Source organism: Uloborus diversus, unplaced genomic scaffold, assembly GCF_026930045.1.
Source record: "Uloborus diversus isolate 005 unplaced genomic scaffold, Udiv.v.3.1 scaffold_505, whole genome shotgun sequence".
Lineage (NCBI taxonomy): Eukaryota > Metazoa > Arthropoda > Arachnida > Araneae > Uloboridae > Uloborus > Uloborus diversus.
This window is the reverse complement of record NW_026558687.1, coordinates 67,489-133,362: the sequence shown is the minus strand read 5'-3', so window position 1 is coordinate 133,362 and position 65,874 is coordinate 67,489. Positions and strand designations below refer to the sequence as shown.

The window sequence follows — 65,874 nt, the reverse complement described above, 5'->3', positions numbered from 1 at the left end:
TATATATATATATATATATATATATATATATATATATATATATATATATATATATATATATATATATATATATATATATATATATATATATATATATATATACATTTTTTTAGTATTAAAGAAATGAGAGGGAGGTGTATCTTACATACTTTGGAAAAGGGGTGACCCTATTCCGATACTTGTGTCAAACAAAACAAAAGCAAGGAATTTTTTATTTTTTTAATGTTGTGGAAAATTCAACTTTTTTTTCTTTTTCCTTTAATTTAAAGTGAAATTTTCTAGCATTCTCTTGTCAAAACCAGTCTTTCCAAATCAAGGGGAAATCAAATATCTGATGAGCGTGTTCCTTTCATTTCAGTGTGACTGCTTAATTTAGAGGCTAACACACATCTGCAAAAGCTGGCATCCCTGAAAGTTAATAGATACTTCCATTTCTGCCTGTAAATTGGATGTTTGACTTTCAATCTCATCGGTAGTCAGACTATAAAGACTATTTTTACTAACTTGGTTTGCACTAAAAGTATGAAATAAAATAAAAAAAGACTTCTTGAATTATAACCCACAAAAAATAAAATTGCTTTTCATATCGTTATATTTATATGTTGCTTTTTATGTATTTACATTTATGCTAAATCTAAAGCAGTTAATAAAATTTGAGTAAAAAAAGTTAGGGAAGAAATATAGGCGGTAGAAAGTTATTCGCTCAAATGCATAATATCTGTTCTCCTCTCAAGTTTTTATTTTTAATTTTATTAGCCGCTTTAGAATTTACATAAATATCTATTTGAGAGTGCAACAGCAATTTTCGGGTTTTATAAACAGAAGTCTTTTTTTTTTTCTACTTTTTAATCCGAACCACGCTAATAGAAATAATCTAGATTCATCTCGTTTTTAAACATTTTATTCATGTAATGCTATGCAGTTTTTCTTTTGAATTAAAATAAAATTACCTTCAGAAGGGTCCGATGGGACTAACGCTGCTTTGCAGACTGTACTTCGTTTTCTTCAGACGACGTTAACTTTCTCTTTTTAGAGCAATCCTTTTCGTCATTTTAATTTTTTTTTTTTTTTTGGTTGAAAAAAGCTTGTTATCGGTCTTGCTCGCTTCATTATGCAACAACTTTCACTTAGAATGTGCTATTTTAAACAGACTGTACGTTTCCAAAAGAATATGCAGTAAATACTGGATGAAAAATCAATGTGATTGCAATGGATACTCTGGTTAGCAAAGGTCGTTTTGACTATGACCTATGACACACACGAGATCAGACCAACAAAAACCTCTATCGTCTCGAATTTCGGTTATGCTATCATTTTCGGATTCAAAGCCCAATGATCTTTAAAGCAGCAAACAAAAACATTTTCTCCAACTCAGAAACAGAGGAATTGTCTTCAAGAGCTGAGAAGGCAGTGGAAAAAAGGGAGAAATGCGTTCCACGAATAGGCTCTCCAGGAAGATTAACCGAAGGACAGTCGTTTCGCGCACTTTCTTGGAAGAAGAGTAAAGGGGGTGAAATTCACAGGTTTGAAATGTTAAGATGAACATTTCAATTTCATGTTTAAAGATCATTCAAGTTAAAAGCCATTTCGCTCTGTTATCCGGATTAGTACTGTTCTTTGGTAGCTCTCTTTCTTAAAATTGTGATTCCTTAGAAAACCGAAATGATAGGAGTGAAAAGAAAGTATAAATTTTTTTCAAGTGATGAAAAAAGGAAAATTGTAGAATACTGACCAAGTTAGATTTGCTGCAATTGCTAACCTCAAGAGCATAAATAATGAATCCAAAAAAAAACAGGGACCAAAAAGCAATAAAAGACTTCTTCTTGAAAAAGATATGCTTAAAGTTTCTTTTACTGTCAAAATGATTCCTTAAACTCTCAATAAAGCACTAAATAATGTAATAATAGAATAAATACCTAACAAAACTAATAAAGAGGAATTTTAATCAAGAGCCCACGTTGTCTTTAGTATCGAATTCAAATTTTCACCATCATATTTCAAATGTCTATAAAAAGTCTCTTAAAGCCCCCGTATTTCAAAACGTCTTTATCTCGATTTTTTTCTTTAATGTGAAATTCGAAATATACAGAATCGAATGTATGCAATATTCCCACGGCGCGGCTCATAAAATTAAACATATTTAACAATTTTCAGAATCAATGACAAACAAAGGCTGCATATACGTGGATTTAACAAATCAATCTCATTTCTAAAGCGAAGTGTCAACTTTCACTCAATTATCAAAAAATTGTCGCAGCAGAGGAAGGCGTCTTTATTCTTGAGGGTCACACATGGAGCAGATTTTCAATGGCATTGGGGGGGGGGGGGAGCGAAATGAAATTTTTGACCTTTGTTACTCAGGAAAAAGTCGTTTTGATATTTTTTTCTTTTTCTTCTTTTTTTTCTTTCTCTTCCCTCTTTTTTTTGAGACTAACGTTTCGGGGGGGGGGGGGGGGTTTGTCCCCAAAATCCCCCCTTAGCTACGCCCCTGGTATGAAGCCTTTGACTTTATGACTGTTTGTTAGCAAATGGATTACTGATTTCTCTTACCGCAGTGGGTTTCCTCTTATCCCAGAGAGTAGCGGGTAAACTGGGTATGAAACATTTGACTTTATGACTGTTTGTTAGCGAATGGATTACTGATTCCTTTTACCGCAGTGGGTTTCCTCTTATCCCAGAGTGTAGGGGGTACATTGAGTATGAAACACTTGACTTTATGACTGTTAGCGAATAGATTAATGATTAATTTTATCCCAGTGGGTTTCCTTTTATCCCAGAGCGTAGGGGGGGGGGGGTATGAAGCATTTGACTTTATGACTGTTTGTTAGCAAATGGATTACTGATTCCTCTTACCGCAGTGGGTTTAATCTTATCCCAGAGAGTAGCGGGTAAACTGGGTATGAAACATTTGACTTTATGACTGTTTGTTAGCGAACGGATTACTGATTCCTTTTACCGTAGTGGGTTTCCTCTTATCCCAGAGTGTAGGAGGTACATTGAGTATGAAACACTTGACTTTATGACTGATAGCGGATAGGTTAATGATTAATTTTATCCCAGTGGGTTTCCTTTTATCCCAGAGCGTAGGGGGGGTATGAAGTATTTGACTTTATGACTGTTTGTTAGCAAATGGATTACTGATTCCTCTTACCGCAGTGGGTTTAATCTTATCCCAGAGAGTAGCGGGTAAACTGGGTATGAAACATTTGACTTTATGACTGTTTGTTAGCGAACGGATTACTGATTCCTTTTACCGTAGTGGGTTTTCTCTTATCCCAGAGTGTAGGAGGTACATTGAGTATGAAACACTTGACTTTATGACTGATAGCGAATAGGTTAATGATTAATTTTATCCCAGTGGGTTTCCTTTTATCCCAGAGCGTAGGGGGGGGGTATGAAGCATTTGACTTTATGACTGTTTGTTAGCAAATGGATTACTGATTCCTCTTACCGCAGTGGGTTTAATCTTATCCCAGAGAGTAGCGGGTAAACTGGGTATGAAACATTTGACTTTATGACTGTTTGTTAGCGAACGGATTACTGATTCCTTTTACCGTAGTGGGTTTCCTCTTATCCCAGAGTGTAGGAGGTACATTGAGTATGAAACACTTGACTTTATGACTGATAGCGGATAGGTTAATGATTAATTTTATCCCAGTGGGTTTCCTTTTATCCCAGAGCGTAGGGGGGGTATGAAGCATTTGACTTTATGACTGTTTGTTAGCAAATGGATTACTGATTCCTCTTACTGCAGTGGGTTTAATCTTATCCCAGAGAGTAGCGGGTAAACTGGGTATGAAACATTTGACTTTATGACTGTTTGTTAGCGAATGGATTACTGATTCCTTTTACCGCAGTGGGTTTCCTCTTATCCCAGAGTGTAGGGGGTACATTGAGTATGAAACACTTGACTTTATGACTGTTAGCGAATTGATTAATGATTAATTTTATCCCAGTGGGTTTCCTTTTATCCCAGAGCGTAGGGGGGTATGAAGCATTTGACTTTATGACTGCTTGTTAGCAAATGGATTACTGATTCCTCTTACCGCAGTGGAACCAGGAACATGGCTCAATCTGGAACCCATAGGTTGCTTGCAACATACCGAATCCTCCAAATGAAGCCTAAAATCAGTTTCAAGGAAAAAATCATGCAATAAATAAGTAAGTAAATAAATACCTAAAATAAAAATAATTTGAGTTTTAACATATTGAATTCAAATTATGATTTTCGCTATCTGGAGCTGCGAGAAGACCCTACTCGTTGGGTTTCTTGTTTCTGAAAATGGCTCCTGTCCCCCGGAATTGACTTTATTTATACTCAACTCTCTCGACTTTATAATATCCCCCTGAAGTAAAAAGCAGCAGTCAGCACACCAGAGGCAGCGATTCTGGGGGAGGGGCATCCACTTTTTATGTTTTTTTTTTTTTCAATTTAGGAACCAAAACTAGAAATTATCAAAAAAAAAGCAGAAATGTCAGAAGTTTCAGAACATAATTATTTGTTTTACATTGTATATCTGTTTATGAAATACTAGCAAAAATACCCGGCGTTGCTTGGGTCAGTAATAATTGTGAGAAACAATCGCTACTTTCTTTCGTTTTCTGTTTTAACTGAAAGAACTCAAAGCACACCACTTTGACGTGATTAAAAATCGAACTTCTTCCTTTCCCATAAAAGTAAAATAGCAATAAGTATGAAGAAGGAAAGAGTATTCATTTAGAAACGAAAGCACGAATTGAAGCATATAAAAATTTAATAAGTCTAATTCATGTCTAAGTGTTTCTTCGGGGAAAGTTATCATGTATCCTTCTTAATTAAATAACCGAAGACAGCCTGAAGTAGCGTTTTTAAAATGTCAACTTTGGAGAGAGCCCCTAAAGCTCTTGCCCTAAAAAACAGCTAAACATTTCTTTTAAGAGCTCAGCTGCTAAAATGTTTTGCCCCCGCACTTGAAAGCAAGGCCAAGTCGCCTTACTGATGCTAAAAGGATATCAGTAAGTAATGAAGCAGATGTTTTAATAGCCGGAAAATCTATTGTTGTGATCACTAAAATCTTGACAGTAATTGTTTTGTTCTGTCAATATCAGCGTGCCAAAATGCATTATTAAATCTTAGAATTTGATATCAAAATCTTTAGCGACAATCAGGGGTTCATCGAACTTAAATTTTTAGGAGGGTGGAAATTCTCAATTTGCCGAATGGAACTCAAAATTTCACCGAATGATGATAATTTTGCCGAATAGAGCTCTAAGTTTTGCTGACTGATGATAATTTTCCCGAATCGTCAGACAAAATTTGACGAATGAAGAAATGTTTAGGAGTTCACAGTGACCTCTCGTAACCTTTCATCGGGTCGCCATTGGCGACAACAGAGAAATCTGTCAAAAATCCAGTTATCGATGTCTAGAATGTATTAATAATTTAAAGACTTTAATATTTCAAGTATTTTTTCAAATATTTTTTTACACGTTCACTTTACGACACTTACGACAGCACTTTGACTTATATAGCACTGAAAAATTAGAGAAATATCCAATGAAAAAATTTACAAAAGTCGCTGAACTTTCCATTGCTTCCGGTAAACAAATCTGTGTCGTTTATTAAGGTATCTTACTTTCATGGGCTGCTGTGACATCATTGATTTCTAAATTGCATTCAACAAGAAATTCAAGCTCCTTTTTTGGTTCCCTGGAAACGATTTGTTTTTCATTTTGTCGAAATTCGCGTAAAGGTTTTTATGATTTCTTCCTTCGAACTCAATTTACAAACTAAGTATTTCTTTTACCTGTGACTCAACCAGCTAGTTGACAAGAGAAACGCATACAGGTACGCTCTTCTATTGTCCTCTCTGATAGCATTGTTTAAGTTCAACACGTAAGAAATAAAGAAGGATTCGGAATAGTACTTCATTGAAGAGAATGAATGGAAGTGGTGTGTGTGGATATAGTATGTGTTGGGTATACATGCCACATCCCTTGACACTTCATCTCTCTATTCAGTAAATTACCGCCCATTAGCCAGAGCAAAAGCAGAAGCACGTAAAATACACCGCCAGCTCAGTCATTTCCAGCCGAGGACTGCAGTTTCGTGCTTATTAGCACTAATCAGCCCGGCATAGGAAAGGCACAGAGATGGAGATGGAAAACCTCTTAAGGAAGCCAAGAGTGTGAAATAAACTGGTAGCTAATATAGAATTGGCAGACCATACGAGTGACCGAAGCAATGGTTCGGTTTAACTCGAAGATTGAACGCGAGGCAAGGTATATTCAGTGAATTACAGTGAAACCTGTGTAAGTTGACCACTTGCGGTGCAGTACTTTGGTGGTCAACTTAGACAGGTGGTCAACTTATAAAGGGTGTAATGATTTTTTTTTTGTCATTTCTTGCACCATGTATTCATTTTTTTGACTAATTGACACTTATTCTTTCTGTTCAACTCACTTTCATTGTTTAGCATTACTTTGAAACAATAATTTAAAATGTTATTTAAATATTTTTAGAGATTATTTTCCCAGAATGACACATAATGTGTCATGCAAATTTAAAATTTCAGTAAATTGATAAAAAAAAAAAAGTCTTATTGTTTATGAAAAGTTACTCATTTGATATTAATAGTTCCTAAAAATTCATAGCTAATCAAAAATTAAATTTTTCGCTTTATTTTTTTCTCATATACATTTATACCTCCATGATGATCTACTCAAACTCAAAAGGAGGTTTAGTTATGCTGCTTTTTCATTTAGTTGGTAAAATGCTGATCTGACATCAAAAATATTCTTGGAAAGCTGTAAAAAATTATATAAGATAGGACTAATTCCGTTCCAGACAAAAGCGGTCAACATAGACAGGTGGTCAACTTACAAAGGTGGTCAACTTTACAGGTTTTACTGTACCTCCCATTAGCCAGGGCTAAAGCAGAAATACGTGAAATACACCGCCAGCTCAGTCATTTCCAGCCGAAGACTGCAATGGGGTCTGCTAATTCTGGGTCTGTCTGGTCTGCTAATTCTATATTAGCTACCATTTTGTTTCGCACTCTTGGCTTCCTTAAGAGGTTTTCCATCTCCAGCTCAGTCACTTTTCTATGCCGGGCTGATGAGTGCTAATAAGCACGAAACTGCAGTCCTCGGCTGGAAATGACTGAGCTGGCGGCGTATTTCACGTACTTCATCTCATCAATTTTTTTTTTAACAGTCTACACGATAAAACGAATCAGAAACGCTCCTGGAAAATAATAGGCAGCTGATGTGCCCAAATTCTGCCAGGAACATATCTTAGAAAAACCAGGAACGTTTTCCGCTAAAAGTCAGTAACCTTTCTGAAATTAACCTTGAAGCTTTTAGAAGAATTGCGAAAGCTCCCCTTTTAAAGCCAGTCTTGTCTCTAGAACCTTATAGCAATATTAAGTAGGTTTAGTGTAATTGATTAGAACCTTCCTGATTTACCAAGAAAGCTCCATAAAAATTAGAACCACCACGGCCACAGCTATGCAAGAAAGAACCAAGCATATCTCTTGGCTGCAATTCCTGCCTTGCAAAGCTGTAGTTATCCATTGACATTTTTTGCTCTCACTGGGAGCTTAATTAATCTGGACAGACCGTAACCGAGCTTTGGCCGATACACTTAATAAACACGCTCATTCAATCTTTAAACTGGTTGCTAAAAATATTTTCCTCAACAGTGAAAAGCGATTCAGGAAACTTTTTTGCGAAGATACTTGTTTTTACGGGGAAATAGGTGAAATCCTGTGAAATCCTGAGATGTTCCACGGAAATAACCAGTAACGTTTAGGAATTTTTTTACAGTGTAGATCAGATTGCATTCCAGTTTAAAAAAAAAGATATGAGTGGGATTGTATGGGTATTCAATCCGTTCAGTGAGCAAGCCGTAACAAAAGCTGAGCTGTCCAAGATCCTGTAATCATTGATCAACTGATAGAGATTTCTAAGTCAGCTAAAGTAACTTTTAACGCAGCTTATGACAACAAATTTTGGATGGGTATTAAAAAGGAAAACCCAGAACTGTCCGCAACAGCATTAAAAACTTTGATGCCATTTTCTACGTCTAGTAACTGTGAACAAGGATTCTCCTTGTATGTGTATTAAAAGCTTTATGTGTATTCTTTTTTTTTTTTAAATTAAAACACAGCACTAAATTAATTTTCTTTAAACTATTCTTCCACATCACGCAACCCCCATGGGGGTCGTGACTTACCGTTTGAGAACCCCTGCCTTAGACTATTGAGAGGTCGTGTAAATGATCTAATGTATTTCTTTGGTATTACCTTGCGTTAACTTCATGGCGGTATTGCGGTATTATAATCCAACATAATAACAAGAACCAAACTCATTGAAATATTTAGAAGTCGAAGCAATCGTCAATAAATAAATTTTAAAAAATACTTCTTTTTGTTATCGTTATCCTTGAATGCTTTTTATGGATGAGGGGGGAGGGACAGCTGCTCTCCCTTCACCTCCTTTGTTCTCCCGTGCTGCGAGGGAATGACTATAGCAGAGTTCTATCACTCAAACCCGTTTTTGGCAACGGTTCTAACGTTTAATTATATTTTCACTTTCTCATGCTCGAAATCGTGAGCAACTGTTCCTCAAACATAAACACTTTATTTTTTTTTTCTTCTTCTTCTTTTTTCAATTTGTGCGAAGTTTCGGAAAAAAAGAAGTCGTCCAAAAACAGTCACTAGCTTTCTGTGGGTGGTCTCAAAAGTCGCCTAATCTTTTATTGTCTCTCTTTTTTTTTTGTCTTTATTGATATCGTGATATCAGATCCTGAGTCTTGGTTTTGATCAATGGAAAAGTTGATTCCTGTGTCTATTGTTTTTCGTCACTTGTAAAAAAAAAATACTCATTTTCGAAAATTTGCGAATAATAGACAAAAATGATCCAAAAATGATGATGAAAAAAAAATCATTCTCTGTTTTTCGAGTTTTCATTTTTTAACCTTTCCTGTTTCTATGCCTTCAAGTAAAAGAAGTTTCAGTAAATTATTAAGTTTTTGAAAATTACTTGAGAATTACGTAATGTGCCACAAGGAAGGCTTCAGATTTGGCCATCATCTCTATTGAATACGAAATTTCAGTGAAAAAAAGAAATTCACTTCACTGAAATTATTGACAAATTTGTTTTTTCTCAATCTTTTTTCTGAATGTTGTGACTGGATACTGTTTTCCCGTAAAAAGGATTGTGTAAAGTCGAGAAGGCCGTTTATAAATATACTAGTTCGATTCCGAGGCACGTGGACGCCTGCATTATAAAAGCATAGAAAAATAAAATCAAAGGACGGACGACATTCAATTGGTTTATCCCCAGTCTCGTTTCCATTTTAAATCCCCACCCCCCTCCCCCACCCTATAATATCTGCAGGGTCCAATCAAGCCAAACTGGTGCCCAGGTCCTGAGTAGATGTTGGTGACCCCCCCCCCCCACATGGGAAAATCCGCGCAATTTCAAAGTCAATGTTTCATACTAGAAACCTAATTACTAGAAACTACATTTTAAAGGAACATTACTACATTTGAAAGGAAATCTGGGATTTTAATACCAAACACTTGATATATAGTCACCAAACTAATCACAGTTAAAATTGCCTCTTAAGGCGAAAAAATGGTAAAAAACAATTTAAAACTGCAAAAAAAATCTTACTAATTCTGACATCAAGCTTTAAAAAAAGCTTCTTTCCGGCTGTAACAGAGGCAAATGTGTCGATCAAATAATTGAAATCTATGTTTGATTTCCCAAAATTTTCAATGGTCAATAAGGAAAACGCCTGTAAATTATCCTGAGAAACGCAGCTTCTCAAATGATTTTTATTGTTTTCAAAAATGAAAAGGAACGTTCACTGGAACAGTTGCTGATAGGCAAGGTAAGAAGAAGCTGCAGGGGTGAATCCACATTCGGAAATGCATGTGTGATGTTTTGTGATCTTATCCTTTTAAAACATTCTCCAGGAGAAGGGTTACCTTTTGCAAAAATTTGAAAGTATGTTAATTCTTCTGGAAAATGTTCATCTATGTCATCCGAGTAATTATTTTGAAATTTCAGAGCTAAGGGACAACGACTTCTTTATGCGAAATGTTTTTAACTTTATGAAGTTTTGAGCTGATTTTTAAATAAATTTGAGCCTCCTCTCCCTTAAAGTTGAGAAAAAGTAAAATGAGCTTTAAAAATAAAAAAAAGGAAGTAAGTAACTGAATTTAGGCTAGGCTATTTTGGTGCCCCTAAATTTGTGGTGTCCAGGTCCGCGGACCCACCGGACCGTGCGTTAATCAGGCTCTGAATATCTGTACCTGAGAGCCATCAGGACGTAAGTCCAAAATTTGCGATTTTCTGTTTATTAGTACATTGTATGTAGAAACTTATCCCGCATTGAGCCATGTGAACGTAATTCTTTAACCAAAAAATCCTTTTTAATTTTTTAGCAGGGTTAAAAGAGCGCGCGTCCCATCCTTTGCATGCGCCAGAAAATAGATTTTCCTCTCTACTGTAAAATAATCATTATGTGACTTACATTCCACTGGCTCTAAGGTACAGATGTATTAAAAGGTATAATTGAAACTGAAAGACAGACGGGAGGGGGGGGGGGTCGTATCGGCAAAATCGGGGAGACTCCACTCAACGGTCAAGTGAAAACATAAAGCAATTCGAAACTGCTTAGGAAAAAAAAACGTTTTGCGCGATAGTTATTTTTTGCAATAGGTATATTCTCAGATATTACAATACGATCAAAACAATGGGGTCGTTTCCAAAATTTTAAAAGTATTTTTTTCTGAAAGAGCATGCTTAAAAACATAGGATCTGACAATTTTTTAAATAATTTGTTAAAGTTTAATATTTTTAAAAAATTACTTAAATCGGTGCGCTTTCATTGTTTACGCTTCTGTCGTGTGACATCACAAATTATGAAATACCATTCAGTGTTGCCATTCAAAGAATAAAATATTTAATTCGCATCTTTACTCAGCAGTGTATTGGCAACGATATGGTTGATAGCAAGCGTAGAGCGTAATATTTAATTCACTTCTTGATTATCATAACATGGAACCGTGGTAGAAAGATGCGCCAAATTGCATCATTTGTGACGTCATAAAGACCACGCCTTATTTTCAAGATCGACATTTTAAAAAATTAATTAAAAAATAACTGTTGGGAAAATGAAAGTATTTTCTGGTCCATGTTATTTTTTTTACTCATTCTATCAATTTCAGTGACTAAAAGTAATACTTTTGACTGAAGGAAATAACCCCATTATTTGCGATATTAACTAGTTAACTTATTAGTTTTTGGTACCTTAATTAATAATGTCAACTTAAAGTCCGAAAATTTTTCTTCTAAATTATAAAGTTTGATTGATGTATCACAATTGGTTACATCGTTTTCACGCCCTCGCGCAACAGTTATGTAAGCTAAATTTGCGAGTTTTGTGGTAGAAGAAGCATTAAATTTTGATTTTAAATCAATAGCTAGTACGTTTCCCCCAAATTTTGAATTATGTCACTTTTTTTTTTTTTTTTTGCAGGGGTGCGATATAATGTCGCTAGTGGGGCTACTGCATTATAGCCTAGCGACGTGTTTCAGTTCGAACACTATCATGATTTTTCAAATATTTTTGTGTGCCTCTTGAGCGTATGTAGATAGCAATTTCTTTTGATAAGACTTCAAAAAGCTAAGATGTAAACCTATCTTTTAATTATCTTTTCACGAGTTTGCACCGAGTTATAAAATTAACTTGAGTACTATCTGGATCGTCCATTGTACCCTGCTTTAGCTGTTTAACAACTCGAGAAGTCGAAAAGATGCTTTACTTTCTACGAAGTTAATACTTCTTGTTTTCGTTTCATTTTACGCATTAATGCTTGAATAAGCTAGAAATCTCATCAAATCAAATTTCCTTAGTGCTCAAATAATTACTTCGAAATGAGAGCAGGAAAGTTATAAAAAAACCTTTGCTAAATTACATAAAATATCATATTTGAGTTACTGAAATACCATGCCTTGCATTTACTGGTTTGAGCAACCAAGGGAGCATTCAAATTGTCTGATTTGATTAATTGAAAGGCAATATCCTGCATTTATCGGTTTGAGTAACCAAATTCTGCTTGAATCGGAAGCAGAAGAACAAGGGAACAAAGTTGTTAATCCCTATTCTAGCTTTGTTTCTTACGCCCGTATCCACCAGCAGACTATTCGACTCTCGGCTAGACACCATAGATGTAGTATTAACTAGGTATAGATGTAGTATTAAACCGGTTCCATAGGCAAATAAGCCCGCTCAGTTTTTCAAAACTAACAACTGTAAATTTCAATCGACAAGCACCGGACATCTTTCTTTAACGTGACATAAACAGCATTTTCCCGTTTACTTTCGTGGTTCCCCAATCCTCCCGTATTCAGTGGCGGCCAGTGTCTGCCACTACCGAGTTGTGTATTTAGTCATACTACATCTATGACACACTTTTAAAACAGCAGGTAGCATGTGGCACTTTTCAGGGTGAAATGTGGTAGCACCAGCAGCACCTCGTTTTGAGTGTCCATTGGCTCCTTATGGCATCCTTAAAGACGCCAGTTGGTCCTGTATGGCACTCTTAAAGATGTCTATTAGTTCTGTATGGCACCTCTAAGGGTGCTTTTTAACTTCCTCAGCACCCTTAAGAGGTTGATAGATGGCAAAATGCACCCTTAAGGCGGTCTCTCTGGTGCTACAACGTTTCACCCTAAATGGTGACCTATGCAACCAGGCAGTTTTAACAGTGCAGACACCTGAACCGCAGATCAAAGCATTCTTAATGGTTGAAGAAGACTTCTACCAGTAGTTCGGTTGTCTGACGAGGCTCGAATCCTCTGCTGAATCTGGGAGTTAGAACTATTTCTAGCGCCCTTAACGCTTTCTGGTTCTATTTCTAACTATGCTTTTTTTTTTCTTGTCTTGCATTAGAGTTCGATGGCTACTCGCAGGATGAAGTCAACAGCAACAACCTCACGGCAGAAGAGAGCATGTTTGCCTATTTCATGCAACCTCAGAAATTCACGGTCGGAACTCTTCTGGGCCTGCTTGTGGCGTCCTTGGTGGTTGTCATTGGATCATTCCTCGTCATGTGGCGGCTCTGCTGCGATGTTGAGATGGTCGTGACGCGAGAGGTTACGGAACCTCTACAAAGTATTTCGCAAAAAGTAGCCAACAATCCGAGGGCAGAAGGTGGAAGATCTGCTTCTGGGGAGTTACTGCTGTCTCAAAGTAGTTCCTCGAGTGTTCTGGAAATTGAATGAGTGAAGCATGTTTTGAAGATCCGTTTCTGGAGAATTATTGCTGTCTCAAAGAAGTTCCTCTAGTGTTCTGGAAATTGAATGACTGAAGAAGTTTTGAGGATCCGTTTCTGCGGAGTTATTGCGGTCTCAAAGCTGTCCTTTCTGTTCCCTGGAAATTGAATGGCTGAAGTATGTTTTAGCAAACTGTTTTCCCGGAGAAATTTTGTTGTCTCAAAGTTGTTGGTCTAGTGTTCTGGAAATTGAATGACTGAAGTAAGTTTTGACGATTCGTTACTGGGAAATTATTGCTGTCTAAGCGATATTCCTTTAGTGCTCTGGAAATAGAATGACTGAAATATGTTCCCGGAACATTATTGATGTCTGACAGTTGTTCTACCAAGTTTCTGGAAATTAAATGACATGAATCTGTTAAGGAGATCTGTTTCTGGGGAGTTGTAGCTGTCTCAAATCTGTTCATTCAATGTTCTGAGAATCAATAACTGAAGTCAGTTTTTATGATCTGTTCCTGGAAGTTCTTGAAAGCCGTTCGTCTAATATTTTTTGTGCTGAATAACTGAACTGGGCTTGAATAGAAAATAGTTGAAACCGTCTCTTAACTAATTATCTGTTTAAAATTGAATGAAGGGCAACATTTCGTGGGAAAAGGGAAACTGCAAATTTTTATTATTATATTTCTCCGAGAACAAGTAAGCGTTGCGTATTCCATACGAATATCTAAAGTTTACATATAGCTCACAGTCTGATTTCATTCAGCATTCCAAAAGATTTGCGTCTTGGAGCAATCAATCTGTAGAGCACCATATTGTCCGCAGATCATATGTCACATTCATACGTTTGGAACGCAAAATTCCCAATTTATCATTTGAAACATTATATACTGTACAAAAAATTATTTTAAAAAAGCAAATACTAATAATAATTAAAGAAACAAGTGTTTTTTGGTGGGGGGGGGGGGAACGAAAATAAAATAATCATGCCTGTGACTTCAGTACTGCTACAGAAATCAACATTTGATTGATATCTGAGCAGATGCAAAGAATTTTCAAGAGTCTGCCGCATTTTAAAAGCAAAATCATTAACCTCAACTTCAAAACACATAAAAAGAGAAATTTGTATGTGCAACGAGAAAAATATTTCATAGAATTCTTGTTTCACACTGTATGAATCAGCTTCTAGTTTTCAAACACAATGAAAAAAGAATGATTTTTCTGACCTAAAATTTGCAAATATATTCTCTAATAGCCAAAATGAAAATTATTTTGTTCTAAACTGCCGTATTTTACAATGGCATTGACTTAGTTTTGGTTCTTTCGTGGCCGAGCGGTGGAAAGCGCTTGCTCTGACAGGAGCCTGTGCGCAGTAAAAGAACAAATGGGTTTGATTCCCATTAGTTGTGTGAGAGTTATTTCCTTATATTTGTGATGTTACTCTTTCCTGTGTATTTGTCCAAAGACGAGTCACTTTGTCGCCTTCTTTTGATGTAAGTGAAGTTGTTGAGCTTCTTGTGTACTAGGATAGTAGTAAGTTCGTTTTAGAACATGAGACTGTATTGCATTTGTTAAGGGAGGTATTGCATTTGGAAATTACTACATAATTTCAGTCAACTTATCTGAATGAGATCAATTGCATGTTGGATCCCATTTAAATACCTTAACTGGAAGCTTTCCATTCTGTGTTCACTTGAACTTTTTTCTTGAGTTTTTCCTAACTTAACACATTAGATATCATAAGCGTAAGATATCAATAGAAAACTTTTGTTATCACTAACAATAGCTACCACTACAGACAGACGATCACACGCGTTAGGTAACTCGTTCGTTCATAGATGGTGCCATTAAAATTAGTTGTTTGAAGCGGAGTTGCTAGTTGTGCCATCTATGAACTAAACAACTAACTAGAGCGGTAGGTAACCTGCAGCAAAAAAGTTCAGCACTACTCATTTCTCATGTAGTGTCATTAAATGACTTTTATAATCCTGAACAGACATTCCAGAATAGATCATGCTTATTTTCATGCGATTTTTATGTCAAAAAATTTTTGAATGTCGATTTACATGGCGTAAAACCTATAATGTTTTATTACATTTTTGCAAAGATATGTTGTTGAAGAAAGATGCTATAAAGAAAAATACTAATGATGATGTGCCATACTTCACGTATGCGTATTTTGAATTAAAGTGTTAGAAATCAATTACACTTCATTTGTGTACTTATTTCTTATAGATATTAGTTATTGTTGAAGTCATTTCTAGGAACTTTTGAGCTTAGAGCTGGTATTAATGAAGTAGATGTCTGTGCATATAAAATATCGACCTTTAAGCATATGCAACATTTCAGAAAAAATCATGCTTATGTTCATGCGCTGTTTTACGTCAAAGAAATTTTGAATGTCGGTTTACAAGGCCAAAAAACTATAATGATTTATTGAATTCTTGCAAAGATATATTGCATCTGAAATTGCTAAAATTATTGAAATGGAGAGACACAACAATGGAGCCAACTATTAATCAACTTCAGTGAGTTGAATCTGCTTCCAAAATAACTCTTTAGTTACATGGACTACTTTTTCTCCATAGTTGTATTGAAATATATTATTTTTATATACTAATGGAAAATTTTTTTTGCACCAAGCACGTTGGATTTTTTTTTTTTTTTTTTTTTTTTTTTTTTTGTTGAAACTTGTTAAGTAAGTAAAAATAGTGCCTATTCATTGACTAACATACACACTCATCGATCTAGACTTACATTAATGTTCCTAATAAAGTAATAACTACTTCTTTTAAGCATTTCTCAAAGATTTGTTGGATAGTTGTTCACCTGTGTAATGAATGTGGTTGCTTGAATGAGGATTTTAGTGTAAACAGTTTAGATGTATCTGTAAAATAAAATATATTTTTTAAGTAAACCGTGTTTCATCTTTTAACTTGGATGATGATTAATATATTTGTTGGGCAAAGTGAAATGGTGAAATATTTACTCCGCTTTTAGTGCCACGTACCTAGTAATATTTCAACTATTTAGTAACACATGTAGTTTATTCCAGTCAAGAAAATATTACCTCGGAATATAAAAACATATGATAATGCAAGAAATTTTCAAAAATTGATACTGAAATTGTATTGGAAGCAAAAAAATATTTTGATATTATCAAATGATAATTTTCTTCTTATTAACATTTTAAATATTAATTTGGATCTTTTAATATTCATAGCAGTATTTATTTAGTTAATTTTTAGCTTATTTGTAATTTTAATATGTTTCACAATTAGTCTAGTGTATGCGCGGCAAAGTGAAATAGCTCATTTCGTTTACTCATTCAATCATTTACTTAATCACTTGCGTGTTATTTTATTGACTAATTCATTTACATTCCTTCATTTAATAATTCACTTATTAATTCATTATTTCACTTATTTTCTTATTTATAACTATCTTTTTCACTCATTTATTTTTTCTTCCGTATTAAGTAATAAATTGATTAATTAATTAGTTCGTTGTTTCATTATCTTTCAATTTATTGATTATCCTTTTATTTACTCATTTTGTTCAAAAATATTTTTCCCTATCGAATGGAAAATATTTCATTCGAAAAATATTTCATTTCTCACTTTGCCCCATAAAAAAAGAGTGAAAATTTTCCACTTTTTTTTGAAGACACTGTTTTACTGCCAAAAATTAAAAATAACGTTTCAGTGCTAGTTTTGTTTAAAATACAATGTTCTTTCTTTATGCTGTGTAATTTTCAAAACAAATTTCCAATTTGTTCATTTTGAAAAAGCTCAGTCATCTTAACTATTTCACTTTGCCCCACATTTCCCCTGCATATTATTGACAGGGCCGTCGCCAGGTACATTCGTTTGGGGGGGGGGGGGGTGTTGGAACTGATTTTGCCGACTGACTCCTAACATTTTGCCGACCCGACAGATACATACGTACACACATTATATGTACGTACACACACACACACACACACACACACACACACACACACACACATATATATATATATATATATATATATATATATATATATATATATATATATATATATATATATATATATATATATATATATATATATATATAAATTCAGGGTCTCTGACCAGAATTCGTTACATATTGCAGTCTGGAACATGCAATTGTAGACGTGCTTCAGTGCTACTAAGGGGATGCATTAATTTCGATTAAAGGCAAGATAGACTGCTGTCCTCCGAAAAATTTCTGAAATTGGCATACTAAAAACATGATTTTAGGCTTTGGTTTATATAAGAAGCAAGAGGACCGTGGATTCATTCTCATCTTTTTTTCGCTGGAGTCAATATGCTTTTTTCTAGAAAAGGTGGTTTTCGGGAGTTCTTCCTTAGAAATGTCTAAAAACAAAGATTTTATGCCATCTTTATTGACGCGAAGGAAAGGATAGGGGGTTCGGGGGCCCTCCCCGAAGGTTTTTCGAAATTAAAGTTTTAAAAACACAGTTTTAGGCTATTTAAGGATACTTTTGGGGAAAGGGTAGGCAGTGACGGATCTACATTTTTTTTCCGAGGCGGGGCAAATATCGAAACTGCCGCCTTTATCCATCTTTCAAGTTTTAAAATTGAGTTTCAACGAAAAAAACATAAAAATAGTGTGATTTTGCCGCCTCCTAAAAGTCGCCGCCCTTGGCTACCCCCGTCTCCTCCTCCCCTTAAATCCGGCACTGAGGGTAGGTATTTACAGATGTCCAGTGGACAGTGGCAGATTAGCTAGAGAAAACGGCAGTGAGGAATTACAAGGAATTTTGGAGGAGACATTCTGGGGAAATTCGAAAAAAAGAAAAAGAAAACGTACTTTATCCATATAAAATTTTACACATAAGAACATTTTCTACTCAAAAAGTTTTGTAATATAATGGTGAATTAATTGTGTTGTACATAATTTTTTGGGAGGGAGGGGGGACCCTCATGGTAATCATTCGTTTTGGTATCTCTCAGTACATTGATTCTGATTGAACATTTCCATGGCGCACAAATAGGGATTTTAAGTATACAAATCAGAGAAATTGCTTTGTGTGGGAGAAATAGTTTGCAAAATGAGTTATGTCATGCTAGTAATGTTAAGCTAGAAAAAGTGGTGTTCGGAGATTTCTGCCCCTGAAGATTCAAAAAATGAAACTTTAGACAGTCTTTGACGATGTTTGGGGAAGTTTAGGCTCAGGAAATTTTTCGAAACTGAAGACTTAAACAGGTGATAGTAAGTCATGTTTGGTTCCGCTGGGGCTCAGGGTCACTCCCTAGGCGATTTCGTGAAATTAAAGTTCCAGAAAGGCAATCATAGACCACTATTGGTGATATTAAGGAAAGGAGAGGGGAATGACATTTTTTAGTGTTGTGGGAAAAGAGTGAATTTCATAGACTCTCCCCGGAAATTTTCTGCGAATGATGTTCGAAAAAAGTATTTTTACGCGATCTGCAATGATGTTTGGGGGCTGCCCCCCGGAAAAATTTTAAGGACAAAATTTGAAAAAAAAAAATTCTCTAGACAACTTTGATGGATTTGGGTAGCTGCGTAGCCAGGGGAGGGGCCCAGCGCCCAGGGAGAAGGACCGAGGGCATAACGCTTCTAAGAGAGCCTATAACCTTGTTTTTCGGCTTTTAATTTCGGAAGATTTTCGGGGGCGAGCCCCCGATTCCCAAGCAGTTCCGTAATGTTTTCAAAAATGGTTTTCGGGTCTTAAGTTTTAAACATTTTTAGGTAAGACCCTCCACTCCTCCCCCTCATCCAACTTAGCAAACCATAGCGTTTACAATGTTCTTAGCAGGTCAGCTCCCAAACACCATATTCAGAAATACTGAAGGAGAAAACATGTCAGCATTTCTATCCTCTAGTTAAGAATATAACTCATGCATAAGTTTTGAGGTTATTTATCACTTTTTAAAATACCCAGACTTAACAAATAGGAGTGTATTGGTGTTTTAAACAACTATTAATTAATAATTAGCAGATATAAATAATTAGCATTATGTATAATGAGATCAATTGAGCAATTCAATGAAAAATAATTAATGTGATAATCTCCTTGAGGTAAGAACCTAAGAACCTGGGCCTCTTCCGAAATAGAATCTTTGCTACACCACACGATTTAAGAAAGGAGTATCGGCTAGTGTTTCCCCAAGCGTTATTTGAATTGTAGTTCTAAACATATAGTTTTAAACGTTAAACGACTATTGGTGATGTTAGGAGAAGGTGATACGAAGTGATTTCGATCGAAATTTTTTTGAAAATTGAGATCTTTAAAGTGCCATTGTAGGCCATTTGTGGTAAACGAGGTTCAGAGGCTCTCTCTTTCGACAACTTTCTGAAATTGAATGCCAAAAAACGAAGTTTCAGACGATCTTCGTTGATTTCATAGGATCCTCCTGCAGTAAGTTTCTAAAAACGCAACTTAGATTACATTTCATTACCATAAGATAAAAGGAAATGGTTAGGTTCTGCGATTCCTCCGTCCACCCTCCTAAGCTACTTCCCTAAATCATTTTATTTATTAAAAGAAAAAAAGGTAGGAGATCCTCCTCCAGATTTTTTTTTAAAAAACATTTTAGCTGTTTTAGTTTTTTACGACGAAATTTTCCATTTTCACTCGAATGTTTTTAATTGTTTAAAGTACAAAATTATGCAACCTTAAAACAATCTGTTAACATTTTGAACTTACAGACTAAGATAATTTAAAGCTTTTATATTTTAACTTGAGGAAGGGTTAAACGTTTAACATTTTGAATACAGGTGGTATTTTTTAGAGATACCTAATAAGATACCTTTTTTTACTTTTTTTAAATATCAGAAATCCTGAATCTCTTGATAACTTTCATTTTACTTTAATTTTTTATAACTCGTTTTTTAAACACTCATTAGAGTTACTGGTGTGACTTTTCTAGACAAGATTTTGAATCTTTTCCTCTATTTGAAACATATTTACCTTATTTTTGCACGGGTGTGCCCTAGGAAGCTATCATGTTTATTTACCTATCGGTTTTTTTTTAAACTTGAAACTTGTTATGCAATTATATAACGCTCTGGCTATTCTTTTTCTCTATTGGTTGAAAAAATGTTTGAAACGTATTTCAGCTGTCTTTGGTTTGGTAAATGGTAGTTTTAATGATGTTGTACATGTTTGAATGTTCCTAAATAATATTTTTAAATTGCATTTTCTTCTGAAATTTTAGAGCTAAAAAAAAAATATTCATTTGCCCTCCCCCCCCCCTTCTTTTTCTTTTCTTTTTTGAAACTTTTCACAAAAAATTTTTCATCCCAGCAACTTACTTAGAACTCTTATTTTTCAATATTTAACGGAAGATATATATATATTTATGTAAATGGGGAAAGATTAAAATAATGCTTTGAAAATATTAGTTAAAATAATCATACCTTTTCTGCTGCATTTCAATAAGCTTTTTTTTTCTCTCTCTCAAATTCAAGTAAAATGCTTTTTCAGATTTTTCCTTACTTGCCACAATGAGAATTATTGTTCATTCTTCATGAGAATAAAGTTCAAAAACTTTAACTAGTCTTTTTTTTTCTTTTGAAATTCATAATGAATAAAATAGCTATGCAGGATAGTCACTCAAATCTTCTGCCAAACTCGGGAGCCGGACAAACTCAATGCACTTGTATCTCTTCAAGGCTCCAACGCCAATAACCTTCTTTTTCCTTCTTCAGGCAGAAAGTTCACACAGCAGGGGCCGGACAGACCGTCCTAAGCACACAACAACAGTTGATCCAACTCTTCTCTCTAATTTTCCCTGGAGCTCCTAGTTCCAGATTCCAGAGAAAGGTTTTTAACAGAAAAGACCCCTGAAGGTCTGACGTTTCTAATGTCACCCCTACACGCGATTACGCCACGCCGTCTCCACGACGTCATTTCTGAGTGTTACAATTGGCGGACAAATGTCTTGCTTTAGTTACACAATAAACTTGTGTGGTCGACAAATAGGCATAACCCCTGCGAGTAGAATACTATTTCGGTTTTTACCCGTAAGCCTAGAAAAAGGGGAAACGGTGCTGAATGTGTATTCAGAAGTTCGTTTCAAAATCAAACACTTAAAAATACTTACCAATGGGACTTTGTGTTGTAATAAAATCCTTCTCTCTATTTTAATTTTTTTTTTTATCATTTCGGCACCCTATGCATTTCTCCACTTTGCTGTAAATTTTTTTATTGATGATTCAATTTTATAAATGTGTCCACTGTGCACTATCCAAAGCTATCATGTTTCTTAATGTAGTTGTGTTTTTAAACTGAGACTTTCCGTGGGTTTCTATACAGTTTATTGAATAACTATTTTTGAAAAAAATATTTGAATCTTACATCTCGGCTGCTCACAGGTAATCTTAGTGTGTGATACAGCTTCGTAGATATTTCTAAATGATATTTTAAGATTGAATTATCTTTTTAAAATTTACAATATAAACACTCATTAGAACTCATGATTCGCATTGTAAATTTGTTAAAATGAGAAAATGTAAAAGTGCACTTCCATTTATCCAAATGCACTTCCATTTAACTTTTATCAAAGATATAATGAACTTTGAATTCACTCTAAAAGTAAAAATTGCTGATTGTAGCTGAAATTGCCGACTGAGTACAGGAAGGCGGCGCCCATTGGGAGGTCCCAGTGGCCTCCATAAAAGTCCTTATTCAGCCAAATTTGTCTGATTATTCGGCAAGTTTTAAGACATTATTGCATTTTTTAAAATTCCTGAATGTCCCTTCTCATGTGTGCATTGCATATCCGTATTTTATCATTCGGAAAATTGAGGATTTTCCCCAAGAATTTAAGTTTGGGGTGTCCCTGGATATAGTGTCGGCAAAATAATACTTTGTTCAAGTAAATGTCGGTAAATTGAGAATACTGTGCAATTAGCAGTCGGCGAATTGGTTATGTCTTTCAGGTGGGCTTTGAGATGAATAGTCGTCAATACGCAAAATATACATGTTTTTTGGTTTTTCCTTTTTCAATAAAAGGTGAAAACGTGCACATGGTCAAACCACATACTACTTTTCTCAAAGATTTAGAATACAGAATCAACTGAAAAAGAAAAAATGCCGACTCTAGCTGAATTTTTTGAGTGGACGCTTATTGTCTCGGCAAAATGAGCAGTCGCAAACTAAGCAATCGGCATAGTGTGAGCAATGTAAAACTGAATGTAAACGGAGACACCATTCATTATTTTCTCTTGCGCAAAGTATGAAAAGGTTAGATGTATAACTTTGTATGAATATGATAACTTTTTTTTTTAAATCTGTCAATTAAAACTTTGAAATTCCAAAACATTGAAAATGCCGACTTATGAACTGATTTTGCCGACTGGATGAAATCACTGGGAGGGTAAGACACCCCCCTCACCCTCCCTATGGCGACGGTCCTGATTATTGATGATTTCTTTTCAGATCTGTCAAGACCGAGTCTTTTTCTAAGAAACTTACAATGATTAAAGATTTAAAAAGTGGAAACCTAGTGATCTGACAAATTATGTTACATTGACAATTAACAAAACACACACACTATATTTTATAACTACTATTCTTATAGAGAAAGACAAAAATTCTAAAATCTTAGGAGCGAGGAAAAAATAAGGTACCCACAGGGTCTAATTGCTGAATAAGTCAGCTAAGCAATGACCATAGGTGGTTCGTTAGGAAAGGCAAAAAGGGTGACTGCCCCCTCACTTTCAAAAGTGAGGAGGCATTGTCCCTCCACTTTCAAAGTAAAAAATTATCGATCGACCGCAAAGTGACAAAATTGATCGAAACACGTGTTTAAAAACGAAGAACCGACTTAATAATTGAATGTTTTATATATTTTTTCCTGTTATTATTTCATGAAAATAAAAATGAATTTTTAAATTGGAAGGAAGGAGCCTTACGGTGACCATATATTAACAACATTAATAAGTTAAATAGATATAAGATAGCCGAAAATAATTAAGTGTCCATTAACAAACCTGGACCTGGACACAGAGGTGAAAACTAAATTTCAAAAAAAAAAAAATATATATATATATATATATAAAATCTGAAGGGAAAAAATGAATAAAAAATAAATGAATAAATAAAATAAAATAAAATACTATTTATTAATATCTTCTTTTTTTATTAGCTTTTATTTGTACTTGCTCTGTCATTGGTAGATTAGGACAAGCTTCATTCAAGTCAAGTCATCAATTTAAAAGCGTTTTCAAAAGCGTTTTTTTCACCATGTAGTTGTTTTCCTTTCAGAGTAATTTCGTAAAGACGTACAATTTAGCAACTAAATAAAACTTTCATCGTGTAGTACTTTATTGTGCGGAATATTTTCTTCGGTAAACTCATACAACTGCACCTTAACAGATACTTTAAAGCCATCGTAATATAAAGACATCTTAAAAGGGCTTCAGTCGTAAAAAACTGAAATTTTACGTCAGAGCATTACAAGGGACAACCAACAAAATATGTTTTGATGAAAACTCCGCCCGTCCCCGCTGACAGCTATTTATTTATGCGCAGTTATACGAAACAATAGACTGATTTGGAAACAATGGAGGGAACTTTTATGCCTCGTGATAAAAGATGTTTTTCAATTCGGATTATAAAGTTGTAAAAAGTTTTCTTAAATTAGAAACGCGGTGTAGAGGTAGGAAGGTTTCCAATCTTCCTTGACAAATATTTCTCACGTGAATGCAAGGCCGTAGCCAGCCAGATATTACTTTTTAAGAGAGTTTGTTTACTTTCCTCCTGAAACTTCAATACTTTATGTCTGATTTTCCAAAATGTTACTGCGTTCATCTTTCATAGAGAACTACTGGTAACGTGGGTAAAAGTGGAGGAGTTTTTCCTGGGAGAGGCTAAAATATTTCGGATGCGTGTAGAGGGGCAAAATCAGCATTTTTCCTACCCTCCCAGCTTCATGTAGACTTTTTTTAAATTTCGAATTAGTAAAGTTTTATTACACAATTTTTACTTTAATTATAAATTGATTTCACAAAATTTCAGGGAAGATTGCTTTTTTTTTCCTTCTGTTCTCAATGCTCTCGCTCTCTATCTATCGAACTACAAAATTGGTTTAAATTTGTAAATCATGAAAGATGTACACCAACCTCATTATGCTCAAATGAAGAAAAAACTTTGAATAAAGATAGATACAACAAATATTTAAAAACAAAGAAAAGAAAAAGAGATTGACTTCTATGTGGAGAGAAATTTCTTTTGAGAAAAGATTTTTACAGCAGCTGTATTTTAAGAAGAATTATTTTCAACAATTTCGTAAAATTTCGAAAATTAAAGACCAAAAAACCCAATTTTAGGCTTTCTCTTTGGGCTGGTCAAGAGGGTCATGGCCATTTCTGAATTTTTTCTGATCTCTGGGAGGGGATTAAGCCCCTCAGCCCCTTTCTTGGGTGCACCACAGCGTGAGGACTGGCTCCGAAATTTTAGAACCTTCTACTCAGACTCCGACGCCTATCCACAAACTTCAAGTTCAACCAGACTATTCCATCGTTCCTGAATCTCATTCAAACTGAACTAAAATCAGGGATGCGGGATTGCAGGGAAGATAATCGGTTCCAACTCCGAAATTTTTTAGGCTTTGACTCTTACTCCGACTCCTATCGACAAAAACATCAAACTCAGGCAGACTATTCCATCTCGCACAAATCTCATTCAAACTGAACTAAAAACCATCAGGCATGTGAAGTCGGGGGGAAGATGATCAATTCCGGCTTTGACTCTGACTCCGACTCGTTTACCCTAAAAGCAGTCTGATTCCGACTCCGGAAGCACTGGCAGAGTTGCGAATTTTGAGAGAAAATGACTGATTCCGACTCCTACTATGGGAATTTTGAACCTCCTGACTCTGACTCTGACTTCTTCATTCCAAAATCAGTTCGACTCCGACTCTAATTCCGACTCCAAAGCTCTGTTAAAAACTATTCTCCTTAAGCACTTTTTACTGACAGCTCAAGGCATGTGCCTGCAGTGTTGCTAAATTTCAAACATTTTAGATGAAAAACAATGTCAAAATTACAATAAAATGCATTGCATTCCAAATTCAGTAATTAAAAACTTTTGATGCCTTTTCAAAAATTCTATTTTTTTTATTTTAATTACAATCTCTTGTTTTATTCACTATCAATTAAAACAATAATTTAAAAAAATCCTCGTTTGAAAATGAAGCCTTCATTGTAATTACTGCTTAGCCGTTGAAAGATTAAAACATTTTTTTGCATTGTTCCTCATAAACCAAAGTATTTGTTTGCAATATTTTATTCGCAATTTGTGCCGCATGACATTGAATTTGTCATTAATTGTCTTAGCAGTAAGTGGAAGGTTTATTTCTTAATATACCTTTACTTGTCACAGAAAATTACTTTCCGATTAATCGAATAAGACTGTTGTTTACACCAATTCACAGCAATGTCTCCTCAAACGAGACATTCGCCATAATATTTCTTTTCTGGTACACTATCCACAGAGGCCATTGGAAACCGTAGACCCCCTTCACACTACGACTGGGCTCATTACTTTCTTTCGCAAGCCATTAACCCAAGATTTATTTAATGGGTTCTTTCCAGTCTATTTTCTGTAATCGCACATAAGTAATTCAACCCCCGTAAAAGAAAATGCACCATTTAGTGTTTCTAATGTCAATTAAATTCGGAGATTATATTCCAATGTATACTTTTGTGTAATTACTTTTTCCTAATTGTTATTATTCTAATTATAGTGAAACCTGTGTATAACGATTCTGCCTATAACAATATACCTGTCTATAACGATATTTTCGTTGGTCCCAGCAAAATGTCAGCATGAATAATCAAACTGTCTATAACAAATTTTTTTTAGGTCCAACAGCATCGTTGTAGACAGGTTTTACTGTATCACTTTTTTGAGCTTCATTTTGATCGTTTTTAATGTTCTCAGTAAAAGTTATTTCTGATAATTACTTCACTATATGTCCTAGTTAAGGGGTGTCCATTGCGTCGGGGAACCTCAGGGTTCCGAAGTATGTTTAAATTTGAATTTCAACACAATAATAACAAATCAATATACTACCGTGGGCAGAGTAAAGGGTTGCTATTTATTTTATTTTATTTTATTAATTAATTAATTAATTTTTTTTGTTGCATTTTTGTTATCTATTGTACATTAGCTTTATTGTACGCTGATTAAGGTGGAAAAACAACGTAAATAAAGCACGAATACTGGAAAAAACTAAGTTTTTCTCATTTATTGTACGCGCTTGCTTTTTTTTGGTTTCCGCTGAAAAAAAGCGAGAAAAAAATAACTAACTTTAACTCCAACATTTTTCGATAGTTAGTATTGAATCCAAAACGCGTTTCTTCAAATATCTCGAAAACTCATTTCTGCCGATTACCTGTACACGGCAAAACAAATAAGTAAACTATACCTAAAAAGTATTAATTAAACTAAGTTTAAAATAAATAAATAAAATTGTAAAGAAAATTAAGGTAGAAAAAATACAACAAACTATGTGAACTACCAAGGAAAAATTAGCAAATAAGCTTTGTGCTGAAATATGGTTAATGTGAAAAACCAACGTCAATAAAGCACAAAATCTTCAGAAAATTCAGCATATAGCAAAATGCTGTATTTCTTTGCGATTTTTTGCTTCATTTACGTTGGTTTTTCACTTCAATCAAACTAGTATATGTTTCTTTGTTACGAAAAAGATCTGTGAGAACAAGAGTAAGCAATTTTGATTTCTCAAAAAGAAAAAGAAAAACTTTATTTTTTAGAAAAACCAAAACAAAATTTTGCTTAGCGAGTCTCCATTTGTTTTTCCTTGCATCGGCGACTATGTTGTATACGATTGACAGACCTTTAATTTCCGGATTTATTCTGTCCGTCGCTTGAACCAGTCGCCGGAACCGCGCAAACCGAAGCAATCTCGAACCAGTTTCCGCTAAGATGAATCTTCATCCCTTTCCTCTCCACACCTTACTCTATCCTTGGGAGCTTCCGAGGGATTTTTCCACTTCACTTTCCGCATAAGAAAAAACAATTTATGATTCTCAATCTCGGGCAACGAATGGTCATTGGAACTTGGCACGAAAAAACGAGTGAGGCAAAATATCTTGGTTAATATTGAAATTCTAAGATGCCTTATGGGACGGAGTTTGCCCAAGCAACAATTATAGTGATCTATTAGTGATGTGCATAATCGAAAACTTTTGAAAATCGAGGTCTCGGGAATCGAGTACTTCTCTTAATCGAGTGAATTACAATCGAGATCTTCGAAGCCAAGAACTCGAGTGATTGATAACTGAGATCATTTCGATCCGGGAACTCGAGCGACTGCAATAGAGATCTTTCGAAACGAGATCTCAAGCGATTAACTTCTCGATTATTTTGAATCAAGATCTCTGGATGTGATAATCCAGAACTCGAGTGGTGATAATCGAGACCTCAAGTTGTGTTAATCGAGAACTTGAGCTGTGATAAAATCGAGAACTCTAGATCTGATAATCGAGAACTTGAGAACTGATAATCGAGTTCTCTAATGATTTTGAATAGTCGAGCGATTCGATTAGGAGAATTCGATTATGCCCAACACGCGCTAACATGGAAAACTAAAAATGACTTCCATAAAAGAAAAAAATCCCAGGGACCCAGGGGCACCACAAAGAGGGCCAACCTCCAGAACCCATAGTTTTAACACTCATTGTCAATTCTAGTAAGACAATTTATATCCGTATGAAGCTCAGTGACGTAATGATAGCGCTCTGCGCTTCCAGGCCGCTGATCCAGGTTCGATTCTCGGGTTGAGCTCCTACGATTCAGCCCTTCATCCTTTCAGCGAGTTGATAAAATGAGTCCCAATCGTGCTTGGGAGCTAAACCCTGGCAGTTCTACGTTCGGTTGACCACCTAACCGGAACATTTGCCTCGCACCCCACAGCCCCAATCTCGTAAACTGAGATAGGAGCATTTGACCTTGGCTACTATGGGCTATTGCGTCGAGTTTATACAGATATTAGGACTGTTATGATTGTGACCAAAAGCTTAACCTCCAAGAGGTAAATTCAGCCTGCGTCACTGAAAATTGTCAAATCAGGGCCCTCCAACTTCCGCGCCACGGGTCCAATCCGGACCGCGAGAAGATTTTTTTTTCCGGCTCGTGGGAAGTTTACATACAAACTGAAAACATTTTTTTTTAAATTTGATAATATATATCTTTTTAAGCATTTTAGAATGAAACTAAGCCAAGGGGGGGGGGGGGGAAACCTCAAAAACCACTATTAAGCATGACCGTAGCCAGAAGGGGGGGGGGGAGGCAGGAAGGGGCAATTGTCTCTCCATAAAGAGTCTAAACTTTCGCTTTCATCCCTAACGTCACAAAAGATAATTTAAAATTGCATTTTTGGGACTTCAATTTCATAAAATTTCTGGAGGATAGTCGCTTACCTGCTCTCCCCTCATTTGACAAAAAATAACTAATAAACCATCCCAACTGAAATAATGTTGGAATGTTGGTTAGCCTTCCCTCAAAAATTTACAGCGTGTCCCTTGAACAAAAAAGGTTGGAGACTCCTGGTCTAAATCTTCTCGAATCTACGAAGGGTGCACAATCAGAAGTATTAAGGAACGGGAAAGCTACTAGAGCCGGCCATGATGCCTACATCAATTATTTGTAAACCCGGTAAACTCTCAATATCTCCTTAATATGTTACCTAGTCTTGATTCCCCAACAATTTAGTTTTAAAAATCTCCCCACGTGTACTAATAGAGTTTATTCCAATTTACGTTTCCTTTCAGTTGAAGATTTAATGCTGGGTTAATTGGGGAACTGACTCTACATAAAATATTCAGCTAGAAAATTATCCTAGACGAAAGGAGAAGCCTTAATAAATGTGGCACTTTTAATCGATATATTTCATTTGTGACCTTTACAAAATATGATTAGAGTACTATTTTGTAAACAATAATTTATTTATGTATTTTCTCAGTATTCAGATTACAATGTCTCAGTAGCACGGGGGAAAATGTATGAGTTATTTGTTTTCGATATAATTCCCCCCCCCCCCCCAAAAAAAAAAAAATCTGAAGAAATGTACAATCACGCCCGTTAATAACGAGGTTTTAGGGATCGATTTCGCTGTAAAAAGTTAAATTATGCTCAGTAAAATATCAAGGGGAATTGAAGCTGTTACAGCCATAAATTTGCTATACACGGTTTCTCTGTAAACGGACGCTACCGTATGTCCCATCGTCCTTAATAGGTTAACGAAAATTACATGTAGGGTCAAAATATTTATCTTAAAAAATCAGGTGCATTAAGTTTTATCTTGTCTGTGAAAAGCTGATAAAAATAAATAAATAAATAAATAAGTTCTTAGGATTACTTTCCGTCTCGAAGGCGTTTCCTTCGACTCATTTGCGAACTCGGAATTCAATCTTCTCGGAATGGCAACAGTTGTTGGAAAAAAACGATAGAATGGTCATCGAAGTATCATCCAAAGCAACAGCAAACACTTCAGGGTCAGTTTCGATCTTTAAAAGTGCTGCGAATTCTCCTTTTCTACCAGGAAACTGTTGGACACTTCGTTTACTTTGGTGATTGTGGAAAGAACAGGATTTTTCCGATAGTAGAGCTTTTCTCTCGGTGTTTCTTTTTCTTTTTTAATCTCTCCCTTTCTTTTAATGGATAAGTTGTCTGCTTACAATGAGAAATACGGTATAATAAATTCAAAATGGCCGGGGGGGGGGGGAGGTTATGACGCAGACGATTCCAATAGTATTTTTAGAGGGAAAACTCTTTTAAAGTTTTTTTTTCTCTTTTTTAAAGGGCCCTTGAGGGGCGGGGGGGGGGGATTTTAGGGTACTGAGGGGGAAGTGCCATTGCTCTTGGAGTGAGAGGGAGGGAGGGTATAGATTCAGGGTCAAATCTGGATGCGGACGAAGAGAATTTTAAGAACTAAGTCCCTAGCATACTAAAACCACCAACATACTTTTCTAGTAGATTATTAGCAGCGAGTACCTTTCAGCATATTCAAAATAGTCATTATTAGGAATATAATAATGATAATGCTAATTAATATTATATTATTTGTTTTATTTTCTCAGGTGTAGTATACTGTAAGAAACTGAAACGCCACAGATTATATCCGAAAGTCGCGTCGTTCCGGAATTTCAAGGGTTTTCATCAGTTTCCTGTAATAAACAAGTATGTTTGCGGAAAGTTTCCCGAATCGCTACAAATTGCATGAAAGCAGACTTTTTCCTGGTGTGAAAAATATGTTTATTATCAGTGTAAAGATATTCTCACCTTTCAATTAAATACTTCGTTTTCACCTCGGATATTGACTAAGCTGTCGCTGGATACTGTAAAGCCCTGGTTTCCTAGAAGCGAAATCACCGAGCTTTGACGTCGCTGCTCGGCGTGACGCTGAAATCAAAGTCAAGTGATTCCGGCGTGCCACTCACAACGTCGGTTTTGGTCGGGCGCGCATGCGCAGAAGAATCAAGTTTTCCTCTCGGCGAGAAGCGACGCCGAAGGTCGGCGATTCCCTCCTAGGAAACCAATGCTTCACTGGGCAAGAATAGCAGGCAAGTAAGCTGTTCAGAAATTACTTGCAATTTTGCCTTAACTTCAGTCATATTTGCATTAGGTGCTTTCCTGGTGACACTGGAAGATGCCAAGCTATTACAGTAAACATTCGTTCTTGAAAGGTTTCTGATTTACACCAGAAACATCCCTGGCTTCTTATTAGGAAGGTTTCTGAATTCTTCAGAAAGACTTCGGGTTAATTTCGAGAAGGTTACTGCTCTTAGTAGGAAACTTTTGTGTTTTTTGCTAGATATGTTTCGGGCAGAAATTAGTCACACTAACTGCACTCTCCCCCCCCCCTTTTTTTCCAGAAACGAAACTGCTTTTTTTTTTCTTTCTTTCTTTTTTTCTTGTTTTTCTCTCTCTCTTTTTTTTTTTACTGTCAGGGATCAAAAGGTTTCAGTTTTAAACCTACCGTCTGGAACTCGAATGTCACATTAAGTCTTCAAACAATATTGTTAATGTAGGACAATATGCTACAGAAGAGCATACCAAAAAAAAAAAAAAAAAAGATACGTTTTATTTTAACTTACATTCCAACCTCAACTGTAGTAAATGCCTTGATGGTGTATTTATTTTGATTAATAAAAAATGTAGTTGTCTGTGTATTACGTGTTTAGTAATTATTTATTTCTTATATTATCATTTTTTTTTTCAATTTAAAAACTTGTTGTTCAGTACCATAACAAGCATAAATATGTTTTAACTCGGATTCGGATGTTGTTAAAAATGATTTTAAACCCAAATTTCAGGCTTCTTCACCAAACAGAAAAGGGACTCCAACGAACTTCAATCAGCCCTAAGCTTCGCAAAACCTTTATTAAATTACGTAAAATACTTCCTGATTCCATATTAGATAAAGTAAATATAAAGTTTTGCATCACCAAACTGTGTTACCACTGCAGGAATTGTTCAAAACAAACCTAAACTTAAATAAAGAGAATTACAGGTAGCATCAAGTTTCTTTGCGAAAGGGGGGATCTTGCTCAACGTTAGTTGCGTTATTGCACGGTCTACCTCGAAAAAAAAAAAATTGCTTCCGCTGATGTATGCTCAAGAATCTGGCTTAAATATATAAAAAAAACGAGCTGATGTGTGCACCACATAACTTCCTTTTACTCCAATTTTAATGTCATTTTCCCATTATTGGCAATTTTAATGTGATTCAATAGTTTACTCTCTAAATATCACCAGTGGCCAAATTAAAACCAGATTTAAAAAACAGCCAAATTTGTCGCCAAGTTGGCGACAAAACTTGGCGACCAAAAGACTGGCGATATACCGCCAAGTGTGCGCCAAGTTAACAATGATCCCCCCCTCCAAAAAAAGGGGCAAAAGACCCCTTTAGAAACTCCCGAATGCAACCGAAAGGAAAGGTGCACAACTAGACCCCACTAGCAGTCTACGTACCAAATTTCAACTTTCTAGGACATACCGTTCTTGAGTTATGCGACATACATCCGCACATACGGCACATCCGCAAGTACGCATATCCGCACATACATACATACGGACGTCAGGAGAAGTCTTTGTAATTAACTCGGGGGATGTCAAAATGGATATTTCGAGTGTTTATACGTTCTTAAGGACTTATCCGCGTGTGGTCGGGATGAAAAAAAAAACAAAACTCAACATTAATTGGGGGGTGAGCAAAATGGAAATTAAGGCCAAATTTTGAGTGAAAATTTTTTCGCGAATACAATACTTCCTTTTTTGGAAAAGGAAGTAAAAAGAGTAAAAATTCCAGTTAACGTGTAAGAACGAGCTATTTAATGACTCAAAATTTTAATTTAGAGTTCTTTGGATTTATTCTTTTAAATTTTCAAAAAATCTGCCATGGTTGCAAATAGGCGTAAGCATTCTCTTTTACGGAATTTCTGCTATCACAAGGAAGGGCGGCGAAAAATTCTCTGTGTGAATTTCTGAGCATCAAAGGACCTCTGTGCCAAGTTTTGCAAAAATCCGACGTTAACTATGCTTTTGTGTTAAGAACATACTCACACATGCATTCATGCATACATACATACAGCCATTTTTGTAAAAATAGATTTAACTGGGTGAATACGTCGATTTTGACACATTAAGGCGATCTTATTCATTTTAACCCGTAAGTTAGGATTTTCCGAAGAAACATAATTTTAGTAAAATAATCTCGATATGGAGATATAACAGGTCATAAATCTTTCACGATAAGGTGTCTAAATCTATGAAGTATGTGATTCCGCCCGGTCACTCAGCATCCGAGTAACTTGGTAGAGAAAATCCTGATGTACTCCCAAATATCATCATTAATTCTGTACCTCGGAGACAGACGGACGTCAGTCCAAAAATTGCGCTTTTCCGTTTATTGGCTGTAGAAGCCGATTCCGCATCGAGCCATGTGAACGTAATTCATAAAAATAATTAAAATAAAAAAATAAATAAAAAAAAGAAAGAAAAGAAAATTTGAATTTCTGGCATTTTAAATTCAAATTATGTTTTTCGCAATCACGAGCGTGAGTGTGTATGTAGGTGTGTGTGTGTGTCTTTGTGTAGGTGCGTGTGCCTTTGTGTAGTGTGTGTGTCTTCGTGTAGGCGTGTGTGTCTTTGTGTAGTGTGTGTGTCTTTGTGTAGTGTGTGTGTCTTTGTGTAGTGTGTGTGTCTTTGTGTAGAGTGTGTGTCTTTGTGTAGGCGTGTGTGTCTTTGTGTAGGCGTGTGTGTCTTTGTGTAGTGTGGGTGTGTATGTATGTACGTGCGCGTTTATGTGCGTGTGTTTGTGTATGCGACAGTGTGTAGGCACTCATGTGTGTAGACATGCGTGTGTGTCGGATATGGACGCGACCTGGAGACGTTTTTCGCTAGAGGAGCAGCATCGGGAGGGGCCGGACGACGGTGGTGCTGCAGAGGGAGGCGAGGAGAATAAAATCATAGGAACGTCATTCAAAGGTCAAATGAAAACAATAAGCAAGTCGTGATTGCTCAAAAAAAAAGTCCTTTTCAAATTTTTACCAAGGTTAAAAGAGCGGGTGTCCCATCCTTTGCACGCGCCAGATAAACGTTTTTCCTCTCTCCTTTAAAATTACCATAAAGTGATTTACATCCTTCTGGCTTTGAGATACAGATTTAATTACGATATGCCCAATACTGTATTGCTTAATCAATAGTTCGTACTGATGCATAATTTTGTAGTATCGCTCTACCAAGGTTTCGCAATGTAGCACAACTTTGCAGATCACCCCTTCCATAATTCCTAATATTGAAAAAATGCGTCTATGAGTTACTGTATTTTTGATTTCAGTTCAGTTGTTGATGAACAGTGTCTTTGAAGTGACACAATACGAAGAAACCACACTAATTATGGAATGATCTGGATTACAGATTAGCTGTTTGTCGTACAGAAAAGGATCATCCATTGAATACTTTTAACTGAAAAAAAATGTAGGTAGTGAAGCCTCTCTAAAGCGAACACCTCTGGTTCCGTTAACGAAAAGCGGTCGTACAGAAGATAGGTGATCGCTCGATGGAGGCTCTTTTAAATTATTGCTAAACCCGCGCGGAAAGTACATGCAAAATATCGGCTACAGTTCCGTCCTTATTATGGACTCATAAGTCTGGAAGAGTCAACAAGGCAGATGTCATCTGATTGAAGCCTAGAGTTCCACCAAACTGGTAGCTTAAACCAAATTTAGGGCACCAGAGAGAGTTCGTAGCAATGGTGCTGTTCAACTCGTCAACTAAAGGCAAAGCTTGCGTAGAAAGCAGTGAGTTAGAACCTCTTTAGAGGTCAGGCCGACCTATCCGACATTTTGTTGCCAAGACGGCCTCGTTTCAAGTATTTGGAAATAAATTATTGTACTCGCTGGTTGCAATGTCGTCAAATAATTAATGATAAGTTGAGTAAAAAGTTTCTTTAGGTAAATCTAGAAAGAACATTTTTCTCAAATTAAATAAGTTTATCATGAGATGTTTCGTGTGGTCTGTGGTGGACCCCATTTTTATACCTTACTTGGTTTTAAAAATGAATTAAGTACATCTTTCCCATTAACACAATAAAATAATCAAAAAATTTGCAACCAACGCATTTATAGCTTAGCAACCAGTTTTCTGCAATGTAAGTGGTCAGTAAAGACAAAAGAAAATGCCTCTCTGTCGTCGTTAGATTCCAATTACGTGTCGCCAAGTCTCACTGACGCAAATGCAAAGGCCCACCCGGTTTGGGCCGATGGCAACCGAGTCTGAAACTGCAGGAAAACTGGGCTTTTTACGATTGAGCATTAGTTCACTGTTTGGGATAGAATTGCCTATCAAAACTGTTAGCTACGTTACCGTTCGAGTTGGTTTAATTTGACTAATTAGTTTAAATAGTTTCTCCACCCACTTTGCCCAGATCCCCTACCCACTTTGCGCCTACCCCACGGGCAAAGCAGATTTTCGAAGAGTTAAGTTTTTTGATCATTTTTATTTTAAAAACAGGTACTAGTCGGATTTTTTTTTAAATTATGATAACTGCAGAAAGTTATGAATGCCAAGAAAGTGCCCAATGTAAACAAAAAAAAAAAAAAAACTATTAAAGTTAGAGTACCCACTTGGGCGTACTTCCCGTACTACTTAATACTTAAGCTTCGCCTTCAATTTACGAGGGAACCAAACTGCAAACTCTCACTTGTGAAATAAAATTACCTTATCTACCAGTTTTTTGCAGCTCTCAACTTCAGTGGCTTGAAACCTCTAACTCCCCCTCCCCTCCCCGCATTCGAGTTTCGGATTCTGCAGAAACAAGTCTTTTCTACTTCTATTCTGCGTAGTAAGGAATTGCTGGGACTTCAAGGGACCGGTTCTCGCGCTGCGTCTACGCTTCAACCGACTGGATATGCTCAACCCAATGGGCGCTGCATCAGCGGATGATGATGCGGATTCAGGACAAGGAGCTGGCACCGGTGAGAGTTTTCCTTGACTGGAGCTCTGAGCTCCCCCTCCAAAATCTTACGTTTGAACAAACTAGTAAAATAATTTTTTTTTTGCTCACAATGAATGCTCATTTAACACGACTGAAGCCTTTGATCGGGACACGTCCGCCATCTTGGGGCTAAATGCCGCTTATTTCCTATGTCTGCTATAATGAAGTAGCGTGTTTCTCTTCTTGATTGTGGTGCATCTTAATCGTGAATTAACATGGAGTCAAAGTGTGGGGAGGGGGGGGGGGGTGAGCACACTACTAAGGGGCCCACGGCCGGAAAAACTTTTTAAAAAAATAAAAAAATCTATGCTCAGATTTTAAAATGGTTTCACATTTTAGCAAACATATGAAGAAAAACCGAAGCTCAACCCAACTTAAAAATGTCAGGGAATCTTAATAGAAGTAATTTATCAGGAGCCGCCAATCTGTGATGTTCAAACAAATATTTTAAATCAAAAAAAATATGAATAAAAAATGGGCGGATAGGGGCCCTGATAATTTTTTGCACGGGGACCCAAAAGTCAAAAGAAATATAGGGGTTAGGGGCGTGGCCCCTGAAGCTTTTTTTTTCTTTTTTGTAAAATCGAGCTATATTACTGATACTAAATATAACTGATTTAATAACTTCAAAAAATGTGGAATATGGCATCAAAAATCGGGACGGATGGCAACTGTAGACTTTCCACCTTCCATTTTGAAGTTCCATTCTTATGAAAAAGGTCGAGAAAATTTCATTTATTTGGCAATTGTAGCTTTTAGTTTCGTGAAATAAATCAATCCACAATATAAATCATTTTTCAATCGATCATTAATCTTTAACTTTGAAAAGTGATAGGGCAAAGCCCCTATCCTTGTGAGGCAGCAGTTGCCCTCCTTCCCGCACGAGCCGCCTTTGTAAATATGTAAATACTAATGTGAGCCCTAAAACACTTTTTTTTTATTCCCTCTATTTTCACACCCCATCCCCCTTCCTGTAAGCCCGATCACTGATAACTCTCTCTTAAGCCCTGGTTTCCTAGAAGCGAAGTCGTCAATCTTCGGCGTCGCTCCTCGCCGAGGGGAAAACTTGATCCTTCTGCGCATGCGCGCCCGAGCTAAATCGACGTCGTGAATGGCCATGCCGGGATCACTTGACTTTTATTTGAGCGTCACGGCGAGGAACGACGCCGAAGATCGGCGACTTCGCTGCTAGGAAACCGGGGCTTTACCGCGCTAAAGAGTATTTGTTCTAGCGTAAACTACTCTCTAGATCTGCCCCCAGCTCGGTTATTGACTTTTCCAGACTGATGAGACCGTAACAAGAACGAAACTTCAGTCTCTGGAGCCATAAACGGGCTGTCGGACTTTTACATATAGTTCTGCCTTAGCACTGGCTTGAGAGAGCCAACTTACAGCTTTTTACATGCTCTACGTAATAAGAGCAAATTCAGGGGTGCCCACCTAGGGGGGTCATGGCGCAGACTGCGCCATTAAAAATTTAGGAAGGTGTTTTGAAGGGTATTTTTCCCTTTTTTTTTGGGGGGGGGGGGCTCTTGCTTTGGAGGGGTCTTCACGATATTTAGGGGGGGTTAGCTCTAGCTCTTAGGGGGGGTGAGCATCCATGGCAAATTATTTAATATGTTTTAACAAAACTCTAATAATAACATTTTTTTTTTCCTGCAAAACAAATCACAGTTGGACATTTGCTTTGTATTTTCAGAATTTCTTTTCTTGAAATGGATATGAAATGGCTACTAAATCGATCACGCAGTTGCTTGTTTATTTCAGAAGTACAGAAAAATGCTAAACTCCTTGATAAAGTTCGGAGAGAGAAAGAGTGCAATCAAACTTAGGATAATCGTTTTTTTCAAAGCAAAACGTCACTTATTCTGTCTCTTCAAGGGGGTGCGTGGGGCTAAGCGAGCTTTGTGACTCCGACCTGAATTACGTGTTATAAATCTCCTTGAAGAATGTTTACGAAAAGTGCCAAAATAATATATAATTTCCGAGGGGAATAATCTAACGCAAACTAATAAAGCCATGCGCACTGCTTTTATGATTGTGTCCAGACACAATTGTAAAATCACAAAAGTGACACCCCCCCCCCCCCTCCAGGTCTACGACCTTAACCGGTTTTCAAAAGCACGTTAAAATCACGACCATTTAACATTCGCGAAATAATTCATTTATTTATTGTTCAAGCAAAATTCACGCCATCACAAATGATGAAGTGCCATTCACTGATGCAATTTGCGCAGAGGGCAATATTTAATTTGCTTCTTTATTCACATGTACTGGCAACGGTATGGTTGATAGCAAGCGTAGAGCGCAATATTTAATTCACTTCTTAATTATCATATCGTGGAAACGTGGTAGACAGCAAGTGTAAGCATTAAGCGTGCCAAAGGACTAGCGCGCCAAGGTTCATCACTTGTGACGTCGTAAAGACCACGCCTTATTTGAAAAATCGGACATTTTAAAAAAATTAATTAAAAATCAAGCGTTTTGAAAATAAAGGATTTTTTTCGCTTCATGTTTTTTTTTCTTTGCTCATTCTATCAACTTTACTGACTAAAAGTAGTACTTTTGACTGATGGAAACAACCCCATTAATTAATTAATTAAGTTATTGTTCATACAAAATTCGCGAAAGTTTCAATCACCGATATCTTTATTTTCGCGAAAAATCGCAGATCGTGAAAATAAGTGCTTTTTTTGTAATTGATATACAAAATAAAGCAAAAAAAAAAAAAAAAAAAAAAGTGGTGAATTCTTTCCAAACGACCACCTTAAGTTCAAGCGACCCTGAACGGTGGTGGGGACTGACCACTCCGGTTCCTCGTCCATGTCCCCCAGAATCGGCTTGATTTATACCCGACCCTCTTGACTTCACACAATTATCTTCAGACATCCAGCACACAACATCCACATCCAGCACACAACATCCACATCCTGCACACAACATCCACATCCAGCACACAACATCCACATCCAGCACACAACATCCACATCCAGCACACAACATCCACATCCAGCACACAACATCCACATCCAGCACACAACATCCAACATCCAGCACACAACGTCCAACAATCAGCCCTGGCATTCATTTGAAATTTGACGCCTTGAATTCAATTTATGTTCTTCGCAATTGGGTCATTCCATGCGAAATGAGCAAATCAGCTGTGGCTGACATGTCACAGATTTCAAAGAAAATTTTTATTTAGGTAAACCATGCATATCTATGAGGGAATGCAAAGTATGAAAGTTTAACAACTGTTTGTTGCATTGTTATTGAAATTAGAAGTTGATGCTTACGCTAAGCCTAAATTTTCAGAGTTCATTGCTGCCAGTTTGTGACTCAATAACTTCATAAGTTATAAACGTACACTTAAAAAATAAATATTTCCGCATTCTATAAACAAATCTCTATTGAGAAAGAGTAAAGTAAAATTTACTAGGATCTTTTTTTGAATCTGAGATATTAACAAAGATTGAAATTTTGTCAATTTACTTCAGATTTTAAATCACTCTTCTAGCTCTTTTAATGAAAAAATAACAATAAAAGTGATTCAGATTGAAAAACTATCTATAACTAACTATCTGCTCTAATTTAGTAACTGTTTATGAATTTCTTGATGACGAAATTGTACTTAAAAAAATCGAAAATTTCCAAAAATTTCATTTTTTCCTCTATTTCAGATGTTTTTTTGAAAATGAGGGAATGCTCTAAATTTACTCATTTTTTTTTACATAATATATTGAAGTGTCTTTTAGATGCTACTAAATTTTAATCATTGGTATCAGCGTATTTTTTTTACTAGAGTAACTTGAACTAAGGTAAAATTTCATTAGTTACTTCTTTTTATTTTGTAAGTTTAGCAGAACTAACCATTTCTTTCGTGTTTGATTTTCTCAAAAGCATGTTTATGAAGTACATGCTGAAATGTACATTTTTTTAAATTGAAATAAATGTCAATTTTACTTGATTTTGTATCATTTAGTCGTTTATCTAGTTCTTTGAATTCTCGTAATTTCACATAAGGGTCAATCCATACAGGTTCCACAGAGCATTTTTTAACATTGGGACTACGCGACACCAATGTCGCGTAGTGAAAAAATTCTGTCGCCTAGAAGATGCAAAATCAAACCACTGGGCGACATAGGAAAATCCAAGATTGGTTCACTCATTTTTGTAAACGGTTTTCAAATCATTGTAAAACCCTAGGAAGCCCCCCATCTTCTTTAAAACCGCTGACTCGTACTTGCCGAAAGAAAGCTTTTTTTCCTTGTGGAAAGGCCTTGCCCGTAGACGGGCCACCGGGTCACCTCGCACTAGGCGACTGATTAAACAATCGATTAGCACCCCACCTCATAAGCGCTTCCCTTGATGATAGCCGATAAGCTTTTCGCGCCTGTGTACAGGAACGCTGACTTGGGACCTCCATCCTCCTTGCTAGTTTGGTTTCAGGCCCTGGTTTAGTTTGCTTATCTTTTTCTCAAGACCCATGGCTTTCTCCGATCTGTCTGCTCCCCTGAGGGAAGCAGACTGCATCGGAGAAAGCCATGCAACACCAGAGGGAACCTCAGGAAAGTTTCATTCGTCAACAATGATGAGTTAGCCATTATAAACCTTTCTCGAAATCGTCCCACTCTCATTTGTAGGAATGGTTTTGAGGGAAGGCCATATCAAGGCCCTGGACCATAATCAGGGAAGGGGCTGTTCGCAGCGGAGCCATTGTAGACAGCACCATATTTTTAGAAGGTGCCAGGGGCAGGGGCTCCTACAGAAGGCTTGTGAGTCTCTGTGGTTGCACAACGCATATCTATTATTGGTGTCCATAGCAAACGTTTTCTTCCTTAAATTAGTCAAAAAATCTTTCAAAAAATCGAAATACAGAAGAAAAAAATTCAACGCGCTCCAAAAATGATAGGTAGGTTGTATTGCATTTTTTTTTTTAAATGTGTTTTGCTTTTGCAATTTTGTGCCTTACACCTTATTTTGGTATCCCATCTAAATATTACGTTTAGATAAAAATAGCATCGAATAAATAACATATTGTCATTATGCACACTCCTTGTGTTTGCAGTAGTCCTGTGGTTTATCATAGGGTTATTGAGCAATCACGAATAGCATATTATCCTCATTTCAACAAAACTGATGCTGCTCTGGGTTTTTAGATCTCTGTGACGACAATTGTTTTTAATATTTATTTAGATAGTGAAATTTTCTTCGTCATAGTTACAAATCTTCTGCGGTTTGATTTTATTATTTCAGGCATTAACTCAAGCAAACTTGATATTTTAAAAAAAGATTTTTTTTTGTGTGTAAAATTATGTTTTTACATTAAAAAACGCCTATATAGATTAACTTAAACAGCGAAACGTCATCTAATCGTCTTTAATATTTACAGATTACTAATACCCATCTTTAAGTTTGATAAGAAATTAATGTTACACGCTGTAAATAATCTTTATGATTAGTGTACTGGTGGATATCGGCCATAAAAATCTTAATCTTTATTACCGAAACCTAATTACCATTTCTTTTTTTATGGATATACCTCGTGCTACCTATTGTAAAAAATTACCAGTACCACCACGGGTGCCAATTTCTTGACCATTTCCGTTCCATTTGAATAAACAAGAAACCCAACGAGTAGGGTCCTATCGCAATTCCTGATTGCGAACTATATAATTTTTTCACAATCACTAATTGCCACGAATTTGTCCGCTGTGTCCCGGAAACTCACAACTCTTAGGCAGGATTATGGATCGCAACAAAATAAAATACTTTTAAGAAATTGAAAAAAAAAAGAAAGAAAGAAACGAAGGATTTGAAAAGTGTAACCTACCCAAAGTACCTTAAGTGCAGCGAAGCCTTGAAATATTCGAGTTTTTAACGCAAATAATTCCCACCATAGTTAAGTTAGAGAATTGAAAAAAATTGCATAGAGAGCAGAAAAATCTGCATTTTCCAACGGTAAAAACTGTTAATATGAGCGGGTAATTTTTCACCCCCATATTTGGGAATTTATGTGAGACTTTTTTGGAGACTTCATTTCATACTATCTAGAAGTGATTAAAAATTTTTTTGATTAATTACCTTTTATTATGCCTTTTGATTAATTACTTTATTAATTTTGATTAGCTAATTAATTTGAAGCTATTTATCATGCATTAATAACTGTAGTTTTAATTGAAATAGTACTAATTAATATAATTAACAGCTAAAGCTTCTTGTTCAGTATTCCCCCATTTTTAAAGTTCATTCCGCCTTGCACTCCCCGCCCCCTTAACAAAATTCTAGCTACTTGCTTGCGGCCCTGCTCATATGTTTTAGAAATATTAACAAAACTGCAGGGCCGAATTTAGCTCCATGCCACCCCAAGGCAGATTTGAAATTTGCCGCCCCCTCGCCTCTAAAAGAAGAAAAAAAAATCTTTCACTCAAAAACACGAAAAAAAGGGTTCTATAAATTTAAACTGTCAAGTTTATTAAGAAATGATGACGTTTCACATTCAGGGGCGCCCCGATAGGATGTCACAGTGATCTCTCCAAAAATTCCGTGTTCCTCAAATTTTGCTGACGATTCGGCAAATTTGGAGATAATAATTGCTACATAGAAATTAGTATAAAGTTAAAGTTTTCCTAAACCCAAAAATTTTGTTCGACGCGCCTCTGTTTATATTATTTAATTTTGTACATCGGGGGTTCATGACTCAAGTACTGCTCTTGGGCAGGTTATTAAACGATTCACATAAGACCAATTTCAATAATATTTACAATATGCATATTTATTTATAATTAACAATTAATAGAGCATGGTTATTATTTTTTCATGGTAATATAGTTTCATAAAACATGTTTTCTTTCATTCTTTGAGGTTTTAAAACATTTCCTTATAATGACAACGCAAATGAAATACTGAAAAATGATATAGACATGAGTTAAACCTATAAGGGAAAATATAATGATAGAAAATGGGGAAGTAAACAGAAAGTGAGATTTGTCTCGAATGCTAAGCATGTTAATATGTTTCACATAAGACAGCATATTTATTTTCGGAATTAATTAACAAACTTCTTTGTTGTTTCATTATTTGTCCTCGCTTGCTTAAAAAGACTTTTTGATTTTAGAGGAAAAAAAAACAGGGGAAAAAAAAGATGACTTTACGAATTAATTCTGTTTGTTTAAAAAAAAGTTACGTATTAGTGCTCTTGTGATCGCAACTGTGTTTTGATATCAAAACTCTAGCTTAGATATTTAACATCGACATAGCTGAATCTTTGATGAGCACTAAACTTTAATGTCTTGTGTGATAACCATTTTAGCAGTTGTCATTTTTTTTTTATAACAACATCTTTACAATGATTTTTTTTTTCATCTACAAATCAACGATTTGAATAATTTTCTCTGTTATTACGTTCACTCACTTAGTATTTCATTAAACATTATTATTGGATTACATTGCAAAGAGTCCAAAGTTTTCGCTTTTGAAAACTGTCCACTTGAAAAAAAAATATATCACGTTAAAAAATTTTTTAAAAAAATAATTTTTAATTAGGTGTGTGAAAGTAATCATTATTAAATTTCAAGGAAATTGGTCTCTGGAAAATAAAAGAATGCAAATATTTTACTTTCAAGAATAAAAAATTAATTTTAAAAATGTGTGGTTAAAGCAAAATTTGCCGCCCCTGAAAATTTTGCCGCCCTAGGCAGCTGCCTACTCTGCCTATCGGGAAATTGGGCCCTGCAAAACTGGCTTTATGCTGTGCGTGCTATGTAATTATTCTTCAAGCCCTTTTTAATATGGGACCCCCCAAACCACTCCTCTTGTTAATATTGCCAAAGATCGTCTAAAAACTGCTTTTTAAAAAAGAACTTGTAAAAGTTTCCAGGGGAGGGTCCCCCCTCTCATTTTCGCCAATATCGTTCAAGATCAGCATAAATTTTGTTTTACGCGCTTGAGTTTCAAAATGTTTCCGGGGAGAACTCCTCGCTCTCTAACATCATCAACCCCTAACCTTACCAAAGATAGTCTAGAATGCGTTTTTAAGTCTATAAATTAGAAAAATTTCCTTGGGATGGGCTTTTTTATCTCTCCTTCCCTTAACATCACCAAAAATCATCTAAAACAGCCTTTTTAGAGCTACAATTTTATAATTTCAAAAAATTTTCTGGGGAGCGCTCCAAACCTCTTTCGCCCTATCATTATAAAAGATAATTAGAATGCATCTTTAAGACTGCAAATTAACAAAAATTCTTGGTGCGGGCCCTTGAATCTCTCCTCCACGTAAAATCACGAAAAGATCGTATTAAACTGCGTTTTTGGCACTACAATTGCAAAAAAAAAAAAAAAAAAAAAAAAAATCCGCCAGAGAACCCCGCGAACCTCTCTCTTCTGAACATTATTCGACATAATGTTTGCGTTTTTAAGGTTTCAATTTCGAAAAATGGGCGGGGGGGGGAGGGGATCGCACCCGAGCGCTTAATATTACGAAAGACAGTTAAATGCATTTCAAAGATTCCAAATCAGAAAAACTATCTTGGATGGGCCCTCAAATCTCTCCTCCCTCTAACATCATCAAAAAGAGCGTCTAAAACTGCAGTCTTAGAGCTACAATTTCGAAAAATAGACAAGTGAGCGTCATCAAACCTCCTCCCCTAACATTACCAAAGATCGTCTAAAATGCGTTTTTAACACTACGAATTCGAAAATTTTCCGGGGGAGGAACCCCCGAACCCCCTTTACTTCGGAGTTAATATTATACTTACGTTAGGTTCATATCGGCTTCCTCTTAAATCAGAAGTCCCATGGAGTCACCTCAGAACAAATAGTACTTACAGAAATACTACTTTGAGGCGACGATATATGCATACGTTTGTTGAAAAAAGAGAAAAATTATTGGGAATGTTACAGCCTTTATGATAAAACTTGTGTCGCCTAGTAAAAATTCCTTAAAAAATGCTCTAGGTTCCACACAGTATAAACTACTCATTCATGTCCAAATATTTCTAAGTTATCAAATTAAAATAATTATTTTGAAAATTACAATATGTTTTTTCAGTATAATGTATTATATAGGGCACAATATACGTAATTTAAGAAGGTGCCATGAAGTTTTTACACTTTTTATTTCTGTTTTAGTGTGTGAATTGACTAGCGAAATTGCTTAATTTCAAAGACCTGTATCTTTTTTACAAACCAAATACAAAAAACAATATGTATAACATGTCTAGTACTTGAATGGAATATTCAATTGGCCAGGAAATTTTATTTTTAATTCAATCCCCTTTTGGTTTAGGGGTCTAAAAATGTCATTTTTCCGAATTTTGAGGGGCTATAATCTATAAAGGGTACACAAACACACAGCAACAGTTACATATTCTTTTTAGCATGGTTCCAGTGATTAGTTTTAGCCGTATTTCATTTTGTCTTTCCGTCCCCTACGTGAGTTATCCCCCTTTGAAATGAGTAAAATTTTTACATTTGGTCCTGAACTTTAACCTGTTGCCATTATTTTAATTATTAACGTACAGCTACGTAAAAGAGCATGTTAGACTATCAACTTATGCACTATAACATCAAAGCGTTAAATTAACTGCCATAAATGTAATCCAAATAGATTTTAGCCAAAATGCAAAGGTCTAAAAGTCCCACTTGACACCATTGACTACGAAAATCACTTTTGATGACCTCCAAAAAATCAAAGTTGAGAGAAAAAATAAAAGAGGTTTTAAACATCTTTCATATGCAGCTTTTAGGGATATGAATTTCAAAAAAATTAAAAATGGTCGAGCGCAACCATCCGTCGAACCTGTATGGATTGACCCATAAAACAGAAATAAAAAGCTATTTTTCTGAATTTTATTTTACGTTTGGAAATCAAAAACCAATTTCGAGTTTCTTCAAGCAAATAATAGAAACACAGCTCTATATTCTTGAAAAATTTTAAAGTTGACTGAATTTTCCCTCATTTGAATTTTCGTGTGTACGTGAAGGAGAAAATCATCATTTTACAAAATGCCACTAAGTTTAAAATTGATTTTGAAGACAAATGAGTTAAAATACAACTTCAAAAGTAAGGTATTTCTTTTATGATACTTAGCACATTATTGGGTATTAATTTCATCAAAGCTAATGCATTCCTTAAAGATTGAGGTTAAAAAATAAAATGCTTAATTATGAGAAAATTGAAATATTTTCAGTTTTTGAAACTCGGTTAAAAGTTAACTATAATAACTTTGAAAATTTTACTGATATCAGATTTAACATATAACTTTTATGTTTTCATTAAATAGTTAATAAGACACAACCCTTCAAAAGGGCAACATTTAGCATCTATGAGAATGCTGTTCAATTTGCCCAATTTTCAATCGCATGTAACTATTTAAATTAAAAAATTTTAGCAAAAATATTTTAGATATTTTTATATAGGCATAAAAGGAACCTGTATACCAAATTTCATAAAAATCTGTTACCATGCGGCCACCACTTTTTTGCGAATTTTGCTCATTTCGCATGGAATGACCCAATTATGATTGCGATAGGAGCCATTTGTAGAAACAAGAAATCTAACAAGTAGGGCCCTCTCACAATTCGTAATTGCGAAAAACATAATTTGATTTTAAGATGTCAAAATTCAACTGAATACCAAGAGCTGGATACTCTATTGTGCGATGGCTCTTTTTAAATTTTTCTTTACTTTTTTTTTGGGGGGGGAGGGTGGGGGGGGTAGAAAATGTTGTTGTTTCAAGGGGGGCAGCAGAAGTGGTCGCTTAATGGAGGGCAAGTTAGCATTAGGGGAAAATATAACCTAGAAAATTTCGGATGCTTGAAGAGGTGGTCGTTTAACAGAGGCGGTCGGTTGGAAAGAGTCCCCCCCCCATTTTGTGCATCAATTACAAAAAAGCGCTTGTTTTCATGATTTTCGCGAAAATGAAGATATCGGTGATCTTGCGAGCTGAAGCTTCTGCAAAATATACATGAACAAAATAATAAATAATGATTAAAAAATATTTATCAAATGTTGAATGTTTGCGATTTTAACGGGTTCACAAAACTGGCGAAAATATATGCTTTTACGGTAATTTAATATGTGTAATGGTTAATACACCTTTCTGCTTGAAAAGTAAAATAAGAAATAACGACGTATATTAGCACAAATTTCAGATACGTGTTTCGGGGTTGCTACGAACCACTTATTTTTTAATCCAAAATAAGTGGGCGAGCGGATGACAAGACATTCGACACAAGCACTAATGTGTTTTCATCTATAAGCTCACTTATTTTACATTGAGAAAGGGATTCCTCTTAACGCCGAAACACACGTGTGCAGTAATCTGCAATTTGTGCTATTATACGTTGTTATTTCTTATTTTATGTGTAATGTTATTTCAAAAATGTTAATTTTTAAGTATATGGTCTAATTACTATTCTTTATTTTACTTTGTTTATGTATTTTATTTTATTTCACTTTTATGTTTGATTTATTTCATTTCACTTATTTATTTATTTATTTTACTTATTATTTTATTTTACTTATTTATTTATTGAGCAATCACGATTGCTTATTGTTCTCATTTGACTGTTTTTGATGTTCCGTGCCTTTTTCAGCTTGAACCAGAAGCCTCTGCAGCACCACCGCACACCGTACTCTGCAGGCGGCGCGGCGCGGCTGCTCCGGTCCTGAGCTATCCGCTTCTCCTGGTCGGAGGCGTCCATGTCCTACACACACACACGCTCACACACACACACGCCTACGTGCATACACACAGGTCTACGCACACACGGAAGCCTACACAATTACACATACAACTATGCACACGTAACCGCAAAGGAGGAGAGGCAGGCTTGGGGGGGGGGGACAGGAGCTGTAGTAGGGTCCTGTCTCAGTTCGTGATTGCGAAAAACATAATTTGAATTCAAAATTTCAGAATTCAAATTAATTTTTTATTTCATTTTATTTTAAGGATTATTTATTTATTTATTTATTTATTGTGTGTGTTAACCTTGTGTGTACCTTGCGTGAATAAAAAAATATCGATGCGCTGCTTACTTCACAAAACAGTAATTTTATTATCAGGTTTTCTTTTTTTTTCCTGTATGGAATCACCATGAAGTCATCACAAATCCGTTTTCGCACCAAAACTTCCAAATTGTTTTTTTCTTCCACTACTATGACATTGCTTTCGGGTTGCAAAAGACTTAGCTGTGTGCACATCGATAAGTCCCCTTCTTAGAAAGAAACTCTGATTACGCAGTGGCGATCGCTACAGGATCCTCCCGCCCCAGCCCCCTCTTAATGGTCGAACGATACCCATTCAATGTCCGGCTTGGAGGAGATCGCCTGCCCCGCGTGCAAAAATTCCCACGCTCCGGTGTCTTTCCCTTTGGCTTTGTTTTATTTTATTTCACTTCACTTTGAGAGTTCTATATAAGAAGGATCATGGTGTACATTGGCCGGACAGATGAAACCCGGACGAACCGGACCGGAGACAGGGAAGTAGGAAGATTTCACTCCTTACCCTATGACGCCGAGAGGTGAGGTGCTTTCACATCCAATTTCAGAAAATGTCTTTGAACTTGTTTCTATTTTCAACGAGCAAAAACAGACAGTGGTTTTCAAACTTTTCAACTAGGACTTCAGAGTCGCAGAAAAAATCACGCTCTCCGACTCCAGGAATTATAGTCTCCGCCGCAGACTCCTTTACCCCAAAATCAGCCTGAGTCCAAATGCGTTGGCAGAGTTGCGGACTTTCGTGGGAAGTTTTAGAATTTCACAAGTTTTCACCAATTTCCCGTGAAAATTAAATATTTTTGTGAAAACGTTTCCTGAATTGCTGCAAGTAGCACGAACTGATAGGAAAAATATTTAACTACCAGTTTAAAGATGAATTGAGCGTATTTATTAAGTGTATCCGCTTCCGTTGCTCCGTAGCTCTGTAGCTCCCAATGAGGGCGATTAAGTTTCTCGACTCCGCAGCTGTGCAATAGTAGCTGGCAAGCAGGGTTGCCAGACGTCCCGGATTTCAAGGGACAGTCCTGTATTTTGAAAAAGTGTCCCGCGTCCCGGAGAACTTCCATACGGGACGGTTAAAGTCCCGTTTCCTCGCTAATAACAATATTTTACAGAACGAGACATCAATTGTTGTTGAATGTAAATAATGAAAGAAACATTAATTTTAGAAATGATGCATTATTATAACAATAGCATAAGAAAAGAAACAGTGATTTGAGGAAGCAGTTACAATTTAATGACTTAAGTTTGCACTGATTGGAAATATCGGATATATATCAAAATATCGGATATTTTCGAAGCCTGGTTGTGATTGAATTTTTCAGATTTATCATGAACAGACGTTTCAAAAATATCCTCCCTCCCCTTTTTAACTCCTGGAAGCGTGTCTCGTATTTACAGATCTTAAATCTGGCAACCTTGCTGGCAAGTGAGATGCTTGGTACTTCCTTGCATCTCTGTCTTAGCTTTGGCCATGTTTCTAATAATGCTTTTGAAGCTTCCTTTGTAAATCAGGAATAGGCCAACTATTATTTTAAAAAATCAAGGGTGCAATATATTCTTTTAATTACACACACATATATTCTTGTAATTACATTTTTTTTAGTTACAGTAAATTCTTTTTTTTATTATTGATAATTTGAGTTTTAGTAACGAAAATTGAAATAATAATTGAAAATCTGAAAAAACCTTAACAAACGAAAGTTGACGTGTTTCAGGATTTTTCAGAAAATATTTTTAATAGGGGTAAACCAATCTTCGCAATATTACCCTGTCACGGTGAATGACCCTAAAACTTCAATCTGTCGGAAGAAGGTCGTATTATATATCAATAGAAAGCTCTATTTTTTTAGCTTTACAATATTTTTTTACATTAATTTCTTCTATCATTAGGAGAGAAGTTGCAGTCATTCGTAAGAACACACTTTTAATTTTTTTCCGCACAGTTTGAGTTTTTTTACTGGCTTATACTTCGAACAATTTTCAAAGTACAAATCTAAAAATTGGCAGGATTGCTTATTTTGTCATATGTGTCCTTCATACCAGATTTTATTGAAATTGGAAATGGTGAGGTCAAGAAGGGTATTTTTCTGACACGGAATTGCTCATTGGCAATAGCAGCGCGACGGGGTAAGATTGCGAGGAATGGTTTACCCCTATAAGTAGCAGTTTCAGAAAAATCCTTGAACAGGTCAACTTAAGTTTGTTTAGTTTTTTCAAATTGTCAATCATCATTTGAATTTTTCTAGTTAAAACTTTAAATAAAGGAATATAGTGTACCCTCTAATTCCCAATTATCCAATATTTAGGTGTAAATTTCACCCCGTTAAAGGTGTTTGTTGCCGATAATAAAAAAAAAAAAATAAATAAATAAAAATAAAACACGGGTTCAATATTTTTAAGTGTTCTGCTGGTACATAGTTCCGTTACTGGGTAGTCCCTAGGAACAATTCCTTTAGCATTCCGAAGTCAACTGAAGCGCAGTGGCTTTTCAAAGTCTTACCAGAGGTGCAATTGACGTTACTTTTTGAGCCACGAGTAGTCAACAAAGAGTAATTGCATATCTACCAACTCCACTGTTTTTTTTTTCCTCTATAGTTTCCTGGTTTTCGACCATTTCTCTCGGTCTTCTGATTTTTATCAAAAAACTATTGGATTTTATAAATCTTTGTGAGAATCCCTTTATTTAGGGAATTTTGTGCGAAAAAAAAAAAACTGTTTAAGTATTTAAAGATTTTCCAAACGTATAATGTACTCCTTGATTTGAAAGATAGGTGCTAAAATGCAAACTTTAGTAAGAGAATGTGGTGCAAAGTGAAATAGCGGCGCAAAGTGAAATTGTGAAATATGTACTCCGCTTTTAGCGCCACTTTTCTAGTAATATATTAACTTTGTAGAAACATATGTAGTCTATTCCAGTCAGGAAAAATTAGCTCTGAAAATCAAGGCATATGATAACATGAGCAATTTTGAAAAATTGATACTCAAATTATAACATTTTATTGTAAGTCGAAAATTATTTAAATATTATCACAAATGATAAAGTCCATGCTATATTAAAATTTTCAATATTAATCGCACCTTCTAATATTCGGTGACGTATTTATTTAGTAGTTAAAATTTAACTCATTTGTATTTTTAATATTTTTCACAATTAGTCAAGTGCATGCGGAGCAAAGTGAAATAGTAGTTCATTTTGTTTACTCATTCAATCATTTACTAAACCACTTACGTATTCATTTATTAACTAAATTAAAAAAATTACTTACTTTAATAATTCACACATTAGTCCATTCATTCCCTTATTTTCTTATTCATTCACTCTTTTCTTCACTCATTTACTTTTCCTCGTGTAATTATTGATTAATTTGTTTATTTATTAGTTTATTGTTTCATTATCTTTTCATTTATTTTTTATTGTCCTTTTATTTGCTTATTAATCTGTTAAAAAATATTTTTCACAATCGAATTGAAGGTATTTCAGTCGAAAAATATTACATTTTTCACTTCATCCCATGGAAAAAATAGTGAAAAATTTCCACTTTGTTTTCAAGGCACAATTTTACTGTAAAATAATAATAATAATAATAAAAATAATAATAATGTTGTTTCAAGTGCCAGTTTTATTTTCAAATACAATATTCCTTCTTTATGTACTGTAATTTTCGAAACAAATTTCCAGTTTGTTCATTTCTAAAAAGTTCAGTCATCTTAATTATTTAATTTTTTCCCCCCACACACACATTCCCCTACATCGAAATCTAGCTACATTATCAATGCTTATTATGTTTGATCAAAAATAAGTTTCAACTGTTTATTACTTTTACTCATCCGTACTACTATGTTTCATTTAATTATTTTATGCCTACATGAATTGAAGAACTTTCATATCATTGTATTTTAAGTGATAGTAAAAACGCTACCGGATTTTTTACTTGGAAAGTTTGTAGGTATGGAGTAGCACAAGAGAGACAACATGATAGTTCAAATCATATTAAGCAACTTCTAACCTATCTGGGAGTACAAATAAAGTCATTACAGTGGACTCTATTTGCAGGCCTGACGAGAGGCCATGTCAGCCTAGTCGGAAACTACACTGTAAAAAAATTCCGAAACGTTACTGAGTATTTCCGAGTTACGTTTCGGGATTTTAATGGTTTTAACCCACTTCCTGGAAAAATCAAGTATCCGTGTCAAAACGTTTCCTGAATTGCTATAAGTCGCACGAATGCAGATGTTTCACTGTTGTCAAAAATATTTTTAACTCCCAGTTTAAAGATTAACTAAACGTATTTATAAAGTGCATCGACTTCAGTTCAGTTACAGCCGGTCCATGCTAATTAAGCTACCAGAGAGAGCGAATAATTGTGGACTACTTTGCTTTGCAAGAATTGCAGGCGGGTAAAATTCTCGTCATTTACTTGCAATTCTGGCTTTGCTTTGGCCATGTTTCCAATAATGCTCTTGGAACTACCTTGTTAAATCAGGAAGATGCCGAGCTATTATATTATACATTCCTAAGTTTAATCTAAAGTTTCAGAGACACAAATGGCTTCTAACGGGAAGATTTCTGAATTTTTCAGGAAGCTTCCGGGATAATTTCAGGAAGGTTACTGAATTTTAGCAGAAAACGTTCCTGGTTTTTGCAAGTTCTGTTACTGGCAGAAATTAGGCACATGAGCTGCCCATTATTTTCCAGGAACGTTTCTGAATCGTCTTTACAGTGTAGAGGCCTGGGGCTTGGGGGGGGGGGGGGGGGAGCGACACTCACTCAAAAGGAAGAAAAACGAATTACTGAATATACCATGCCTTGCCATCAATCTTTGAGTTGAACCGAACCATTGCTTCGGTCACTCGTCTGGTCAGTGCTAATTTTATATTAGCTACCAGTTTGTTTGGCATTATTGGCTTCCTTAAGAGGTTTTCCATCTCCAGTTCAGTCACTTTCCTATGCCGGGTTGATGAGTGCTAATAAGCACAAAACTGCAGTCCTCGGCTAGAAATGACTGAGCTCATGTATTTCTGCCTTGGCTAATTAGCGGTAATTTACTGAATAAAGTAGTGCTTGTTCACTTCAAAGGGAAATAAAAAATAATAATAATTTGATAATTTTATGCTCATTAAAACACAAAATATAAATATGGTATATATTTTTTGTTTCTCAAAATGAGAAAAAACTTGCGAGTAGCTCGACCAATATCTCCAGTGCACATTTCTTCCATCTGGCAAACAGCAAACCACGTGAATTCAGAAAACTCAGTGGCACGATAGCCCATGGGAGGCAAGGTCTACTGTGCCCATCTCAATCCTCCTGACCAAGGGCTCTGGGGTGATAGGCAGATGTTCCGGTCAAGTGGTCACTGGTCAGCCTAACGCGGAACCCCCAGAGAATTAGTTTCCAAGCGCGCTTGGTGCTCATTTTATCGACCCACTGAAGGGATGAACGGCTGGATAGACCATGCCCGACCCGGGGATAGAACCCGGGCCTGCAGCGTGGAAGCGCAAAGCGCTACCACTGAGCCAATGGGCTTCGCCACGAGAATTCAACAAACCTAAATCCAAGCAAATACATGAATGCAGGTTTGTTGCCATGACAAGCAACGTCCCCCTAACTTCCATCGTTTTACGGCGTCAACTGCGCCAATTCAAGCAGGCTTGGTTTGATTGGACAGACCACACGTCACTGGAATTATTCTCTCTATATATAATAAACAACCCCCATAGTCTGAACACTTTTGTTCGGTCCCATGAGTGTTCAGAATACAGAAAGAGTACTGCATATGTGTGAATTTTTATGATTTTACCACGAATTCGTTTGTTACGAGCACTCGGATGTAACGAGCAAATACCGTTGACATTTCTTGCTCGTTATAAAGCGAGTTCGACTGTAATTTTATTGCAACAATTTCACACAGTTTGAAAAATTATATGTAATTCGAAACGTTTCTTTTGCTCGCAGGACAAGGTGGTATAAATCAATTGGGCGGAGCTTTTGCCAATGGGAAGCCCCTCCCCTTCCATGTTCGACTCAGAATTCTTGAGCTAGCACTATATGGCTATAGACCGTGTGACATATCTCGCCATCTACTGGTCAGCCACGGCTGTGTATCGAAGATCCTAACAAGATTTGCAGAAACTGGTTCCATACTTCCCGGTGCAATTGGTGAGTTTTCGACGTGCAGCAGAACGTCAAAAATCCGGAGTAATTGGGATCATACGGAGTTCGGATTTTCGAATTGTTCGGTTTTTCGAAAGAAACCAAAAAATACCTTTTCCGAAAATAGTATGCCAATTAATCACATAGGGTGGTTATGCAATATATTTGTACCTATCATGCACTACAATTTATAACGCTACAATACGTAACTACAATTTTAAATAAAATTTTACAAAAATTAACCCTAATCGTTGTGTTGAACAAAAAAGGAAATTTATTAAAATGTCATGGGACTGTTTTCGGATTTTTGACTTTTCGGATTTCTGATATTTGGAGTTTTGACGTTTCACTGTATCTTAAATTTAGATTCAACAAATGAAAGCAACATTTTAGTACTTTAAAATTTTAACTTATCTCTATATCTTGGCTCCACCTTGATAGCATCTATATTATAAATATTTTTACTTTTCAATACAATATTTGATTTACTTTTTTTTTTTTTTTTTTTTTTTGTACAATTAGACTATGTAAAAAAATTGTGCGGTTAACTGCATATTTTTATAAATTACTTTTAAATTAAAAAAAAAACCGCCTTTCAAAAACACCTGGGAACTAAAAAGCAAAAAATAACTGATTACACTTACATACTATTTCCTACCCAAACCTAGAAATGAAATTTATTTTATAATTCCAGTACAAAAATCAACTAAACACCGAATTATAAAATAAACACTGATTTTAATTACTATACCATGAATTACTTTAAATACCTAACTAATTACATACGATCTCTTAATTTTTAATAACCTTTTGAAGTCAGAGCCTCCTACAAACTACTACGTAACGTAACTGACTGACAACCCACCGAATCCTGAATTAAACTATGAAACACTAATTTAACTAAAAGCGAAATTAGTCTTTAAAACTAAACCTACTCAGTTACGTTAGGTAGTAGTTTATAGGAGGCCCCGACTTTCGTGTATAATTATTTAGGTATTTAAAATAATTCATGGTATGGTGATTAAAATCAGTGTTTATTTTATAATTCGGTGTTTAGTTAAGTTGATTTTTGTACTGAAATTATAAAATAAATTTCATTTCTAGGTTCGGGTAGGAAATAGTATGTAAGTGTAATCAGTTATTTTTGGACTCTTATATGATATGGACTTATATGAAAACGCTTTACTTGCAATCATCAATGCTAAATCTGAGTTTTAAGTCCAACTTCAAACCTGTATTCAAAATTAGAAACGTGTTTAAAGTCACATAGTCATTGTGAGTACGTAAAAAACGAGGATGGGTGGGCAAGATGGAACACGAAATGCAACCACCTCCTTGAGGTGAATTCTGACTTGTTACTGTAATAAAATAAAATTGCATCTGCAACTAAAAAATGCATAGTGGACATTTATTGAAAAAAAATTGTAACTGGACTAGAAAATAAACAAGAATTATTATGTGCAAAAAAGGCGTAAAAGAAAAAAAAGGTAATTTTTTTCTAAGTTCATGAAGCTTTACGACTAATGCACATGCTGAAAATAAAGGAATGTGATTAATCATAAATACATGTGAAAAGAGTGTAATTATGGAGCATTTGAATCATTGGGAAGGGATAAAATGGAGGGGGTGAAGACTTTCTTATGGGAACCAAAGACCCAAGTCATGTGAGATTTTAAAGCAAAGCATTGGAAGAAATCAGGTTTCTTTCGCTAGTTTCACGCAAAACGTGTCAATGTCAACCATTCGTCGTTGAGTCACGTGACTTGGATTCGTAGCCTCAGCTTTTGCTAAGCCAATGATTAGACTAGCTCCCTCCATTTATATTCCTGCTCTACGATTTGAATGGTATTTGAAAAAAATTTCAATGATTTGTATTTTAAGCATTTGTTGGACTCTTTGGAGGAAAACCTGGAACGATATGCAAATTTTGTTTTCCCGGTAGCAAAAATTGCGTTCCCAAAACATTTTTTCGTATCTATTAACTCAAAATTGGTAAATACATGAGAAAATGGATGTTCCGAATCGAAAATAAAACATGTATTTTTATGATATACTCTACTAAATGCAAATTTATTGCGAAAACTGAACTATAAAAGAAGAAATACTGCAATGTGCAAAAACATGAAAATAAATCAAATGTTCGTTCATTTCACAAAACTTTACTGCTTCTGCGCGATCTAATAAAAATTACAAAGAGTGCAAACACTTTTAGAGATATGCGAAAAGAGTTTAATATTAAAAAAATAACAATAATAATTAAAGCCAATTTCTACTCACACCAAATATAATATAAATACTGTGGGTCACCGTCTTATGGTGAAAAGAAAAAAAAAAACAGTAACTTTTTTTTTCACCATAGGACGGTGACCAACTCTATATTGTTTTAAAATTTGAGATACATTTTGACAAAATCATTGTTGAACAATGACCGTGATCAACATTGAGTAAGTGGAGGTTCACCCATAGATCTTAAAATAGAATAGATGTGCCTTCTCCCCACTTTTCTCCTCAAAGCGCGCGTCAACATCCCCCGTTGGACATCACGTGATCAAGGGACACCTCTCACAAGAAACTTTCCCCTATCGAAGAGAATCACTTTGCGCCGCGATCATTTGCACAATTAAGGGAAATTAAAGCATTTAACCCATGGGTTAAATGCTTTAAGCATGGGTTAAACTCCCCTTTAAGCATGGGTTAAATTAAAGCATTTAACCCATTATTAAAGAAAAGGGGAACACTCTGTCCCCCACGTAACACCTCATGTTTTTCACTAAAAGTAATAATTAAAAAAGGTAACAATTTTGTTTTCATTAAGAAATCGCAAATGTATTTGTTGTACTTTTGCAAAAAATGTCCTTTGTTACTTTTTAAGTTATTACATTTTAATGAAATGTGGGACAAAATGACAGCTTTTTCATGGAATGGTCCATTAGATATTTTCCCAATCATAACTTTTGAAGCAGGCGCACAAGCTATTTAAACTTTTTTTCAAGTGCTTTAAATACTGAGTAGAAATAGACGTCTTCAAAAATCTTAAACAAAAATTGACCTTATAAATTTCCTTTTATTTCAATCAAATTTTTCAAATACAGATGAATGGTTTCAATGCGTGCTTTTTCCCACAACTTTTGAAGCCAATGCAACAATTTAACATAAAACCCTATCTAAAACCATAAACCAATTAGAAATACAAATGTAAATAGTATCGAATGTCAATTAAATCAATTAAATAATATTCTAAGATTCGCATGCGTTTCGCACCAACACTCTATTAGCCAAACAAATAACTTTGGTTTGATCCTGATTTTTAAGCAACTTCAGTGTTTTTTTTTTTTTTTTAAGTACTCAGAAAATAAATTCATTTGCAATTATAAACTACATGAATGGTCATTTGACTTCCACCCCCTCCCCAATTTTTCTTTTCTTTTTTTTTTTTCGTCCAACAGGATATGACAATTTTGACAATTTAAACTCGAGGGTGAAGAAAACTAGTGATTATTGTCCCTCAACAATATTAATTTTGTCACTTTCCTACTTGTTGGTCTTTGGGAATTATTTTCATTGTTTGAATTGACTGCGCGATACATTCCAACGCTTCAATATTTAGTAACGACTAATTTTATAAACTTGTTAACGAGAAAATCTGCTGCTTCTGTTTCCAACATATGCTTATTTAAACTTAGAAAAACGGAATTAGAAATTTTTCTCATAACTCTTGTGGCTTCATGAGTAACATTATATTTTTGTGTTTTACTCCCAAAACTTTTTCACATTCTCGCTCAGTTGTTCTTCACAAATGTACATATTTCAATGGTTGCAATAAGTTATCATACTTGAATGTGTCTCAAAATTCTTAAATTTTATTATGCCTATTTTTCAGTTTATTGTAGTTAAGACTGCGTTGCAGTCGTCGCAGTTCACAACAGAGTGCACTTGCCGGACAAAAAATCCAGCGTAGTCAGAAACATCACTAATATACTGCGTCATGTTAACTGAGATGATTTCTGAATTTTCCAAATCGTCGTTAAAGGAATCGGAAAAAAAGGCTTTCTTTCAAATCATTTTTGCTACGCTTCAAATTTAATCTTTGCATTTGAAGGTTGTTAAAATCAGCGCAATTTAAAGAACTGAACTCCTTAAATTTCCGTATGAATGAATAATCTTTTTTTCGCACTTCGAAATTGTCCGACGATTATTGTTGAATCCCCCCTCACAACCTGATCGTACTGAAAAAAGTTTCAAGGTGATCCTGAGTAAGCTTATAAGTCATTATGCAGTTTAGAACTGGAATTCGGGCACCTACATACTTTTCATATGTTCCCAGCACACTTTTCATAGAAATTAGGAAACTTAAAAATCCAGTTTTTCGAGGACATAATATAACTAATTTTCCATCACTTGTTTTTAGTGATTTAATATAATGTTCGGCATCTACAATAAATTGCTTAAAATATTCTTAATTTCGACTCTGCAGGGGACTTTTTTTGCCTTTAGCAGAAAGAAAGATTTCTGTTACTCAGAAAGTCCACTATGTCTTTATTTTTTAATAAAATTGGCACCAGCATCGCATTCATCAAACCCTCTTTCGCTAGAAAATCTCAGATTCACACATATAGAGATTTCTCCCATAAGTATAATGAAAATCTTTACACAATCCTAGACTTTTAACAACGCTTCGCATTGTTAGATCACTGCTGCCCGAGAAGAGGGAGACACGATGTCCCTTGATCACGTGATTCTCGGCAGAATCATGATGACCCCACTTTCTCCGGGCGAAATACGCTGCGTTGTAGGAGGAAAGGCCTATCTATCCCTTTTAAAGATCTATGGGTTCACCTACATTTTAGCATGAAACTTGTTAAAAACAATTTTTTTCATCCTCTAATTACCAAGGAACATCAAAACAAATTTCTTCTGACGCAGAAAAAACAGTGGTTTCGATGGATAATAAATTCTAATTTGTGCGAACATTTTTTCGTCCCCATATTAGAGGATTTATGCTAAAATTTTGGTTGAAATTGGAATAAACTAATAAATAATGGTTGATTAAGTAATTTGATTCAAGAATGGATTGCATTGATATCGGATATGAGGTCGCATTCCAAATTTCAAAATAATCTGAACACAGGAAGTAGGTGAAAATGGAGTTGCAAAACTTGAACAAAATATACAGTAGGATGGTTCTAAAAAACTTTTTTTCAGCTAGAGTCCAGGACACCCCCGATTTTTTTTAGACTTACTAATAGTATTATGCTGTAAAAGTTTTAGCTTCTTACTCAAATTTTAAGAGGGTGCTCAATGACCCCTCAATTTAACATTAGCCGCAGCATAGAAAATGTCACAAATTTAGAAACCCCATAGTCACAAATTTCCCCAGCTGTTTTTTAATTTTTTTATTTTATTTTTTATTTTTTTATAAATAGAGTCATTCCATGTCAAGTGACCTAGAGGTCCCCACTCGACCATCTCCGATTTGGATGAAATTTCATTTAGCAGCAGAGATGCCTATGAAACTAATCAATGCAAATTTTCAGCTTCCTAGATCCAAATCCTGAGGATCTAGGATCTCCGAAAAATCTGATCCAAGATGGCGGATCAGCTTTTTGTGCCAAATTGCCAAGTTTACACCAATTTAACTGGAAATTTTATTACATTGGAAGCATGAAATTTTAGGCGCTTAAAGTATGGTTGACCGTTAGTATATTCAAGTATTTTCGTGAATTTGAGCTCGTTAGATTTTGTGTAGCATGCGCGTGAACTTGTGAAAAAGCGCGATGGGAAATTTTTTTCCTGGATTTTAAGTTGTTATAAAATCTGAACGAAAATAATTCAGAAGCTCGTACTACGTGATTCCATTGTAAAAATACCTGTTTTTAATGGGTTACAGTTACAGAGTTTAAATATGTATTTTCTAGAAGATATTGTGGTTCAAAGTGGCTATCAAAACTCTTCAAGTGAAAAATAGCCTATTTTCAAAGCGCTATAGCTCAAGTTTGTCACCTCGCATCAGGGGCGGATCCAGACAGAATTCTCAGAGGGGGCCATTTGGAAAAATACGACGCTTTTGAAAATTTTTGAGTTTTACAAATATGAATATTCGCAACTCCAGCGCTCGAATACGCTACCTTGCGGTGATTAACAATACTACCGAAAAAGGTAAAACATTCCACTCCACGTGTTTTCTTTGGGGTATATTACAGGCTTCAAACAGTTTATGGTGTAATGGAATTTCGGAAGAATAGAAAAGAATGCTTCCCACAAAAACGATGAAAAATTAATGTTATTCACAACGCATTAAAGCAAGTTATTAGTTACGGCATTTGTTTGTTTTACCTTTTTTATCCGCCATTAGACAGTGGCGGCAGCGCCCCCTACAGTTTATTGGAATTGCGAATAGTCCACCTTTAACTAGAGCAATTTGTAAGGAATTTTCACTCGGCGACGCAAGTTTAACATAAAGGCTGTAACCTTGCCAATTATTTTCCTCTTTTCTTAACCTTTTCTTAACGAACGTGTGCATATATCGTCGCCTCAAAGTGGTCCTATAATCAGTACTGTGTTCTGAGGCGACTGTACAGGACTTCTACTAGAAGTGGAAGCCGACATGAACCAACCGTAAGTATAATATTTACTCTGAAGTAAAAGGGGCCCGGGGGTTTTTCCCCCGGGAAATTTTCGAATTCGTAGTCTTAAAAACGCATTTTAGGCGATCTTAGGTAATGTTAGGGTAGAAGAGGTTCGGTAGCGCTCCCCTGTCTATTTTTCGAGATAGTAGCTCTAAAAATGCAGTTTTAAACGATCTTTGATGATGTTAAGAGGGAGGAGGAATTTGAGAGCCCATATAAGGAAATTTTTCTGATTTGCAATCTTAAAAATGCATTTTAACTGCCGATAAGTGTCGTAATATTAAGGGCTCGGGTGCGACCCCTCCTCCTGCCTATTTTTCTAAATTGAAACCTTTAAAACGCAAACAATATCGCCAATAATGTTAAGAAGGAGGTTATTCGGGGTTTCTCTGACGGACTTTTTTTTGCCATTGTAGAGGAAAAACGCAGTTTAATACGATCTTTTCGTGATGATACGTGGAGTAAAAATTCGAGGGCCTACACCAAGAAAATTTTCTAGTATGCAGTTTTAAAGATGCATTCTAATTATCTATGGTAATGGTAGGGGGAGAAGATGTTTGGAGTGCTCCCCCCGAAATTGTAGCTCTAAAAAGTTTTTAGACGATTTTTGGTGATGTTAAGGAGAGAAGAGATTAAAAGGCCCATCGAAGGAAATTTTACAATTTATAGGCTTAAAAACGCATTCTAGACTATCTTTGGTAAGGTTAGGGGTTTAAGAGACTCTGAGGTCCACTCCCATTTTTTTTTCAAAATTGAACTCTTTAAATTGCAAATGTAGTCAATCCATGATTCATGAGTAACTTTTAGAGAACCAGCAATTTTTCGAAATTGAAACCCCAGAAACGTAATTCTTGAAGACTTTCAATAATGTTAGGGAGGGAGGAGTTCTGCCCCGGAAACATTTTGAAACTCAAGCGTTTAAAACAAAATTTAGGCCGATCTTGAACGATGTTGGCGAAAATGAGAGGCGGGGGATCCTTCCCCTGGAAACTTTTACAAGTTATTTTTTAAAACGTGGTTTGTAAACGATCTTTGGTAATATTAACAAGAGGAAGAGGAGTGGTTTGGAGGGTCCCACATTAAAAAGGGAATGAAGAATAATTGCATAGCACTGTATAAAGCCAGGTTAAAACTTAAATCTAACTTTAACTTAATGCGCAGTCATTAAGTTTTTATCGCACACTTACTAACACATATCCCTTTTCTTTCCCCCATGAGGGAACTAAACACATCTAACAAGACGAGCCCATTATGCAAAATGAACTCAAATATTTGGCATAAATTTGAAAAACTAATTCTGACTTATGACAGTTGCAAAATCCCTATACGTCGGTTGTCACGGCATTCACCATTCTTTATTTATTTAAGAACGAGATTTTCTCGCTAACGATAGTATATCAGGCTCATTTATTCCCTCTTATCTGAAAGAACACCATCGAAAAGAAAACTTATTTTTTATAGGAAAAATATGTTCTTTCTCATGGTACCAACGATAGGAAGATGCAAGGTGACAAACTTGAGCTACAGGGCATTAAAAACATGCTATTTTTCATGTGAACTATTTTGATAGCCACTTTGGATGCCAATATCTCTTAGAAAATCAATATTTACACTCTGCAACTATAATCCATTAAAAACATGCATATCGACAATAGAATTACAAAGTTCGAGCATTTGAATAATTTTTGTTCAGAATTTATGACATTCTAAAGTTCAGGAAAAAGTTTCTCTGCTGTGTTTTGTCAAGATTTTGCATACGTGCTACACAAAAGTTAATGAACTCAAACTCACAAAAATACTAGAACGTATTGACAACCAAAAGTACTTTAAGCTACTTAAATTTCAGGCTTCCAGTGTTATGAAAGGTCCCGTAATCAGAGATTGAACATGGCAATTCGTTACGACTGACATAATTTCAAGCTCGTTTTCTTATCCTTATTCGAAAAAACACCATCAAAAAAAAAAAAAAAAAAAAAAAAAAAAAAAAAAAAAAAACATATTTTGAATGGAAAAGGTGCGTTCTTTCTAATGGTATAAACGAAAAGATAATCCAAGGTGAAAAACTTGAGCTATAGCGCTTTGAAAATAGGCTATTTTTCACTTGAAGGGTTTTGATAGCCACTTTGAAAGCACAAAAAGCTGATCTGCCATCTTGGATCACATTTTTCGCAGATCCTAGATCCTCAAGATTTGGATCAAGGAAACTGAAAATTTGCATAGATTAGTTTCAAAGGCATCTCTAAGCCTCTACAAAATTTCATCCAAATCGGAGATGGTCGAGTGGGGACGATTTGAAAAATTAGTTCAGTTGACGTGGAATGACTCAATAATTATTTTATTGCAATGTATATGCATATTAGTCGTGTATATTATAATATGTATCATTGCTGTTTCAGTTCAATATACTATTTTAACCCCCCTCCCCATACTTACGATGTTTGGGGGAGGGTTTTGAGCACCCTCTTTCAGTTGGAAGAGGAAGCTAAAATTCTTCCAGTATATTACTATCTACAAGTCTAAAAATATTGAGGGGTGTCCTGTTATCTAGGAGGAACTTTTTTTCCCACACATTTTTGAACCACCCTAGTGTACAGTTCAATGTGTCTCAGAACTAAGAGGAGTAGGATGCATTCTGACGATTAGAAATCATTTAGCAATGCGGGATCGGGAAAGCCGAGAAATTTGAGATATACCATGAGTATTCCAGATTGTTCGGAGTCCCATGCGCCGAAAATGTGAAGTGTACATTGTAGCCGATGAAAAAAAAATCCAAACACTTGCTTTGTACCATGTGCACTTTGCTTTTTTACATATATACATATTTTCAAAAGATTTTTCGCTCACCTCACTATTTTCTTTGTGGTGATTCTTTGTACATCATCGTTTCAGGAAAGTATTTCCAACCCCGCATTGTTATTTGATTTCAAGTTGTCTCAGGCTCCTGGCAGGCACCCTGCCAGGACCTTCTCTTAATGGTAAGAGAATGAAGAAACGTAAAAATGGTCAACAGTTAACGTAATCTACTGGAGTTTAGGGTTAATCCCCTGGAGTTCAGATTAAAAGTTCAGCCATCAAAATATCACCAAATACGCAATCGCTACGTTCAATTGTAGAAGCAAATTTTAACCCATCATACCTTGATGGGCGATTTTCTAGTACATAAATAAAAATAAAGAAATAAAGTAACCAAAGTAGAGTTTGATCACCGATTAGATAGAAATGCAAACTTCCGGTTTACAGGTGGAAATGGACGCATCTATTAGTTTTCAGGGAGACCGGCTCCAGCAGATGTATGTTAGCCTCTAAACTAAGCAGTCACATTCAAATGCGCTGAACACGCGCGAGCATCAAATTTTTATTTTCCCCCCTCATTCAGATAGACTCGTCTTAACTGGACATTTGCCAATTCCATACAATTCGTGGTCAAACTGTAGCCTATTTCAGGCGGTGAAGTAACACGTGATTGCATTTATTTTTCTTTAAAATAATTCTAGGACATATTTCATGTTTGCATTTGTTTTTTCTTCCTAGGTGGGAGCAAGCCTCGTGTATCTACGCCGTTAGTTATTTCAAAAATCAGACAGTACAAAGAAGGAAATGCTGCCTTGTTTGCTTGGGAAATACGTGAAAAGCTGCTTTATGACGGAATATGTCCAAGAGATTCTCTACCGTCAGTCTCCTCCATCAACAGAATTCTTCGGAGATCGCCTAAAATGTCTAACCAGGAGATTATGGATACAGTAAGGAACGGCAAAGAAGAGTCTAATCTTCAACTCAAAGAAGCTGAATCGGTTGGAAATATCTCCAGGGTTAGTTTCCTTCATGCATTGGATCGCCGGCAGCAGCCAAACGAGTTGCAAAGCATATACAATGAGACAATCGATTCCACCAGGATGAAATCGAGTTGTAGCAGAAGCCACGCATCTGGTTTTCATTCAGGAAGTAACTCGATTGACAAAGAGAAAAGGTTCGTCTTTCAGAAACAAAACGAAATGAAATGCACTGACATCTTGTCTGAAGAACAATTTCCTGCAGCATCTACTGCAGAACCCATTTGCGATTCTTCCCTTCTGTTGTTCGAAACAAACTCTGGCGTTTCTGGCAATAATTCGACGCCCCACCCAGTTTCGAAAATAACTAGTTCTGCATCCAGTTCCATTATTTCTCCTCGCCGCAAGGAAGTTTCTGTTGCCCACCCAATGCCTGACAATTATCAAACATGTTCCAAGCCTTTAATAAATGCACTTCATGCAAATATAGCGGCTCAAGTCGACAAAACCTGCGAAAATACAACTATAAATCCTCATAGTGATGAAACAGTTCCTCTCGATAATGTCGCTGTGAAAAAAATATCCTCAGAATACGGCAGAGAAAAGCGGACTTTTTTTATACGGGACATTTTAGATTTGGAAAGTAAAAATGAAGTATGAATAATGCCAAATATCTCTTTTGTTGTATTTTGTCAGTAATGTATCAGGAACTGAAAAAAGCTAAGCAGTTCGAAATACTTTCACTCTCTTACAGCTCAAGTCAAACCAAAATCATTTCAGTTTTACCTCCTAGTATCGAATTTAAATGCAGAATTTTTTTTTTTGCATTTGTTTCCTTTTTTGTTACTAAAACTGCATAATTAATTAATGTAAAGTATAAAGATGCTGCTACCGGAGGGTACTGTATTTTATTTAAGCTAATAAAACTGTTGCTTTGTAGATGAAGTAGCGTCATAACTGGGAGAGGGAAAACTGCCATGGGGACACCCACCTGGGGTGAAACACCCAAAATGGATTTAGGAGTTTTATACGAAAATATACATGATTCATGATTGCACTCTAAAATTTTCCACCAAAAATTCTTAAATTATATATAATCTATTGAGTTTCAAGGAAAATTGAGCACAATATTGTGGGGGAGGAGTGGTTATACATGCATCTAGACCAAATGTTACATAAAATGCATTCAAAATGTTTTTTTTTTCTTTTAACAAACTTTCGTAACACCATAAAAATGAAATGAGTGTTTCTGAAAAATTACATGAACTTGATGCCTTCGCGTAGCCAAATAAAACTCCTACTTGGGGTTGGAAAAGGAACCAAACATCAATACAAGGACGGTCAAATGATAACAATTAGCAATCGTGATTGCTCAGTAAAATTTCAGGCCTTAAGTTTTGACACTATGAGTATGAACAAAGGTTCCAGGGGCTTACATGCAGTTAGAAAGACTAATTGGACATACGTGAATTGTTGTGACTAGCCTCTTGACACGGTGTCATGGAATCGATCTTGGCAAAGGTTTT

The 65,874-nt window shown here is 35.6% G+C and overlaps 1 protein-coding gene across 1 annotated transcript; it reads left to right on the top strand.

Moving 5' to 3' along the window:
* The first annotated feature begins 35,719 nt into the window (after positions 1 to 35,719).
* Positions 35,720 to 65,008, top strand: LOC129233537 (paired box protein Pax-5-like). Its single transcript, XM_054867549.1, has 2 exons — positions 35,720 to 35,774; positions 64,110 to 65,008. Exons 1-2 carry the CDS (start codon positions 35,720 to 35,722, stop codon positions 65,006 to 65,008), a joined length of 954 nt encoding a protein of 317 aa, XP_054723524.1.
* Positions 65,009 to 65,874: the final 866 nt, after the last annotated feature.

Excerpts from the sequence above, each read along its gene's own strand:
- LOC129233537 (XM_054867549.1), top strand. The coding sequence starts at position 35,720 with ATGGGCGCTGCATCAGCGGATGATGATGCGGATTCAGGACAAGGAGCT. Across the intron at positions 35,775-64,109 it reads AGGACAAGGAGCTGGCACCG|GTGGGAGCAAGCCTCGTGTA; the intron begins GTGAGAGTTTTC and ends TTTTCTTCCTAG.